The following is a 72089-nucleotide window of genomic DNA, read 5'->3' as shown; positions in this document are numbered from 1 at the left end:
AAAGAGAAAGTTGTTTTCTATTGACATTAAGAAGAGAGTATATATACATCTTACACATGAAACCCTAAACATACTTAGGGAAATTAACATAATAGCCTAAGTATAATATATTTACATTATAGGTCCCTAATACTCCCCCTCAAGTTGGAGCATGAAGATTATACATGCCCAACTTGCGCCGTAGATAAGCAAATTGTTGAGAACCCAAAGCCTTAGTAAAGATATCCGCTGGTTGCTCTGTAGTGTTAAGATGTGCAGTAACCAGTGAGCCATTCTGAATTTCATCCCGAATGAAGTGACAATCCCTCTCAATATGCTTCGTCCGCTCATGAAAAACTGGATTAGCAGCAATATGTAAGGCTGCCTTATTGTCACAAAACAAACGCATCGCCTGCGGATGAGTCACTCCAAAACATCCCAAAAGCTCACGATCCCATTTCAACTCACGAGCAGTAAAACTCATCGCACGATATTCAGCCTCTACGGAAGAAAATGACACCACATCTTGTTTCTTTGTCTTCCAAGCAATCGGAGAATCACCCAGCATAACAATAAAGCCCGTAACCGATCTCCGAGAGAGGGAACATGTAGAAAAATCTGAATCACAATAAGCTGTCAATTGTAAATCAAAATCAGCACTCAACACAATACCTTGACCTGGAGAACCTTTAAGATATCTCACAACCCGTATGACTGCAGCCCAATGTTTGGCACGAGGTTGTGCATAAATTGAGCCAACATATGCACAACATATGACAATTCTGGTCGAGTAAAAGTAAGATATACTAAACGCCCAACAAGCCTTCTATACTTCTCGACATCCTCATAAAACTCTCCTTCATCATCTGGCAACTTATGATTTTGCTCAAGTGGAGTAGACACTGGTTGACATCCCAACAACCCACATTCAGTTACAATGTCCAACGCATACTTCCTTTGTGACAAGTAAAAGCCATCAGAAGACCGAGATACTTCAATGCCCAAAAAATATTTCATAACCCCCAAGTCTTTCATATGAAAGCATTCACTAAGATATCCCTTAAACTCCTGAATACCTTTAAGATCATTTCCCCCAATCAATAAATCATCAACATAGACCAACACAAAGAGCTGCAAAGGTCCACGCACCAAGGTAAACAAAGAGTAATCTGCTACTTGTTGTTCAAATCCATACCCTTTGAGTGCGTTTGCAAGCTTAGCGAACCAACATCGTGGAGCTTGACGCAAGCCATAAAGAGATTTCTTCAGCCTACAAACTTTCGATTTATCTTGAGAAACGAATCCTGGTGGTAATCTCATATAAACCTCTTCCTCAAGATCCCCATGAAGAAACGCATTATGAACATCCATCTGATGTACTGCCCATCCTTTGACAGCTGCAATCTTAAGAAATTCTCTGATAGTTGTCATCTTCACGACCGGAGCAAATGTCTCATCAAAATCCAAACCTTCAACTTGTCTATTACCCATAGCTACCAATCTAGCTTTGTAATGCTCAATTTCACCATTCGACTTATACTTGATTGTAAAAATCCAATGACTACCAATAGCCTTCTTTCCTGGTGGTAGATCAGTAATGTCCCAAGTATCATTTGCTTCTAAAGCATTCACTTCTCCAGACATTGCATTACACCATTTTTCATCCTTAACTGCTTCTGAATATGACTTAGGAACCGAGAAAGCAGTAATAGCAGCCAGAAACGCTCTCTGTGAATCAGAAAATCGGTTACAATTCACATAATTTGCAATGGGATATAGAACCGTACCTATACCAGAGGACACTGATTGAGAGGAGGCGGGTGAGAGTGTGGGTTGATCGGATGAGCACCGTGTAGTGTGTAAAACATAGTCATTGAGATGACTCGGAAGTTTCTTTTCCCTTTCGCTTTGACGAACTTTAATTACTATCCCTTTCAACTTATCATCACCCGATTTCTCAGCACTCCCCCTTTCGTCTAAAGCAGTAGGCAATGTATTTTCATTATCCGCAGACCCCAAAAGTTCACCAGTCGACATACCAGGTAAGGGATCGATCGATCCCGGAGGCGGATCGATCGATCCGTCCTTCTCCGGACCCTTTGGTCGTTCCTCTAGATCGATCGATCCATGTGAGTGATCGATCGTTCGCTGAGCTTCTGGAATGTCACCGTCTCGTCTATCTTGCGATGGATCGATCGATCCAGGAGGCGGATCGATCGATCCGATTGTCTCTGGGAAAAACTGCTCGTCGTCGTCATGGACTGGATCGATCGATCCCTGAGGTGGATCGACCGATCGCTGCTCCTCCTGCTGAAATGGGAATATGTCTTCCTGAAACACCACATCCCGAGATACAAAGAATTCAGACTTCTCTAAGTCATATAGACGCCATCCCTTCTGACCAAATGGATAACCCATAAACATACAACGTCGACTCCGTTCCCCAAACTTATCCTTATCACGTAAGACATTGCGAGCAAAACATAAGCTACCAAAGACCCGCAAGGTGGTAAAATTAGGCGCCACAACATACAACATCTCATAAGGTGTCTTTCCATCAAGAACTGCAGTTGGAGTACGATTAATCAAGTGACACGCAGTAAGAACACATTCTCCCCAAAACTTACGTGGTAGTGTAGCTTGAAACATCAAAGATCGAGCCACATTTAAGATATGTCTATGCTTCCTCTCTACTCTACCATTCTGTTGAGGAGTATAAACACACGAAGTCTGATGTATAATTCCTTCCTCCAAAAAATATGATCTTAGACCCATAAATTCACCTCCATTGTCACTCCGTACAACTTTCACCTTCTTGTCAAATTGACGCTCTACCATCTTGAAAAAATTCTTAAGAGTCACAGCAACTTCACTCTTCTCACGCAACAAATATACCCAAACAGCTCTTGAATAGTCATCAACTATTGTCAAGAAATATGCAGCCCCCGTAGTAGACAAAACCCGATAAGCACCCCAAACATCACAATGAATTAAATCAAAAACTCCAGCAGCTTTATTAGAACTTTCATGAAAGCAATCACGGGTTTGTTTTGCTCTTAAACAAATGTCACAAACTGTTGTTGAACTCACTTGTTTCTCAATATCTAAATGACTCAATAAATAAGGAACAAGACGACTAGATGGATGACCAAGACGACGATGCCATAAATCCCATGATCCTGAACAGCCCACAGTCTTGTGTATATTCGCACCAATCACCCCTCGAAGCACATACACGTCCCCACACTCTTCACCAACCCTAATCAGCGTCTTCATAGCACGGTCCTGTATAACACACAACTCATCAGTGAATGTAATAGAGCCCTTAACCACTTTTAACAACTTTGCAACCGAAATGAAAGAGCATGTTAAATCCTTAGAATACAAAACTCCTTGTAACCACAAATCACCCCCGAGACATATATCACCCTGTTGTGTGGACACCACATGATCACCATCCGGTAGCCCGATCATACATGGATTGGTATTCAGCACATTAGACAAATAGTCTAAATTACCAGTCATGTGGTGTGATGCTCCTGTATCAAGAATAAAATCAATACATTCTTTCTTACCATTCAACTTCTCATTAGCATTGGGCTTTTGAGAAGCAAAGAGACTCTGGAGAGCATTCCATTGATCATCACTCATATGGGGTAGAGATTGACGATCCAAATCAGCCGGTGTCCTTGTTGAATTAGCCTGTATTCCCCCAACAATATTTGCCTGAACACCCATGACCGCGTTAGCCCTACCACCGGACCCGCGACCACGTCCAAACCGGCCACCACGTCCTCCATGTCCACGTTCACCTCTACCGCGAGAATTGTAGTCACGACCTTGTTCTCCCCACCATTCAGGAAGGCCAATTATCTGAAAGCAATCAGCCTTTGCATGCCCATACTTACCATAATGAGTACACGTCACGTCCTTCTCGCGATAAAAATTGGAAGTTTGACCCCGTTGCGTAGCCTGGACCGCAAACCCCACAGCCTCCGGAGTGGCATCACGATTCTTAGTAATCGTGAGTTGTCTCTCTTCTCGAATGATCCTTTGATAGACTTGTGAGAGATAGGGTAGTGGTTCCATACTTGTGATAGTAGAACGCACCGTACCAAACTTCGCAGAATCTAAACCATTCAAGAAGGTATTGGTTCTCTCCTCATTACGATCTTCTTCCAACTGAGCAGCCAGTTCTCCACAACTACATGATCGAATAGGCTTGTAAATTGCCAATTTATCCCACATCTTCTTAAGTCTCCCGTAGTATACCATTACCGTGTCCCCGTTTTGTCTATAGTTTGCTATATCAGCCCGAAGCTCACTGATTCTTGGCCCGTTTCCCGCAGAGAATTGAAGCTTCAAATCTTCCCACAACGCTTGAGCTTCATCCACCATAGAAATCGATGTCCTGAGAGTCGGCTCAATCGTGTTCATAATCCAAGCGATTAACATAGAATTAACCACTTCCCACTGTTCAATCTCATCATCCTTGGTAGGTTTCTCCAAGGTCCCATCAATAAACCCCAATTTCCGTTTCGTTCGCAAGGCGTTCCGCACATGCTTAGCCCAATCTTCATAGTTTTCTCCCTTCAATTGAACAGTAGTGATCACATTACTCGTTCCATCCGAAGGATGGAGATACAGTGGCGAAGCCCTAGCTTTCTCCGCCACCGTGAGCCCACTGCCGCCGCCTTCCGCAGTCTTCGCTGGCCCGAGCTCTTTCCCATCACTATTCTCACCGTCGGCCATAATCTCTTCTCTTTCTCCCTTTGTTTGATCTTCTTCTTAAAACCCTAGCTCTGATACCATGCCAAAGGGATAAGAGAATAAAGAGAAAGTTGTTTTCTATTGACATTAAGAAGAGAGTATATATACATCTTACACATGAAACCCTAAACATACTTAGGGAAATTAACATAATAGCCTAAGTATAATATATTTACATTATAGGTCCCTAATACAATGCTCTCTCTCTCTCTCTTGAAATCGCAAACAAGAATTGGATAACATCATCTAACAAACCTCACTGTTCTTCTGTTCTAAACGCAAAACTAAGTCGATTGCTTCACCTACTCCAACCGAAACTTGAGAGACTCTTAACAATCACACTTTAAGATATCATCCTCCAGTTTCATCTTCAACTTAATTTCTTCTTTTTTCAATCTTCTCTTCTTCTTCCATTCACCTAGATTTTGTTCAAGGGTTCAACCATTCAAGCATCAGATTTATATACAACACATAACTATTATTTGGTGCACACAAGTTATTGCAATCAGCTTAATGGTTTAATATGTTGAGAGCCCAAATTTATCCATGAAAGGAATGAACAAGCATCATCAAGAAACAGTATGTCCTCACCAACACGCATTTTACAAAACTTTATTCAAAGATCCCAAAGAACGGGATTGTCCACATGCCTCTCGGTTACAACTGAAACGATGAAGCTAAAACTTTTCTTGCCATTGTAAAATCACCAATGGATGTTTCTTTTCCAACATTCCTTAATCCCAATCATCATCCCATATGATCACCCTTCTGAATAGCTTTGAGTATTTCCTCATCTCTATCTAATAAGTCACAAGTCAATTCACAAAAAATTGCCACATTCTCCTTCGGACACCTGTCATAAGTCCCATTTTTTCACCTTTCAGAATTGTAACAAGAAAAACTTTATTACTCCCTCCGTTTTGTTTTACTTGTCGTTTTAGAGTTAAAATTTTGGTTCATAGTAGTTGTCGTTTTAGGTTTTCGATGCAAATGTTTTCTGAAAATTCCAGTTTTATCCCTACTGTTTTAATGTTTCGACCAATGATTTTTTTTATAAAATATATTAATAAAGGGTAAAACAGAAAATTTAATGCTTTTCTTAATTTAATTACGACGAAAAGAAATTCAACTGCTCGCTTTTTTCCACGATCTATATGCCCCACTTCATCACCTTTCCTCTTCAACCATGAAAAAAAAAACATTATTTCTTCCGCCTCTTACTTTGCCTCCCCTCTTCACATCATTTCCTTCTTGGATTCCAATTCATCTATTGGGTATGATGTCGTTACATGATTTACTTTTAGGGTTCATCATCAATCACATGTCTCTTCCTCTATGCAAGTTTTCGGATTTCTCACGTTCATAATTTCGTTATAGTTCAATTATCTTCTCTCAAGTGATTTGGTGTTATTGTCTCTGCAAATTTTAGACTTTTGGCATTACTGTGTCAACCCATTGACCCACATGGTCTATCTTCTTATCCAAATTTCATAAGTTTCTCTACTCATAAAATTCTCTCTATTTAACAAAAACAACTTTTTATTTGGAGGTTCATATTCCAAATTCCAATCTCCAAATATGCCACTCAATATTACACCTATCTCTCAAATAACTCCAGTAACTAATTTATGTAAAATCAAGGTGAGATGTGTGTGTCTTTGGGGATTTCCACAAAAAGATAAACCAGAGGAATTCACAGGAATGTATTTTCTTCTTGTGGATGATAAGGTACAATTTTGTGGGTCTTTCTAAAGTCTCATTAAAATCTGTGATTTCATGATCTATGTTAAGATTTACTTAGAAGAAGGATAAGTGGTGATCTGTTGTGCTATTACATTATAGTTTTTACCATCTGTAAAGTTTGGTATTATAAGAGACAAACAAGTAACCACATAAAATAATAATTTTTGTTTCTACTTAGCTTAAGAATCTATAATATATATATATATATATATTAAAAAAAAATCTCTATTTAGGCCGTGCAAGGCACGGGCCATTACACTAGTGAGGAATAATAGGTAAGCCACAATTGATTATTTCCTTTAGTCACCCTCCATGCGAGCCCTCTCAATGAGTTTCTTGAGACATCTTCGCTCCGTGAGAGCTTCTCTTGAAGAAGTGATACCTAGTCTAGTAGCAGCAAGATGAAAATCCTCAAACTCATCATATCAGATGAGCTCTCAAGATTGCCTACTTGTAGCAGCAATCCAATGATTTGATCACCAAATTCCTTCTCTAATGGATCAAATGAGAATTCAGTGTTCTCTAATTCCATCAAAATCTCCACAATCTGCAAAATAATATATAGGGATCCTTAACTTTACTTCCACTTGCCTAATTAGAAGAAAAGAAATACAAAACCATAGTCCGAAGACATGGGAACACAAAGAACTAATTTACTACTTGAGATCCAATCGATTGTTCGACTCTATCCTCATCACGCCTACGACTATCTTGAAGAGAAGATTTCACCTTTCAAGTTTCAGTACTACTAAATCCCATGTTATAGCCTATATGTCAAACCAGGGGGTGAGAAAGAGCCTCCCTAAGAACAACTTGAATCATTAAAGACAGGAAAAACGGCCAATTCCCCCATGAACTTAGTTGCTTTATCGCATTTATACACAAAACTTTAAGTCATACCTATAACTACATGAACTAAACTAAAATTTGAATTTTCTACACGAATAATGTACATCCGGTCAAAACCAACAAATCGACAAACGGTGTTAAAGTTTCGTTAACAAATACTGACTATGATGCCATGTTAGTAATTGAGGATGCCACGTCATGCTTCAAAACGACGTCGTTTCAATTAATGTTATAAAGATAAAAAATCTGAAACAAAATATTACAAAATGGGGATTCCAACCCACAACCTCAGGTATAGCAGCTCAAGATCGGAACCAGCAGAGAATAGAAATTTTTATTATTGTTACATTCAAAAACGTATATATATTCAATGAATTGAAAAAAAAAAAAAAAAAAAAAGAAAGCCCTTCTCTCTTTACGTTCTCTTCTCCATTGTTTTTTTTTTTGGTAACATGTTCTCTTCTCCATTCTTCACTGTAAATAACTTCCAATTCCATGAAATCTCCCAAGAAAGTTGAATTTGAGAGGCAAACCAAAGCCCAAGAGGCGATGGTGGTTGATGTTTGGTGTTTCTCTTACGCCTCCGGATTGATGTTTTACGTTTCTCTGTTAATTTTTTCGGTGAAATTTCTGGATAATTTTGTTATTGTAGGTCTGAATTTTGTGAGATTCGATTGATTTCATCCGCTTGAACTGTTCTTAGCTTCTAGATTATCGATTTGTTGTTTGATTTTGCTAGCTTCTTTTCGATTTAGGTTTTTTTGTGCTCTCTACGCCACACCTGATGTGATTCCCCGTCCCTAATCGCCATCTTCTTTTCCACCATCGATTTCGTCGAATAAGAAGATTTCACGGGTACAGAGAATAATGGAGCAGAGAAAATGAGGGGTGAGAAAGGCTATTTATTACGTTTTATATGTATAGTTGAACAACAATAGTTACCTTGGATCTCTTGGTTATGAATTTAGTGATGTTAATTTCGGCATGGAACCCATTTAATTTAATAAATGGGTATGTACAAAAAAAATTAGTCCATTTAAACTCATTTAGGGAAAAATGTTAAATGGGGTTAAATAGGTTACCCCAATTAAACACATTTATTAAATGGGGTTTTCCACAAATTAATGGGTATCCATTTAAGCCCATTTATGTTTTATTTTATATCAATTATTTTTATTAAAAATGTTAATATTTCAATAACTAAAATAAAAGACCAAAATATTAAATATATTTAAAACTAATATTCTACTTAAATTCAATTTATGGGAAAATAATTTTTGGTGATAAAACGCTATTTTATGGGAAAATAATTTTTGGTGATAAAACGCAATTTTGCAATTTTGGCGAAAAATGGCGTTTTTTCGCCATAACCGTAAACCCGCATTCCCGCCTTAATCGTAAAATTGTGTGTTTATCACCAAAAATATCATATTATAAAATGATGTTTTCCCGCTAAAATCGTAAACCCGCGTTTTTTCAGCCAAAACAGCAAAATTTTGTTTTTTTTGTAACTATATTATTCTTCAACAAAATAATAAAAAAAGTTATATCATTATTTATCAATTATATTTAATGAAATAATCTGTAAATTTTAAGTAATCAATTAAAATAATTATTGATTATATTATATTGTTTAGAACAAAACAATGTTATATGGATCTAAATGGGTTTAAATGGGTAAAAGAAATTTAAATGCGTTTAAATGGGGAATATAAATGGGGTGTAAACTTAAATGGGGTTAAATGGGGTGGGTCTAAATGGGATGGGTTTTAAATGGGGTGGGTTTAAATGGGGTGGGTTAGCCCATATTAACATCTCTAACTTATGATGTTGTGAATTTAAGCCAAAGGTTGTGGGTTCAAATCCCAGGGTTTGTAATATCTTGTTTCAGATTTTTTACTTTTACGAAACGACGTCGTTTTGTGGCACGACATTGAAACGACGTGGCATCCCAGTCAGCATTTGTTACCGGAACTTTAACACCGTTTGTCGATTTGTTGGTTTTGACCGAATTTACATTGTTCGTGTAGGAAATTCAAATTTTAGTTTAGTTCATGTAGTTATAGGCACAACTCAAAGTTTTGTGTATAATTACGATAAAGCAACTAAGTTTAGGGGGGAATTGGCCGTTTTCCCATTAAAGACATACCAAATAAAGTTTACTAGATTCAGTGCAATGGCATAGAATGCTTTTCATGTTTTCTAGAACCAGGTGAAGTGAACACAAAGCTTGAATCCCATGTCTGCTTCTAAGCAGAGCAGCTTCAAGCGACCGGAAAATAGACATGGTCTTGCAATAGATCACTAAAAATGTATTGCATATTTCTCCATATAGCTGAAAAAATAATATGTTAGCCAATGCCTTACAACAACCAAAGGTGAGACGTTTTGTACATCATCGACCGGATCAAGAATTTAATACCTTATGAAAAAGATATTTGATTGTTAGATACCTTGGCATCACCAGGGGCATTAAAATAATCTTCAAACTCGTTCAAATCCATTGTTCCACAAAAGCTCTCTATGTTGGCTTAGACTTCAATACCACAAGAAGAAAAAGGAACCAGACAAAAACAAACCATGTCAGTGTCTTCTCAACTACAATGTGTTATCTGCCCAGACAAAAACATACCAAAAGAGAAGTATATATGAACAGAGCAAAGAAGACGAAAAAGTAACAAAAGCTGGTTGATTGTGGCATTTCAACACACACACAAAGATGCAAAATTATCAGGATACCAAAACCCAAAAGTGGATAAAATAGATTCTTGAGTACCAAGAAACAAGGGAAGAAACAACAATCTGGTTAAATCCCTAACAAATACTCAGATGTATCAGATGACATAAATTGTGTCAAGGCGAGTAGTTCCATACAATCTATTTCAAAAATCTAACAATTTATCCTTCGCAAGCGTATAGCCTTCACAATTATAAGTAATGCATCCATCTCCAAGTGAAAAACGTTAGATTTTTAAAAGATAAAGTGGTAAGTGGTAACATAAAAAGTTAATTAGAAGAAGTAAAGGATAGATGTAAGTGAAAAAATTGGTGGTAATAACAATTGTTTTTTTTTCTTTTTTGAGTAGACAAACAAAGTGGGATACCCTTTACGATAAAATCTACATATACATTTTTACAGGGGATTTTTGCAAAAAGTCTTTTGGATCCGGGTTTTACCCGGATTTAACTCTATTCGGATCTAGAATAAGAAATTTAAGGAAGTTTGTAATAAAAACGACATTAATTCTTAATTAACACCTAAATTAGAAATATATATAATATATCTAAACTAACCATATTTGTTATTTACCTTAACTACTTCTAACCATAATTATTTAACTATTTATTTCTATATAGAAAGAATATGTGATTAAAATAAATATTTTGTAAAAGATTGATTTGGGGAAAAATTGTTATTACGAAAATAATTTGTTTTGTTATAAAAATTAATATTTGTTATTTGTAATTAAATTACATAAATAGTAATAATAATTTGTCTACACCATCAAATGAAAATAGTTAGTTATTTATTTTTTATTTAATATTACGTCATTTTTAAAAAATAAATTCAACAATATAATGTCAATGAGTTTAATTCTAAAGATTTGAAAATATTAAAAAGATACTAACCAAACATTATCTATCCTAATTTGTTTCTAACAATTTCGACACAAATCTTTCGAAAATTTAATGTGATCACAGTTTGTTACTAAAATCTCGATTATATGCCTAAAATCTCGAGAAGATCTTCCTTTAAATCCGCAAATTATAATTTTTGAATTAAATAAACTAACAATATGAATATTCCTAATATATTCGAGTACTAATAATCCTTATTATAGTATATTCCTTATCTAAATACTAAATCTTTTATTTTTAATTCTAATCAAAATTTATGAAATCGGAAATCAATCATGATTTCTTAAACATCCTTAAATTTCGAAATAATCAACAATTCGAATATGCTGAAAAATCATAACGAAATATCTTTATTTACTTAAATGTTTTAGTAATCGTTATAGCAGCTTTCGATTTTACTTAAAAAAGACCTACTTTTCTTATGTTGCAGCTTTCGATTTTAAGATCTTTGGAAATTATGGACATCATCAACTCCGTCTCCAAAGAAACTATCAAATAAGGTATGCATTAAAAGGTTAGTTAGTCCTTCTTCTTATCTTCAGATACGAATTTTTTTTAATGTCCAGTATTTTTTTACATTTTCATAATTTCATGTTTCCTCATAATGTTTGTAAATGATTTTCTTTTATAGGCTAACATAACAAGTCCATTCTATTAAAATCTTTTTCTTTAACGTAAAAAGGAAATGAATTTGTTAATAAAATAAAGTTCTTATTCTTAATTTTCATTATTCTAATGTTATGTATTTTAATTGTTTTTATGATATATACTTTTACTAAAACCTGTGGATCCGAGTTTTGGTTGGTAAGTGTAATTTTTCTAATCTTTTAAAACCTTTTACAACAATTACATGTTTTATATGGTTAACAATCACATCATATATATTTTATTTTCTTATCCAATGTATTTCATGTTTAATGTTTTCTAATATTTTTTATTGAAACTTTTAAATAGTTTCAAATTATTATAAACATTTAAACTTTATTAAAAGTAAAATATTATAATTATTTAAACATTTAAAAAAGTTTATTTTTATAAAACGTTTTAAATATTTATAATATTAGGAATTTTATAAAGTTTCAAATATTAAATAGTTGAATTTTATAATAATTTATAAGAAATTTAAACATTATAAATATTTACAAAAGATATTAATCGGGACGGTATATTACGGGTGAAATCCTAGATATAACAATCAAAATACTATTATGAATTTTGGGTCGATATTAAATGAAGTTTCGAATATTAGAAATATTTGAATTTTATTGGAAAATGACAAAATGATGTAGATTTCACGGGACAGAGTTATATGGTCGGACGGATTTGGGGTCGATATTAATACAGTATGATATACTACAGGTGAAATCCTATAATTAACAATCAAAATATAACTATACAATCTTAAACACTAAACAAAACTAAACAAATAATATTAACAAAACAAATAAAACTTCAAATTTTAAATCTTTAGTTATAAAATATCGTGTGTACCATACATTTAAATCAAACAAAACAATAGCATATATCTATAGATCATCTTAAAAAAAATTAATTTTATTATTATTTAATAAAATTATAGACCCGCGGTGTACCGCGGGTTAATATCTAGTAGTCTAACAAAAAAAGAGCAAAAATGGGTAAACAATCCTCAGCTCTCCTCAACCATTTTTTAAAGGGAAATTGTTAAAAATACTCTTTTTGGTGTGCCCCTTTTCAAAAATGCCCCTTTTAGATGTCCATTTTAAAAAATGCCCCTTTTTAAATCTGAAATTTTTATAAAGTGTTATTAGGTTTATAAGGTACTTATGGATTGTAACTACTACTTGAATACTCGATCCAAGTATTTATAAGGTTTTATAAGGTGTTTTTAAAGGTTATACAAGTTATTTTGAAGGATTTTTAAGGTTTTTCAAAGGTTTTACAAGATATTTTAAAGGTTTTTAATTTACAGGTATTTAAAATGCATTTATAAGGTATTTATAAAGTATTTATAAGATTTTAGATACATAGAAATGTAGTTTGTGTATGTTTTAATAATATTACATACATATTTGGGTAAGTCTTATATTTTTAAGAGCATTTTTTATAAGGTTTTAAAAAAGGAGTATTTTTGAAAAGTGATATTGAAAAAGTGGCATTTTTGCAAAAGCCCCTGTTTTAAACCCTCAATTTTTTTTTGAGATTTAAAACTCTCACCTATTTATTAAAAGTAAAATAAACAAAAATGTTATATTCTATAGAAATTTAAGAAATGTAAGGATTTTTGTACACATTTTCCCCAAAAATCCATTATATTTTTCGGTTAATTATAAATATTTGGAGCACCACATCATATTATAAATATTTTTCTTTTTCAAACCAATTTGATAAAAAATGAAGAATGAGCATATGATCTATTGAATGGTTGGGTATAATGTAGAGAAATTTCATTCGGCATGAGTGATGTATAATTTATAAAACAAACTTGATGCAAAATATATATATCTACAAATGTTTTTATGAAATTGGTGTGTTAAAAAAGTGTGTGTATATGACAACTTTTTGGTTGCAATGAGCTTTGTGGCTGAGAAGATCTATGATATGCCACTTAAAATGTGGTTCAAAGTCGGAAGGCTAAACACCTGAAGATTTTGAAAATAACGCAGAATAGAAAAGAAGAAAAGATGAGCAATGAGAAGATATAAGATAAGACATACGCTTCACGAACTGCAGTTTAATTATTTTTTATTTATTTTTTTTTTCTGTTTTTTAGATGTTTCTGCATTTACTTTTTAATATTGTAGGGTTTTGAGTTATTGAATGTGTTCTTAAGGTTAAATATTTGCCTAAAGTTTCAAAACTAGTATGTGTTTCAATGGAATTGGTTTTAGCGAGTCGGAAGGTAAATGTTATATTTTCAATATATATTATAATTTATTTTTATCTTATATAATAAAATAAAATATTCTTCAAACTTATGCTATGAGAAGCAAGCATGTGACACTCTTCCTTTTTACATGTGCTTTCTTTTTTAAACTCAAAAATACATCCTCATATATATTTTTATTATATTAAATTATCTTGTATGATAATGTGATCTTTTCCTTCAAACACATGCTCATTAGATTTAAACACATTTTTCCTACATTTTATTCTTTTTAAATCTCTTAGAGTAAAAAATAAAGATGAGACTATTTATGTTAATAGAATTCTAAGATATAACATATTCTAATATTTATCTTTTATTAACTGTGCGATATATGACATATTGTCTTATAATTTTTTTTTTTTTTATCTGTAAATATCATTAACTTTTGAAAAGCAGTTAAGTTACATTCCTTTAAAAAGGATCAAGGATAATCACCATCAGAGACAAAAGGGTATTACAATCAAGTAACACAACTCTCATTAGTGAACACTTCTTTTAACCAAAAAGGATAGCCTTGAGCTATGTATGATTGACTACGATCCTCCACTGTCACACTACGAGCAATGAGAAAAGCACCAAGATTTACCTTCTTTTGTTCATGCTCAATTCTCCACTCCAAAATACCAATGAAAGCTAAAGACATTTGTTCCACCTGAGATTTGAAAAATGGCCAGGCTTTGGGATGGTTCACAGCATAAACAATGTCATTGCCATCTACCGCAAAAATCACTCTAGGAATCTTCAGACTTTCCATACTTTCCACAGCCTAACAATAAGCCACTAGTTCGGCTTAATGTCTGTTACAGATATTACCAAAAGACCTGCGACTATGAAGGAGAGCCATACCTTTGGAGTTTCTAATGACCCAGACAGCTCCACAAATCTTTTTGCCTTTATCCCATAAGAACCCCACATTGCATTTTAGCCACGGTTTAGGAGGAGGTCTCCAAAGATTTTGCCTACAGTAAACAACAAAGCTCTCCTTGTCATCTTCCACTTTTTCGATTTCCTGAGCTTGAAACCATTCATCTGAGCAATCTTTGATCTTCCTCAACAGGTCCCAAACCAGATAAACCATTCCTTCAAAAAGAAGGTTGTTGCGGTTTTTCCAGAGCATCCAAAGGATCCACGGTGTTGGTGTCGGATCCCGCACTAGAAGTTCGAGACCAACCAAAGATTGCCACGTAGTCAAAATATTGGCCCATAAAGGATAAAGCCCATTGAATCCGTGAGCCAAAGGAGCAGTCGAAGTGTTTATCACCATAAGAGGAATTCGAAGTGATTGCACTTCGATATGAGTCCGACATCAAAGTCACGGTTAAGTCGGTTCAAGGACATTTGGGCCAAATGTCGAGGCCCATGAAGATCGGAGTCAACTCAAATTCAAATGTTAAGCATTAAAGTCAAAGATCAAAACGGACACATTTAAGAGAGAATAATTGTACTTAATTAGCCCATTAAATGTCATTTTTCTATGTATAAATATAAAGGCGAATGGCCATGTAAAAGGGGATCTTTTTCTCGAGCAAGAAATACTATAGCAATTTTTGTAGCAATTCATAAGCTTTTTACATTCTTATTTTTTGTTCCTCAAGAATAATCTTTCCTACTTAATAAAAATACTTGAGTGTGTGAATCCGACATCCACATTTTGGCGCCGTCTGTGGGGATAGAGGATTCTTGAGTGGTCAGATTTTTCTTTACTACATTTCCGAGATAAGCAGCAATGTCCGGAGGAGATGCCGTTGAGACATCATTGACCGAAACCCTCAAAGCTATGCAGCAAACCATGTCGGACATATCACAAAAGTTCTCGGATGTGGAAAAGGCCGTCAATACGTTGCAAACATCCCAGGTATCTCTTAGTCAAAACGTCAATACTATACAAACTCGTGTTCGCTCTTTAAGTGCAGGAAATCCTGTGGGAATCCGAAGGAGGATATTCAACTCGCCAAGTAACGTTGCGCGAAATGAAACCAGCGGACAAACAACTCCTGGTGTTACTAATAATGTAGTTAAGCCATTGGATGGAGAGGCACAGCTCGAAGATGAAGCTCAACTTGCAGTTTAATACGAGCAGGAAAACCTCGACCAGTTCGAGACTGAGGAAGGTTAGCCAAGAACTAAAAGAAATGAAGTCAAAGTTCCATCAGGCTACGAGTTCGGAGCCGGATATCAATCGAGTCATTGAAGAAGCTAGGCGAACACCTTTCATCTCGCGAATTGCGAGTTTGAGAATCAAAGATTCCCGGAAGCTCAAGTTGGACCCTTACAGCGGATAGGAGGATCCAAAAAGCTATCTCGCAGCTTTTCTGATCGCTGCTGGAAGAGCCGAATTGGATGAAGCTGATGAGGACGCAGGTTACTGCAAGCTTTTTTTGGAAAATCTATGCGGCCAAGCTTTAATGTGGTTCACCCAATTAGAGCCGGGTTCGATCAGGAATTTCGACGAGCTATCAGTTGTATTCTTAAAGCAATATTCCATCCTTATGGATAAAAGCGTTTCGGATGCCGATCTTTGGAACCTATCACAAGGATCAAATGAATCACTTCGAGTTTTCATCACCAAGTTCAAAGGAGTGCTGTCAAAGCTCCCAAGAATCTCACAACAATCAGCTTTATCTGCCTTACGAAAGGATTGCAACATGATTCAAGATTTAAAGAAGATTTAATACTTCATAAACCAGACACAATTCAGGATGCACTCTTCCGCGCAAACAATTCGATGGAGGTAGAGGACGAAAAAGAAAATTTTGCCAAAAGAAATAAGCAAGAAAAGCCGGCAATCACCGTCCCTACCAAGAAGTTCGAACCCAGGGAGAATAAAGGACCAAAGAAATTTGGGTCGCAACCCTTCAACAGTACCGTCGTAAAGCAATTCCAAGGGAAAGGAAGATCAAACACTTGGGTCCGTGATAAAAGTTTATATTGCGACATTCATAAAGTAACCGGACATTTAACCAAGGATTGTAGCATCCTTAAAAGGCACCTCGCGGAGCTTTGGGCCAGTGGAGATCTTTCCAAATTCGATATAAAAGATTTTGTGAAAGAATACCACGAAGCAAAGGAAAATTCAAAAGATCAAAATTCCAAAAGACCAAGGTTAACCAACGAGGAAGAACCAAGGAATTCTAAGGGTAAGATCAATGTTATTCTAGGAGGTTCCAAATTTTGTCGAGATTCGATAAGTTCCATCAAGAAACATAGACGAAATGTCCTACTCAAAGCAAGCTTGAGCGAAGAAGTCGATTTTCAAGGTGCATCAATATCATTTAATGAACAAGAAACGCGGCACCTCGAAAGACCTCATGATGATGCTCTAGTCATTACCCTTGACGTTGCCAACTTCGAAGTATCAAGGATCCTTATAGATACAGGCAGTTCGGTCGACTTGATCTTCTTAAGTACTTTAGAAAGAATGGGAATTCGTCGGGCGGACATAGTAGGGCCTCCGTCTCCATTATTTGCATTCACAAGTGAGTCAGCCATGTCTCTCGGGACAATCAAGCTACCGGTCCTTGCCAAAAAGGTATCTAAGATCGTGGACTTCGTTGTCTTCGATAAGCCCGCAGCTTACAACATCATCCTCGGGACTCCCTGGATTTATCAAATGAAAGCAGTCCCCTCTACATATCATCAATGTATCAAATTTCCAACATCAAGAGGAGTGGAAACAGTTCGGGGAGATCAAGAAGCTTCACGGACGTGTTATCTAGCTAGCCACCGTATGAAGATTCAATAGCAATTAACGAAGCCCGCAAAAGAGGGACTAAGAACAAAATTTCCTAGCAGGCAGAAAAAAGATGATGTAGTAATCGAAGTGGTGTTGGAAGAAAACAAACCGGACCGGAAAATTCTAATTGGGGGAACTTTGACTGGCCAATTAAAAGAAGCTTTGATCGAACTCTTGAGGAAAAACAAAACATCGTTTGCGTGGTCAGCGGCGGACATGTCTGGCATAGATCCAAGTATAATTTGTCATGAACTAAACGTGGATCCGAGCTTCAAGCCGGTGAAACAAAAAAGAAGAAAGCTCGGAGTGGAGCGAGCAAAAATAGTAAATGACGAAGTGGATAAACTTTTGAAGATAGGGTCCATAAGAGAAGTGCAATACCCGGAATGGGTAGCAAACACTGTCGTTGTCAAAAAGAAGAATGGAAAAGATAGGGTTTGCATCGACTTCACAGACCTCAATAAAGCATGTCCCAAAGACAGTTTCCCGCTCCGACATATAGATCGACTTGTAGATTCCACCGCTGGGAACGAGCTGTTAACATTCATGGACGCCTTCTCGGGTTATAATCAAATAATGATGAACCCCGAAGACCAAGAAAAAACGTCATTTATCACTGATAGAGGTATCTATTGTTACAAGGTAATGACTTTTGGTTTGAAAAATGCAGGAGCAACTTATCAACGGTTGGTTAACAAAATGTTCCACAATCATCTCGGGAAGACAATGGAAGTCTACATAGATGATATGTTGGTTAAATCGTTAAGAAAAGAAGATCACGTTAAGCATTTAGAGGAATGTTTTGATATTCTCAATAAATATCAAATGAAGCTGAACCCGGTAAAGTGCACATTCGGAGTCCCATCCGGAGAATTTCTTGGCTATATTGTGACAGAAAGAGGGATTGAAGCCAATCCAAATCAAATTAACGCCTTTCTAAACATGCCATCTCCAAGAAACTTCAAGGAAGTACAACGGTTGACTGGGCGGATTGCGGCTTTGAATCGTTTTATCTCGAGATCAACAGATAAGTAGTTACCTTTCTACCAAATTCTAAAAGGAAACAGAGGATTCCTTTGGGATGAGAAATGTGAAGAAGCTTTTGGGCAGCTTAAGGCATACTTAACCACTCCACCTATACTGTCCAAACCAGAAGTGGATGAAAAACTTTATTTGTACGTGTCGGTTTCAAACCATGCGGTTAGTGGAGTCTTGGTTCGGGAAGACCGCGGGGAGCAGAAGCCAATTTACTACGTAAGTAAGTCAATGACGGATCCGGAAACCAGATACACAATGATGGAAAAACTCGCACTCGCGGTGGTGACTTCGGCTCGGAAGCTGCGCCCATATTTTCAATCCCATCTGGTTGAAGTATTAACTAACCAGGCACTCCGAACAATACTTCATAGTCCAAGTCAGTCCGGACGTTTGGCAAAATGGGCGGTGGAATTAAGTGAGTACGATATAGAATTCAAAAGCCGGATCAGTATGAAGGCTCAGGTTTTAGCAGACTTCTTGACCGAGCTACCAATACCTAGAACGATAGAGCAACCGGAGAACCAAACTTGGAAATTACATGTAGATGGGTCTTCAACAAAACAAGGATCCGGAGTGGGAATCAAGTTGGAGTCTCCAACATCAGAAATTCTAGAACAGTCATTCCGATTGTTATTCAATGCCTCCAACAACGAGGAAAAATACGAAGCCCTGATTGCCGGACTTCGATTGGCACAAGGAGTTGGAGCTAAGGAAATAGTATCTTATTGTGATTCGCAATTAGTAGTTAACCAGTTTAATGGAGACTATGAAGCCAAGGACTCAAGAATGGATGCGTACCTCGAAGTGGTGAAGGATCTATCTAAAAATTTCTCGAAATTCGAATTAATCCGCATACCTCGGGGGGAGAATATAACTGCGGACGCACTTACCGCATTAGCATCAACATCAGATCCTGAGTTGAAAAGAGTTATTCCAGTGGAATGCATTTCGGAGCGAAGCATTCAAGACAACAAAAGAGTTATTCCAGCGGCACGTGACCGTGGCGAACCAGAGATCAAACCGCCACCCAACAAACGGAGAAAGTCAAAGGGATCAAACACATCTAACAAGGAACCCGTTATCTTAGCAGAAGATGTGATTCCAGAAACGATATTAGAAACCGAGCCGTTAATCGAGGAGGATGTTCTTGAACCAAACGAACATCCCGAACCAGAGCCACGAGTATTTCACAAGGTTGACCAAATTCCGGCTAAAGACTGGGGGGCTGACTGGAGGGAGCCAATAAAGCACTACATCATGACAGGCGAGCTCCCAAAGAATAAGTGGCAGGCCAGGAAAATGAAAATCGTTAGCGCGAAATTTTGTCTATCAAAGGATGCATTATATAGACGAGGTGTCAGTGACCCTTACCTATTATGCATTTTTGGGCCCGAAGTCAAAATCGTCATGAGCGAAGTGCATGAAGGATTATGTGGGAGTCATTCATCAGGAAGAACTATGGCTTTTAAAGTTAAAAGAATGGGATACTATTGGCCCACTATGATCATGGATTGTGTTAAATTTGCCCAAAGATGTAAGCGCTGCCAACTCCATGCACCATTGATCCATCAACCTTCAGATTTATTCTCTTCCATCTCCGCCCCGTATCCGTTTATGAGGTGGTCAATGGACATCATTGGACCATTGCACAGATCAACTCGAGGTGTACAATACCTTTTGGTCTTGACGGACTACTTTTCAAAATGGATTGAAGCTGAGGCATATGTTGGCATCAAGGATTCAGCGGTGAAGACTTTCATTTGGAAGAATATTATATGTCGACATGGAGTTCCGTACGAAATAGTCACCGATAACGGGCCATAATTCATTTCACAAGAGTTTGATGCCTTTTGTGCGGACTGGGAAATCAAAGTCAGTTACTCTACTCCACGATATCCGCAAGGAAACGGTCAAGCTGAAGCCGCGAACAAGACGATATTGAGCAATCTCAAGAAACGTTTGAATCATCTAAAGGGAGGATGGTATGAAGAACTCCAACCCGTCCTATGGGCCTATCGTACAACCCCTAGGCGACCTACCGGAGAAACTCCATTCTCTTTGGTTTATGGCATGGAGGCAGTAGTACCAGCTGAACTCAACGTGCCCGGACGTCGCCGAACAGAAGCACCATTAAATGAGGAAGAAAATTCAGCAATGCTTAATGATTCACTAGATACCATAAATGAAAGGCGTGATCAAGCTTTGATTCGGATCCAGAATTACCAACAGGCAGCAGCCCGATATTACAACTCTAAAATCAAAAGTAGGCCGTTCTTCGTGGGAGATTATGTGTTAAGGCGCGTTTTTGACAATAAAAAATAAGAAGGCGCCGGTAAACTCGGTATTAATTGGGAAGGACCTTACATTGTTACCGAAGTGGTTCGGAACGGTGTTTATAGATTGAAAGACTTAGAAGACAGGCCAGTCAAGCGACCTTGGAATGTGATCAACCTAAAGAAGTTTTATGTTTAAAGCTACATGCATTTTATATGTACATGAACTACGGTGTGGCTTGATCCCAAAATGTGTACGTAGGCAGCTCGGAAAAGAGTTCAGCTATTAATAAAAATTTGTTTTATTTCTGTATTAAAGGGAAAGGTTCGACTGTGCGAACAAATGAAGCAAATAAAGGTTCGGCTATGTGAACATACAAGAGATTGGAAATAGAGCGTTTATTCAAACAAAAAAAAAAAAGATGGAATGTCCCTCATCGAACACTTCGGGTTATGGAGATCTTGTTGACGAGTAGAACACTTCAACTCCTTGACCAGCAAGGTCGAGGATTGGCATCATGCAGTCCGGAATTCGAGCGAAGTCAGAGATTCCAAGCTCGACCCATTCTCCAGGGTGAGATTCAAGGACGTGAAGATCTCTTGACACCGTAGTAAGCCTGCGTTGCATCCGGTTAATCTTCTTCCGGAGTCTCCTCTTTTCCAACGTAAGCTTCCGATGTTGAAGCGCAAGTGCCTCTATGAATGCCATCGCTGTTCCTTGGTCTCTGATTGGGAGATCCCTGATCAAAGCACATGGAGCTCGGATCTGGGATCTTAAGAAGCCGCGAGGTGGAAGAGGCCTCCTATTTGGCTCATTTGGGGCATCTTTGTTTATCATTCCGATCCTGGAGAAGTCGGGCATAGATTCTGAACATCGAAGGTTGAACTCCATACCTGCTAAAATGAAAAAGAGTAGTGAGGAGGAAAGAGAAGTTGAGACTATAATTTATAGGAATATCATATTCCTAGTAAGCTGCGGATTCTATCCTAGTAATGGAGTGACTCGCGGAGAGATTTATGCCCTTAAACCGATCCTGCATTAAAAGACGCATCTCCGAGAATATTTGAAGAATAAGGAAAATTGCAAATGTTACCATAAATAAAAAAGGGGCTGAAGCCCATTACGAGTTCAAAATAAGTAAAGAAGTTAGAGAACATTTATGGAAGAGGCTCAGGAACAGGCTCCTTCATCGCCGGTTTAGTTTTCGAAGTGGACGCCTTGTTCTTGGCATCCACTTCGGGACGATCACGAACGCGTTTCCGACTGGTACTGGCCTCCTCCTCGTCTTCTTCCTCGCTATCAGATGGAACGGCAAAGACCGGGGCTTTCACGGGACCCGGAACTCCTTTAGCACGGAGATACATCCGAAGCATTTTTGGGATCTCAGCAACAGAATCGAAGTTCCGCCATTCCCATTGAAAGGGATCACTTTCCGGAGCCCTTATCTTCCTCTCCACCCGAGCGATGCGAGCCTCGAGTGTCTGCCTTTTGAGACCTAGCCGCTGCCTCTCCTCACACAAGTGACGGTGTTTGTCGGCGACCTAGCATAAAGATGAGTGAATAAAATGAAACAGAAAGTTTTTAATCAAGGACGACGGGTATTAACCTTGTCGATAAAAGCGGGCTGCCAGGATCAACGGGGACTACGTTTTCGTTCTCCATTGATGTGGTGCTTGTTGAATGAATTATGAAGTTTCTTGAGAAAAGATTAAAGGCAAACAATCTCCTATTTATAATAGGAATAGGGTTTGTCTTAGAATCGAAAAATCATTAATAATGGCGTGCCCAAGTAACTTAAACCATTTTTGGAAAATCGAGAAAAGGCAGTTATTGCATTAAAGACGAGCCGCTTTTCCTACTTTCAAGAAATAAGAAGGGAAAGAGCAACCGTCGCATTAACTACGAAAGTTTCTAAGGCCCAAGCCCAACAAATTTGCCGAGTTGACTAAACCCGAAGTGGAGAACTTGCTTTAAGCCGAGCTCAGTTCTCGCATTCTAAAGAGAAAGGTCTAATCAGCCTAAAAATCCCGAAAGCATAACCACAAGGCCACAAAAGGTTAAAAACGGACTTTGCAAACCCGCACATAATTTTAACCAAACCCCCTTGGGGTCATAACCTAGAAAGGTTTAAAAGCCTCCTCAGGCAAATACTTTGTTCAAAAGAAATGATAAAGCCTCCTTAGGCAGAAACAAGTTCGAAATTAAGTCTTAAAATAGATGGGACAATCCCCAATTTAAAGTGGACGCAGCCACTACGGAGTGACAGCCACTTCGGACTCCGGCTCGGCAGTCGAAGTTTCATTCGCCTCCTTGGCTGGTGCTTGGTCAGATGAAGCTCCTGGTCCGCCCTCCACGGTACAACCATCCTCCGGGGTGACCTCCGGTGCCTCAGGAACTTCGGGTGGGATGACATCTTCAGTCTCACTTGAGCCTGGGAAGGACAGTTCCAGTCAATTTTAAAAAAAAACATGAGGTGAGAAAAAGGTAGTAAGTATCAGGAGCCAAGCGTTACCTGCCCAATCTAGACCCGATTCACTTATAGGAGGCGATTCAGTGAAGAATTCCTCGAAGTCCTGCGGGTTGAAGGTCGAAGTGGAAAGAGCTGCCAAGCGACTCCGCTTTTCAGATAGATTAGCCGACAGTTCGGTCCTCTCTCGCACCTCGGAGAAATCTGTGTCATGGATTTGATCCAACAGAATTAGGTTGCTCTCGTGCACCTTGATGTCTGATTCCAAATCTGTCCTAGCTTTCTCGGTTTGAATGAAGCGGATGGCCCCCTGGATCAACTCCATCCCGCGTCCTTTAACCTCTTTTCTGGCTTTCGATGCCGACCTTGCCAACTCGAAATCACATAACTTGGTGATCGTCTTGTACTTCCTGTTAAGCTCAGTAAGTTGGTTGTTCAGGGTGTCGGCGGTTGATTCGGATTCGTGAAGCCTACCCTGAACACCAGAAAGCTCTTCCTGGAGTTTGTAATTCTGGTCGTATTGGTCCTGCAGCTCCACCTTTATCTTCGCAAGCTCGGATGTTAGACTATCGACCTTGTCCTCCAGATCGTGCTTAGAGCCGGTAGAAGAGCTTAGTTCAGCCTCAAGAGCAGAAAGTTTTTTCTTCCACGCGTCAATCTCCTTTTCCCGACCAATGACCAGCCCCTCATAATGTTCAATCATGTCATTAAGCTCACCGTTAGCATGGCATTATGCATAAAACCGGGATGGTGAGTCATTTCGAAGAACGGCAGCACAATCGGAAAAATAAAGCGGAACTAACCCAAGATGAATGATGAGCATGAAGCAAATAGCGTTCATGAATCGCAGGGCGCTACTTGTCGAAGTCTGGCAAGATCGAACCCGATCGGGTCTTGAAGCATCGGAAGACGCTGCCTTCTTTCTCCATAGCTGCGAAGGAGGAAAAGTTGTAAAAATTGGAATCTGAATAGAGACAAAAACTTTTAAGTATGTGCAAATCACCAAACCTGAAAGCGATTTGACTTGAGGGACAAGAGCAGGCTTTAACCTCGAGGAAGCATCTCAAGATTCAGAATCTCCCTTTTTATGAGATGCGCTCCGGACATTCTATTCGCTGTCAGGCTGGGAAGAGGAAGACATAGCAACAGGTCGGGGAGGACCCATTGGTTCAGTAGGAGGGGATGATCGAGGTGAACGGTCAGTCTGGGCCCTTGACTTCTCCCTTCGCGGAGAAGAATCACCACGAGAGGACTTATCTCTCTTCCTGCGAACCAAGTTCTTAAGTGGTTCATTGCTAAAATCATCTCGGGAAGGACGAGGTGAATCACGGCGAGGAGATCGGTCCCTCCGAGGAGAACGTGCGTCACGACAATCGCGACGAGGAGTTAATCTGAAAGCAGCGACGGATCTGGCTCCCTCGGTGCTGTTGTCGTCAACCAGCAGGGTCCTGCTGTAGTCTTTTTTGTCAATAGCGTCCGCAAGGAACGCCTTGTTTTCATCACAAGCCTCTGCCATCGGCTTGGAAAGTTTCTTACGCTGGGCAGCGAAGGCCCGAGCTGACATTCCCTGAGTTGAGGGAGGAGGCGGAAGACGATAAAGTTGATTGGGGGGACTCATCCTGAGTTTTCGATTGGCTTCAATGAACCGATCGAAGGTGAAAGAATTCTAAAGGGTATCCCCTTCAAGGATTGTTTTGAAGAACTTGACAAATTCTTCAGTCGGAAGAGTTGAAGCGATGAGAGCTGCGAAGTGAAACAACAAGTTTGGTCAGTAAAAAATAATAAAACAACCAGGAAAAGAATATACGACCTAGTTTCTACCAGGCTTCGCAGACCACTTCGATGGGAGTACATCGGAAAGATTTCCAATCGAAGTAGGAGTTTTCTTAATCAGGAACCAAGGATGGTGCCAGTTTTTATCCTTGTTCGGGAGATGCGAGATGGCGTTCCTGTTGGCATTTGGATACGCCGAGAAGTACCCTGTTCTCTTTGACAAACTTCTCACGCTTAGAAGTTCGTTCAGCTCGGGGACCCCAATAATGTTGTCTGCTTCCGCCGCTACGGTTATGATTCCGAGGATGGTTCGGAGGAGATTGGGGGTTAGCTGAGGTAAAGCGATCTCAAGGGCCGCTAGGTATCGAACTAGGGCTTCGGGAAGGGGAAAGGTCAATCCGTAGTCCTTGAAGTAGATTTCATAGACACAAAAGTAGCCATCGCGGTGGTTTTCCGAGGACTCCGTAGGGTCGGCTATATGCGCCTCCGCTATGATTCCAGGGGGAATCTGGCAAAGCTCCTTCAATCGCTCTAGGGATTGAAGGGTATAGGTGGATCTGTAGTGTGGACCGGCGATGTCGTTAGGACGAGTGCATTCGTCATTACTAGAGCCGCCTTCAAAAGATGGAGACTCGGGTCTTTCGGAATCAAAAGTCATCGAAGAAGATGAGAAATTTAAAATCCGGCAAAGAGAAAATCGGCGAAGAAAGAGAAGAGAGAAGTTTCGACTAAAATGTAAGAGTAAAAAAAAAGTGATGATGAAAGAAGTTACCTCACGAAAGCTAAGTGATAATGGTGAAACCGCCTTGGGAATCGTGGGGAAGTGGAAAGGTTTCCCGCTTTAATAGTAAATAATTGAGATATGGTCATAATGGCGACAGATGTCACGCGGCTAAACATCGACAGCGCCGAAATTAAAGGACTGACGAGATCTTGGCGGGAAAATCAGAAGATTCCTCAGAATGCAATCTTTGGTCATTAAAGCATTTAAAGTCCTCCGAATTGGAATAGCACTTCGAAGAACTTGGGGGGCTAATTGTTGGTGTCGGATCCCGCACTAGAAGTTCGAGACCAACCAAAGATTGCCACGTAGTCAAAATATTGGCCCATAAAGGATAAAGCCCATTGAATCCGTGAGCCAAAGGAGCAATCGAAGTGTTTATCACCATAAGAGGAATTCGAAGTGATTGCACTTCGATATGAGTCCGACCTCAAAGTCACGGTTAAGTCGGTTCAAGGACATTTGGGCCAAATGTCGAGGCCCATGAAGATCGAAGTCAACTCAAATTCAAATGTTAAGAATTAAAGTCAAAAATCAAAACAGACACATTTAAGAGAGGATAATTGTACTTAATTAGCCCATTAAATGTCATTTTTCTATGTATAAATATAAAGGCAAATGGCCATGTAAAAGGGGATCTTTTTCTCGAGCAAGAAATACTATAGCAATTTTTGTAGCAATTCATAAGCTTTTTACATTCTTATTTTTTGTTCCTCAAGAATAATCTTTCCTACTTAATAAAAATACTTGAGTGTGTGAATCTGACATCCACACACGGGACCATCCTTCTAATCTCAAGAGGAATTGTTTTGTTCTTTTTTAAGGCTAAGAAAAAGTGAATATTATGGTAAAGAGAGTGAGAAGTAAACCCATCAATCGGGGAAGGAAGGTTAGCTAAAGCCCACACCTGACGAGCAAAAAGGCAGGAAAACAAGACATGGTCAATAGATTCCCCTTCTTCTCCACATATTTGACATCTAAGATCAATCATCACACCACGCGTCTTTAATCTGATAGCCACAGGGATAGCACCACTCACCACTTTCCACAGAAAAACTTTCAGTTTAGTGGGAGCAAGGATAGCCCAAATGTCATCTTTAATACCATTCAAAGATGGACCAGCTGTAGCATTGTGAATGGCATCGGCTTTATGGACTTGAGAAGCCAACCAATATCCTGAGCGGACAGAATATTCACCACTCTTGTTATGCTTCCAGCATCTGAAATCCGGAGAAGAAGGGAACGGTTTAGATTTCTCAATGATCTCAATATCAGCAGGGAAGAACAAGTCAATCAGCACCTCATTCTTCCATCTCTTGTTAGGATGATCAATCAGCTCATTAACCTTCTGATCCAAGTTAATGAGAATATTCTTCATCAGAGGAGCACGCATACAGCCTCTATCCACATCATCTAACCACTTAGAGATCCACACATACAAGGAGGAACCATCACCCACCATCTGCTTAAGACCCTTCACCAAAAGCTCACGGCCATGGAGAATGCTTCTCCAAGCAAAAAACGGCTTGCTGCCAGCCACAGAGAAGAGAAAGCTGCTGTCATTAAAATATCTACTTTTAAAGAACTGGGAGAAAAGGCAGTAAGGGGATTGCAGTAGTCTCCAAGCCTACTTTGCTAGAAGAGCCTGATTAAAAAGTTCTATGTCTTTGAAACCTAAATCCCCTTGATGTTTAGGTAAACATAACTTATCCCAGGCGATCCAATGAATTTTTTTCATATGCTCAATCGAATTCCACCAAAAGGAAGACATGGCACTAGTGAGAGTCTCACAAGTAGATTTAGGCAGTTTGAAACAAGACATAGCGTAGACAGGCATCGCCATTGCCACTGTCTTGATGAGAATCTCTTTTCCCCCCTGTGATAAAGTCTTTGCAAACCAACCCGACAATATGTTTTTGAGTTTCTCATGTATGTAAGCCAGCATATCCTTAGATCCACTAAAACACTCTGGCAATCCGAGGTAAGTACCAGCACCACCTTCATTACTGATGCCCAATCTGCTCTTGATCACATATTTGATCTCCTCTCCCACCTTTGAACCAAAAGTGATAGACGATTTGTCTAAATTAAGAATCTGACCAGTAGTACTTCCATAAGTCTGAAGAATCTGCTGAATGACAATGCCCTGATCCTCTTCAGCCTTACACAAGAAGAAAGTTTCATCAGCAAACAAAAGATGATGAATAAAGGGACCTCGTGGGGAGAAACTGTAATCCACTTATGAGACCAGCTTGCTCAGTCCTATTGAGTAGATGTGTTAGTCCTTCCGTACAAAGCACAAAGAGAAACAGAGACAAAGGATCTCCTTGTCTAAATCCCCTTTGTGGAACAATCCTGCCATGAGCTTGCCCATTTATTAGCACCGTGTAAGTAATAGTTGTTACACAGAACATAATCCACTTGACCCACACCGGATGGAAGCCCAAAGCAATAAGGAGATGATGAAGGTAACTCCACTCGACTCTATCGTAGGATTTCGACATATCAGTATTGATTGCCATAAACTCCTTTGCAGCAACATCAAAAGTTCTCAGGCCATGCACCACTTCATGGGTAATCAAAATATTGTCTGAAATGAGTCTTTTCATCACGAAAGCCGACTGCGTCGGGGAAACCATATCAGAGAGGAGAGGCTGCAGTCTTGAAACTAAAATCTTTGAGATGATTTTATACATTACAGAACAAAGATTGATAGGACGCAGATCTGACATGAGAGAAGAGTTAACCTTTTTAGGAATCAAACACAGCTGTGTGAAATTCCACTCATCATCAAAAGAACTATCCTTGAAAAAACTCAAAACCTCATCAGTCACCTTAGGCCCAACAATATCCCAATATTGTTAGAAGAAGAGCCCGGTCATGCCATCGGCTCCATGAGCACTAGAAGACTTAATGGCAAAAGCAGCAGATCTAACCTCCTCTCTAGACACCTCTCCAGTCATAATATCATTTGTCTCAGGAGAAATTCTAGGCTGGAAATCTTCAAAAAAACCTCGAGGTTCTGAAGGATAAGAAGAGGTGAATAACTTCTGAAAATATCTACAAGCAACATCTCCTTTTGAAACTTCTGATCAATTTAGTATGCCATCCTCATCCAATAAACTGTCCAGCCCGTTTCTTGATCTCTCCGCCTTCACGGACGCATGAAAAACTTTGTGTTTTTTGTCCCCCGAAATCATCACTTAGCTCTACACTTCTGCTTCCAAAAACTCTCCTCATCTCTATGAGCTTTGACCAAATCCCTTTGCAGATTAGCCATTCTGAAAAATGATGGATGTAGGGCGGCATGTTCAACTTCAACTTCCTGTTGAATCCTATGAATCTTTTCCAAAGAGTTAGTATCATTCTCCTTTTTCCATTTACTTAACGATTTACGAAGCCTTCTCAGCCTATGTGAAACCGATTGACCAGAATAAGAACCAGGAGAGAGCCAAGCAGATTTGATTGCCTCCATCACAAGGGGTTTATGTAGCATTCTCTTATCAAACCTGAAGGATCCTCTATATTTTTCCTGCGAAGAGAACAGCTGACCAAGACGGGGCGATGATCTGAACCTTTCTTCTCCATAAGATAACTGATTTGCAGCCAGAAAACAACTGAACCAATCTTTATTACCAAAACATTTATCCAATCTGCATTGAATCCACAGGTCATGTCTTCTACCACCCCACGTAAACCCGTTTTCAGAACTAGATAATTCAGTCATATTACAAGCTTTTAGCATTTCTGCAAAATTCACAAAAGAAGCTTCACTCCTCCTTGGGCCTCCTAGCTTTTTTCCATTATGAAGAATTTTATAAAAATCATCAATTAAACCCCAACAAGTCTTCCGAAGGACTCCCAGTCTAGTGATTCTATCCCAAACATGATTCATGAAATCACTATTTGGGTTTCCATAAACATAGGACAGATAAAATTTTGAAGGACCAAGCTCCACTTGCAGATCCAAAACGTTTTTATCTGCAAACAAAACCACCACAGAGACATCCTTTTTCCAAAATAAGGCAAGCCCGCCACACTTGCCCACATGTTCCACCGTATATACCTTATCATAGCCTAGCCACACTTGAATATCTATAATAACATTTCTTATGTTCATGGTCTCCATCAGAAACAGAATCTCCGGGAAATGCTTTTTCCGCATCTCCATGAGACGAGGAATCGTCAGTTCTTGAGGCCGCCTCAAACCCTGACAATTCCAACTCAGAATGCTCATTAGATATGGGACAGTCCCTCATTTGGGACCATCTCATTTTTGCTGAGCCTTGCAGCTTTTGCTTCCACCATAATACCCTTTCATGCCTTCCTTTTACCCACAACTCCTACCTCTAAACCCGGATTTTTGACAGTTTCTGAAAGAGATTTAACTTTTCCACTATGTTGTGCTAGCCTCTGTTTCTTAGTGGGACGTTTTCTAGTAGCAGCCTTTTTATTCTTAGTCCCGGATGAACCAGATTCAAAAGAACCGGTTCGAAAAACCGTCGGACTATAGTGGATTGGCATAGAGAAAAGACATAACTGATTTGCCTCATCCACATTCCCTAACGATTCATTCCAGTCCATCTCAGGATCAAACTGATTAGCCCTAATCGCAGCTGCCATTAACTTTTCCCCACCAAAAGATCCAATATCAGACTTTGAAGAGATATCTGGAGTAGCATAATCAAAGATGATGCCTTTTCCTTTATTGATGTCTTTAGAGATAATAGGAGGTGGTTCCATTCTCAAGACAGTTTTCTGAAGAAAAGGATATTTTTCTGTCTAAGCAACTGAAGTCCTCACTCTCTCCTCTCTTAGCTTACGCTCTTCATTCTTCGCTGCCAACAAGTATTTCCTCATATCTTCTAAAACATCAGGGGTAAAGCGAGGTCTGCCCAAAACAGGTGCATACCCACTTGTTCTTCCGACAAAATCACAAACAAAGGGTCAATCTCCTTAAGGACCAGGATTGGTTTAGCTTTTTCAACCTTCTTCCCAAGCCGTCTTTCAATAGTTTGGTCCATCCTTTGCTTGATCAGAATCGGGCACAGCTCCCTCTCATGAGTTAATCGTTGACAAGAGTAACAGCGCTTCTGTATCCTCTCATACTGAAAATAGACAGTCGTCTTCATCCCGCCTGGAAGATTGACCTCTTTCGATTTCCTTAGAGGTCTTGAAACATCAAATTTTATATTAACCCGCACAAAATCTTGGTTTTGGGGTTTATCCGGAACCATTACCGCTTCAATGACTTGACCCACCAGGTCACCTAACAGCGTAATAGCTTTCTCCGTGTAGTAGTTTATAAGAATGTTTCGAATCAGGACCCATAATTCAATGAATTGCAGCAGCGAGTCCTGAGGAGGGAATTCAGTCCATCTTTCCACCGCAATGGTCCATTCATTGAATGTATGAACACCTTTTTCCAGAATTTCCACAAGATCATGTTCATTCTGAAGATGAACTGAAACCTCTCATTAGATAAAGCTATACCACGCACTCTTCCCACTTTTTGCCACTTCCTTGGCATGTTGAGAATCAGATTTTACATACTTTGATTGTCAGAGTTGAGTAGACGTCCTACCAGACTCAGATTGTTTCTCTCGCAAGACCGAAACTGGGGAAGATCGGACATCTCGAAAGGAACATCCACTTCCTCTAGAGACATGGCCATCAAGGCCTTATCCATAGCAGCCGACATCGAAATTAGAGACAAATTACACCTTTACCGTAGCAATAACAAACCGAAGCTTCGGAACCTTTCCGCAACAGATCTAAAATCAGAGAAAATCAAAGAAAGAAACATTTACCAACCACACAAAGACCTTGAAATCGAACGAGGCGAAGAGAATCTTTGCAAATCTGATCTTGAAAGGAAGAACTTGAAGAACATAAGCACAAACCCTAGCTGTCTTCAAAGAGAAACACGAAATTAAGGTAAAAACGAGGAGAAACGCTGTGTTTTGAGCTAAGGGATAATTTAATCCAGCCAATAGTTCTCTTTCCTACAAAGTGAGATACTCTATCAGGAAAAGAAGGTCTTAAGCTCAAAAAAGGGAAACTGTTTGAAGAATTAATTTATTTATACTCTATTCATCAAATTGTCTTATAATTTATTTTCATAATTTTATTTTTATTCGTAAAATTAATTCACATACGTTATTATTTATTTTTTTTGTCAACAACTTTATTGGATTAGCTCAAATGAGCCAATGTGGGGGAATATTGTTTGGGAAAAATGTCATTTAAATCGTCACTTTGCCATTTGTGGAGGTTTAAAGCATGAACTTTGAGCCTGGTGCTTTTAATCCTCAATTTCTAGTTGACTTTCAATTTAATCTCTAACTTTCGTTGACGATGCCGATTGAGGCACGTCTTTAACTGGACAAACGGAGGATTAAGACGTTGTTATCTGTCCGTCTAATATATCTGTTAATTAGCTAAACGATGTCGTTTAATCAAATGAAAACCCCCAAATTCGATTAAGCTCGAATCCTAGAATACCAAATCGAAATTAGAAATACAAAATCGAAGATTCTCTCTCGTTTTCTTCTCTAATCAAGACTTCAAGATAGCTGTGTTGAGTTTTCGATGTAAAGATCCTTACACCTAACCACACACACACCTTGAAGGCACTCCACGGGCAGCGAGTACTATCGATGTCTCGGAGCTAGAACTCATCGGAATTGAGACAACAGATCTTGAGGAATAAAGATGAGATCGAGATTTGAGAAGAAATCGAGATTAGAGAAGAAAACGAGAGAGAATCTTCGATTTGGTATTCTAGGGTTCGAGCTTAATCGAATTTGGGAGTTTTCATTTGATTAAACGACGTCGTTTCGCTTATTAACGGATATATTAGACGGACAGATAACAACGTCTTAATCCTCCGTTTGTCCAGTTAAAGACGTGCCTCAATCGGCTTCGTCAACGAAAGTTAGAGATTAAATTGAAAGTCAACTAGAAATTGAGGATTAAAAGCACCAGGCTCAAAGTTCATGCTTTAAACCTCCACAAATGATAAAGTGACGATTTAAATGACATTTTTCCCAATATTGTTTACATAAGTAGATAGATGCGGTAGGGTACGAACATTTCATGCCAATTTATCCGCTTTCACATTCAAAATACTAGAAATTAATGATAAAGAGAAAAAATCAAACTCTTCCTTGTCGCTTTGAATCGCCTCCATGTAAGTCGCGAACGCTGGCCACTCTTGTGGAAGACACCATCTTCACCAAATCGGAGCAGTCTGTAAGGAAAGCTACTTCTCTTTTATCTTGGCCGATCATACATCTCATCGCCTAGATTAGTACTTCAACCTCTGTGTGGAGTGAGGTCAAGCTTCTTCGAGTATTTGCAGCTCCCATGTCATGCGTTTTCTTCGTTTGGATAAGAACAAAACCATCCTAATCCTGAAAAACAATCACTTTCTTTCCAAGAACCATCTAAGAAACATCGATAATCTGATCTACTATGCCCAATATATTCCACTCTAAAATGAGATTGATCAATTGTTCCCACCGTTTCTCGGTTATCATCCGAGATCTCTACCTGAACCAATTGCCATACGTTATTATTATATGAGTTTATAATGTCATCATTTAAACTATAATAAATTATTTTAGTGTTTATTTACTTATTCAAGAATTTTTTTTTTTTTGGTAAAGGCGCGTGTTCGAATATTGTAACGTCATTTCAATAATGAGGTATCAATCAAAAAAGAAAAAATAATACGTTCACTGTCAACGAAAAAATTAGTGGAATAATTAAATATTTTCAAAATATGCACCAACTTTTTTCTATTATTTATTACTAAATAAATAGAGTCAATCTTATGTGACACTATTCAAAAGAAAAAAAGTTATACACAACATTAATAGTACAACTCTTTCTTTTAAACTTGAGCTCAAATCCAATTATGGTATCAGAGCTACTGACTTTATCTCTGATATAATATGTTCAGTGTTCTAAAAAAGGGTCTAGGCGGGTCGCCTAGGCCCCGACTAGGCGCTAGGCTCTCATGCGACGCCTAGATAACTATCTTAACCGCCTAAAATTACATAGCTCTTGTTTAATGTACTTTTTTCAATTTCTAATTAAGTTTTATCTCTATATATATAGTTATAAATATTCATATTGTTTAATATAGATATAAATAAATGTTTTATCTAATTTTTATTTATGATTTCATATTTTTAGTGTTTTATAGATATTTTCTATAAATTTTATACATAATATCACGTTTAAACCGTCTAAAAATCGTTTAGGCCCCAATTAGGCGTTCACAAGAAGCAAATCCCATCATCACAACCCCATAAATCACTCTTTTAATTCTCACATTTAACTTTCCTATATTTATGTTACAGTAACAAACATACATTTATTTATGTGAGGGAAAAAAAAATTAGACTTTCAAAAACACACCTTTTAAGTTTTATTCAATTATGGAAATCTCGTCTTCTGATTCAAATCAAGGGAAATTCTGTGAGGATCACAAAGGCTGACATTTCAGACTCTCTCAGGTATCTCAATGTTCCTCTCTCCATGAGTTTCACCAGCTTCTGGGTGATGTGTAATCCCAAACCTTCCCTTGATGTACCCTTCCTCAAAGGCTGAAACATCTCTCTTACCAGATCCTCAGGCAGTCCCGGAGCCGGGTGTATTATCCTGAACTCTAGCTCGACTCTTTTCATTCGTTTCCCTATAGCTTCTATCCGTGCAATAACCTTGAATGAGACACACAATCCCTTCAATGCAGGCGTGAAGCGTATGCTGCTCAAGAGTGTCTCTGAGAGGATTTGCTGAAGCCTTAGGTTGTCTCCATACAGTCTCATTGATAAAACTTCTTGAGGATAATCGCAGATGATCTGCACTTTACGTTCTATGCTCAGCTCCATCACTTGTTTTACAACTGCTTCCAGGGATTCCTCAAGGTTGAATTCGCTGCAATCCAGTTCCACATAGCTGATTTAAAGCGATAAAAAAAAAAGAACAGGATTAAAATATAAGATATTAGAATCAGTAACTAAGCTAATGAGAACAATAGAAGAATCAAGGTTTCAGTACCCTTCTTCGATTCCGTCTATGTCTGAGTCCCTTATGACTTTGGCTAACTGCTCCCTGCATAAAACGCTTGTCCTCAAGAGCTTCTTTTGATCTTCACTTAATCCAGATGAATGTAGCAAATCTTGAAGGAAAGAAATTGCCTGTTCTGGGTTCTTTACTTCTTGGCGGAGATATGCCAATTTGTTGAAGGCACAGGCGATCACCTGCTCGGATACTTGCTGAACCTGTAGAGCATATTGGAGTTCTGGACTAGGTACTTGCAAAAAGCATAAAACACCGGTAACCTTTCCCTCAATATCAGTCCTTTTGTTTGCAGAAAGTAAAGCCTCGATGAAGCTACCATCACGATGGTAAAAGCCAAATAAAAGCTTCTCTATGTTCTTCTGGCCAGATATCACAGCATTGAAACCTATTCTCAGCTTAGTTAAAGTGTCATGGTCTTTTAGACGGCAACCATAATCATCTGAGGTAAAAACCTCACCGAGAATCAATTTATTGACAACTTCTTCTCTCTTTATCCCAGAGAGCTTCTGCATTGCATTGTTCCACTCTGAGCATAACCCATTTTCATTGGTCATAAAAATTGGTGGAATGAGTGTGGACGGGCTCCACATGATTCGGGCATAATCTCCTTGCACACGGCTATAGTTTTCAATAAGCGTTTTCTGGCCAGTAACATCTTGTCCAATAAAGCATACACCAAGAACATTATTCGTCCTATCTCTGCTACAGCAAGTGTTGACAACTAACTCAATCGGACTGCTTTTCCTTTTAGGACCAAATGCTCTGATCCTGATTGCAGCACCGCGTTCTTCACTACCTATTATGTATTATGAACACAAGGCACAGATGAAAATCTGCGAAAACAGTAAAAAAAGATGAAAACAAAAATAAATTGGAGCCAGAAACCACACAAAGGATATTTGCTTCCATACTAGAGCGGAACATGTTAGCATTACCTTCGAGAGCCAATGCTAACATGTTCTTCACGGTTTCTGCAGAATCGTCCTCAACGAGATCTGATACAGGTTTGCCTATTGCTTGTTCAATTGCCAATCCAGATACCTCAGCCGCTTTAGAATTCCAACCGTTTATAACACCAGAGGCATCAACCGCAAAGATCGGAACAGCTGCTGTATCAATCAAGCGCACCATTTCATTCACGATAACACACAATTCATCTACCTTCTGAACCCTATTATCCACAAACGGGACATTCACAACAGTCTTTGAATGCTCATCTTGCAATGAGCCTTTTATTATTAGCTGCAGAGAATTAATTGCATCCATTTCCATGTCATCCCAGGGCATACTTTTCCACCTAACAATTTCCATAAATGCCTTGAATGAGGATCTAGGATGCATCCTTTTACCATCCCTGTCATTAGGATCATGTCTTGCACCACCCCACTGGATCTGTTTAGCAGTGCCAGACCGAAACCAGAAAAGGAAATCTTTATCGGTTATATATACAGCAGCCATTCCACATATTGACTCCCCAAGAACAGAAGCATCCGGATAGCCAGACTCCATTAGACTTTCAGTGGTAAAGCCAGTGTTTCCTCCATGACTTTTGAGAACCCAATCGATTAGATCTCTAATTTGTGTCTCAGTAGGAGTAACCCCTAGAGACCAGAGCTTCTCTCTGTAATAAAGGGCTGCTCCATCACATTTAACAAGATCCATTATATTTGGTGACTGAGTGACTATACCTATTGGTGCATTGCGAAAGAGCATGTCACATAGCACACTCTGAGTTTGCAGAATACGCTTTTCTTTCAACAGAACAGCTGATTCCGCTTCTTTGTTGACCTGCACGCCAAATACTTGAGTCAAGAACTCACAAGCATATCGTAACGGAAACGGCAGGAACCTAGGACTTGCGTGATGACAAACCACCAAGCCCCATAAGTGTCTGCCAGTCTGTAAATCTCTGTTCATCTCATCACTATCACTACCATTGATTGTTACAGACATAACAAGAGACGCCACTGATCCCATATTACTCATATACTGTGCATGACAACCATGAGGAGCTCTCAAAGTAGATCCAGAAAGACTTATCGGCTGTGAGAGACTCTTATCTTGAACTACTTTAACTGGAACCGCTGAACAATCACAAATCATCCTAACCTTATTTCTCATAAAGAGAAATCTCGAAGCTTGCGGTATATCAGTAGCGGAGTAATGCAACCCAAGATAAGGTTCCAAATCTTCCCTGCAGCATTCAGCAATCACTTCCCCATGCCCATCCTCATGGAACTTATAAACCATCACCCTATCATAACCAGTTAATTCACTAACTTCCTTAACCAAAGCATCACACAGCAACAACATATTCCCACCAGGCAATGCCTGCAATCTCGAAATCGATATCGCCGCAAGCTTATACGATCTTAAAGCCCCAGCAGCAGTCACAGGCACCTCATCCGGACTCACAGGCTCCAAATCTATAACAAGACCTTCCTCAATCCGATGCAAAATCGCATAAAAAGGCTTACTTGAAGACCTACAATGAAGCGTAATCGGATTCAAAATACTAATCTCACCAAAGTCAACAGCTTTCTGCAAAGCAGAACAACCTGGAGACTGAAACAATGACTTCACATCAGTTCCTATACTCAAAGCTTCACGCTGCTCCATACTTGGCACTGTATGTGGAGTCAAACCCAACATCTCCTGAGTGTTTTCACTAAAGGCAATGACTTTAAGGTTTTTTTCATCAACAACGATTAAACAACCAAAGGGTTGAATCAACATCCCTCTCTGAATCTTCTGTAAGTAAGTTGAGACAGCTGAAGAAGGAATTTCACAGGAAGAAGAACTTGGCATGTTCAAGTTTATTGAAGCTGAATAGTCAAATAAACGCTCAGATTCTTCGAAGTTTGTGTGTAGCTTTGCGTCGACGAGAACTTGTGAAGAAACTCGAGAGTTTTTTCTAGATCTAGTAGAACAGCTTCGTGAAGTGTTCGATGACATATTTTCTTCTCTTCAAAACGAATAAAAAAATTTCAGAAATGGAGACAAACCAAAGGATTCAAGGATCCGATTGAGTACTCATTAGGGTTTCGTTTTCTTGGAGATTTTGCTGCGAATTCTCTGAGAGAGAGGATCTTTGGAATGTTCCTTAGTAGTGGTGTGAGAAGAGAAGCTGAGAGAGGAAGGGGGAAGAAGATAAACGTCATGCATTCTTCAGTTGAATAAAGCGAACTGCGTGGCGGGTTGAAGAACCTGACTACGAGAAGTGTTGTCTCGAGTATGGATAGATGAACTGCGTGCCGTTCTTGTCATTTTGGTGTTTAGAAATTAGAATGCTGAGATCAAATAGCATCGGTCCATCACAAATAGCTGAGATGATTGGTAAAGTAGATTTTGACCATTAAACATTGAACTATGTTTGATTGTACTTAATAGTACATTATACATGGTAAACATGACTATGAGATCTACTAGAATTCGGATTTGTTTTTGCGGTGATTGCCCAATGCCAAAACCAAAAACCCAATAGTGTAAACCGAATTGAAACCCGATTCGAGTTATTCACAACCCGAAAGAAATACCTAGTTAAAGAATCCCTAAATTGAGAAATCTAAGAATCCTAGTCTCGATTTCTTCTTTTCAACATCTTCGATTTCAATTTTTAACCTTGACATGCCATGAAGACAGTGTTAAATTTGGGCTAATTCTGGGCTTCCAACTAAAAACCAATTGGCAATTAGTGGATTGGCCCTAACCCTTTATATATTATTGATTGTCCCATCAAATTTCTGATGTGAGACTTGGATTGTATCTCCAACAATCTCCCCTTCAATCCAAAGACCACATGGATCTAACACGCCTCATCGATCCCTCACTCGGATCGATAATAAGCCCCTTTCTCGGGTCCCATTACTCGGGTTGAGGTATGTCCATATCCATTTTTTCTTTGGTCCACCAGACTTTAAACCTTGGGCTCTGATACCATGTTAAATTTGGGCTAATTCTGGGCTTCCAACTAAAAACCAATTGGCAATTAGTGGATTGGCCCTAACCCTTTATATATTATTGATTGTCCCATCAAACTTCCGATGTGAGACTTGGATTGTATCTCCAACAGACAGCTTTAGTTTCGCCTTCTTCTTGTGTCTCCTCCCATTCTTCTGTCTCCAAACGTGCACAGTCGCCTCAATCTGGTTGGCGATTTCAAGAGTCTGATGTTTCGATGAGAGATCAAGACATACCTTGGGCAATGTCTCCAAGTAAGGGTCGGGAATCTCCGTTTCGGCAAGCACGCCGCTGTTAATTGCCAATGCAGCCTTGAGAATCTGGTTAGCAAAGTCCCGACACTGCTGCAGTTTCTTCCTGGCCTCTTCTGACAAACCGTTAGGTGGAGCCTTAGGGCAAGGCAGCCACCACTTGTCCTCTTACCTAACAGAAGCTCGGGAATTGTAAGAATCCTTTTCACATTCACCAAGAACTATGCCACGATTAGTATACCAGAATTCGGTATCGGAGAAAGCGACAAGTATATCGATCAACATAACATCGAGCTTCTTGAGAGCAGAGAGATTGGCATAGAGATCAGAACGTGGACGGGTCTCCATGACCTCATAAGTTCCGCCTCCAAGGAACTGTTGAAATGGAAGGAATGAGCTCAACGATAGAATCGCTAATACAGAGAACCCTAGAAACAAAAAAAATCCCCAAATCCAACATTCCCACCTTCGCCTCTACATCAGTTTGGGGATTTTTTGTTTCTAGGTTCTTCGATTTGGGGATTTTTGGATTCTAGGGTTTCTAGATTTGGGGATTTTTGTGATTTGGGGATTTTCGGGATTAATGGGTAATAAACGGGTTGGTTTCTGGGAAAATCCGGTTTAATTTCGTACGCGGTTAATGGTGTTTCAAAAATAATAAACCAAAGATAAACCATTGATAAACCACAAAATTTGAATTTATGTTGACCGAGGTTTCGAAGTTTCAAATTAGGGAAAACTAGACTATAACTTTTAGTTGGTGTGGACTGAGATCGAGGTCCGAAATCTGTGTAGTTGTTGTACTATAAGAAACTTCCTGGGGGGACACATGTCGTTTACCCATTATAAAATGCATAATTTTAGGTAATAGTTTGTTAAATTTCATAAAACTAGGTGGTTGCCCGCGTAAATGCGCGAGAATAATGGTACACAAAAGGCAAACTCCTAAGAGAAAAGGGAATATTATAAATGTAATAATCTTAGTAGAAAATACAATAGATTCCTCCCATGCGGAGAATACTTCATTTTCCGGCTAAGATTCAACATTCTTTGGTTTTTCTTATTCTATTTTAAGCTTCTCTCGTACCTCAGATTTTGCATTAGTATATATTTGATTTATATTATTCTACTTTAAGTTCCTCTTGTGCTTTAGTTTCTAGTTTCAAAAGTTTATTTTGAAATTTCATAGTCGGGCGGTGAGTTAAAGAGGAAAATGAAGCTTTTTTGTTTTATAAAGATTTTTATTAATTGTAATAAATAATAACATTAATTTAAATTTAAATTAAATTAAATAATTTATATTAAGTAAACATTAATTAATTGTTTCGTCATTTTTAATGGCGGTGGAAACAAAAAAGCTAGTTTAGAGGTTTAAAGTGTTAGTAAAATTATCTTTGTGGTTTATAGTGTTAGTGGAATTCTTTCGAGGTTTAAAGTGCTACTCAGTGATATTTTAAGGGTTAAGAATGTAATTTTCCCATAAATAAAAGTGAATAAACAGGGTGAAGAAAAAGGAACGAGGGATTCGTGAGATTCTTTCCGCCGGTTTCTAATTCCGAGGTCAGTGAGCGATTTTTGACTTGTGTGAGATTGAATGCTCAATATTATCACACTGTCTTTGGTATATCACTCACCATATCTAATTGGAATCTCTCTGTGTCTCTGGAATTTGAGCATCTAAGAGCATCTCCAACCCATCTCTATATTTGCCTCTAAACTCTATTTTAGAGGCAAATCTACTCCAACCCACCTCTATTCTCACCTCTAAAATAGAGATCCCTATTTTTTGCTTTATATATAGAGGATCTCTATTTTTTCTTCTATAAATAGAGTTAAAAAATTTTAGAGGAAGAAATAGAGTAATACATTAGAGTAAAAATAGAGAAAATTCACCTCTATTATAGAGATAGAGGTAAAAATAAAGAAATACAACATTGGAGATGGTCTTAATATACTTCTCTAGAATCCGAAATTATAGCTTCGCTAGTAGTGTCTTAAACCCACCTTGGTTGGGTTAAAAAAAAAGTTTAGATTTAGAACAAAAGAGCTATGGATTTGGCATAACAACAGATTTTGAGCTCTGTTTCTCAATTTTTCTTTTCTTCTAACAATTTTTTTTTTTTTCCGTCTATCCAACACAATTTGTTGTTTAGTTGGATTTCATGTCTATGCAGGATTTAGTGTCTCCACAGGAGATAGGGTTCAGAAACATGGCTAACCGTTCTTATGCATCTTTACAAATTGTATGTATCCAAGAAACAATGTTCCCTTTTTATTTTAACAGAAAGATATATTGTTATATTTGCTGTAACATGATCGTATATATGCAGGGTATAGGGCATGGAGAAGGCACTTCCACTCAAGTAATTCTTATTTCATTTCTTCTCTCAAATCAATTTTCTTTCCAAATTATGTTCAGTGAGATTTATGAGATAATTCGATTGAAGATTTATTTTGTTGTCAAACATGTCTTTTAACTATTGTATGCAATCTTCGTTATCAGGGATCAATAGAGGCAGAGATGTTTGAGGTACATGTGTAAATTTATAATATTTTTTTCTTATACATGTCTCTAGTTGTGTGATCTTCATAATTGGCTTCTTTTTTTATGTTTTATATGCAGAGCGAAATCCCACTTCAGCAAAATACCTACAGACTTGCATCCATTCTTGCCAGAAATTGTTCTACTGAAGCCGGATAAGGGGCTTCTCCATTATTTTGATACCATAGAAGCAAAGGTTACAGTTTGGAGTAATAAAATCGAGGTAAACTTCTCTACAGAGTTTATCTTAATTTTGTCGTTCTTTTACTTTGTTTTCTCAATGAACTTTTCTATTGACTTTAGACTAGGCAAAGCGGAGTTTGGAAGGAAACAATAAAAAGTACATATAGCCAAGGAAGTCATGGTAAATAATCTTTAGTTGGGATGGCCTGTTTATGTAAAATACTCGCCTGAAATCGAATTTTGAATTGGTTGAGTTTTGAATTTAAACCGAACGTAATTTGGACCGGTTCGGCTGCTTTTATACCGGTTTTATACAATCTTATACCTGATTTAGATTCCTCTTGAAATTATCTTTCCGATAGTATATTATACGCATTTTTCTGATAGACGGTTAAATTTAGGTGAATTAATTGGTGGTTTAGGACGTGTCTAAAATTGCCGTTAACTACTCGTTCGGTCCGAAAATCTTTCCAGGTGAGTTCTAACTCCCTTATTAGTTATTATACATTTGTATAATATTTAGGGATATGATAGAAAGAAGATATGAATTATTTGTATGTTTGAATTATGAAAATTAATTATTTGTTTTAGTATTATTATGCTGAATATGATGTGGTGATGAAATATGTTATTCTGTTAACACCGGTATCAGCATGATATTCTGATTTAGCTAGCTCTATTGAGCAATCTGTGGCGGCCGGCATCGCCAACAGTTGTATTCCGTATTCTGTTAGTCTGTTAGTGATATTGAGATCGGTTAATGTCGTGGACTGTACTTCCTTATCACCTCGTTAGAAGCCAACATCCCTATCGAGTATATTATGTAAATATTCTGTTAGTATATGGTTTGGGTCGACCAATGATGGGGTTGTACCCTTTCGATGATGCATTGCTAGATATATGGTCGTTCTGCTCTGATGTTATTATTCTGTCTGATGATATTATTCTGTTCTAATGATTTGATTAAGTATTTCTGATAGTATATGTTCTGTTGTGATTTATTTTATTTATAATTAATTGAATTGGAATTTTTGTTTGTTAGTACCAACACGAGAATATTATTCTGTGCGGGATCAGACCGTGTTGGTACTTGTTCGTCGGGCTTTTAGTCTCACTAGGCGATTTTTTCGCTAACATAAGTTCTGATTTCGTGCAGAGGGCATTGAGGAGGAGCAGCGTGCAGCTGAGGTTTAGAGTTTATTTTTAGTCATAGAGCGAGACTTGGTAGATTCTCCGAAGTTTAATTTAGCTTGTTTTTGAGATTTGGGGTTTTACGAGATTTTAAACTTTATACATTATGGAAATTTCAGTATTTTTATTATATTAGTTTTAGTAATGCTTCAAAAATTCTTTTTGAATTTTTGGGGCGTTAAAAAACTTCTCTACAGAGTTTATCTTAATTTTGTCGTTCTTTTACTTTGTTTTCTCAATGAACTTTTCTATTGATTTCAGATTAGGCAAAGCGGAGTTTGGAAGAAACAATAAAAGTACATAGCCAAGGAAGTCATGGTAAATAATCTTTAGTTGGTTCCATTCAAACTGTTTTTTTTTAAAATTATTGATTGCATTATTGAAGAATATTCTTAATCAAACTTTGCAACGTATTGTTGGGCGCACGCGACTGCTGAGAATATAAGTGAGGCAATGTTTTATAACGCTATTGATGTCCGCTTCACATTATATTCAAAACAGTTTCTGCTTGACTTTTGTAATGATGGCCGAGCATTGGAAAAGTTCATAAATAGCGGAGGGGATCACTATTGTTATGGGTTTCCAACCTATAAAGGTCTACTGTTTGCAATGGTACATGGTATACCAACAACCGGAAATTGGACAAATACTGGGTGTGGAACTGCAGTCAGATCGTGATGTCAGAGCAGTCATATCCAAGCACGTCTTAAATGACGTTAGAGCTTTTACTGATGTTCAGAAGGCTATTCGTTACTTGGAAAAGCAACCAATCCTCGAAAGTCTTGCTGTATACACTCCCGAATTTAGTAATACTAGGTGAATACCACGCTACGCGTGGGCTGTTGTTTTGAAAATTGTTAAAAATAAATTATACTGACCGAATTTTGTTGCTAATTTATGTAGTAACAATTTTGATGGTTGGATTCATTTTTGACTCGAAATATCAATTATACATTTTTCATATATAAATATAATTATCTATATACCTAAGATTATAATTTTTTCACTGTCATAAATACATACAACAATAATATATGATATATTGGTATAATGGTATGTAATTCTCCTCTATATATTAAAAGAGGGTTTTTTGGTGCCTATGTGTCAAACCCACAATTATTCTCATCTTTTTTATTTTTCATTTCTTTAATTCTACTATCCATCTTGCCAAACAATTTTAATTCCATATACTACTTAATCTTATTAACTAAACTTAGCAAAATTAAATATCTCGAACTTTCAAATAAGAAAACTTCTACATAAAGATTTTTTTTATATTAAATACACTGTTTTTTAATTGAAAACAAAAATAATATAAACATATAGTATATGCATTTTGTTACAATAAATTCTTTATTCAAAAAAATTGAAACCGCGAATCTATTAATCTAAATTTATGAATGACGTAAGAAATTTAAAATTGTATTTTTATTTATCAACTAAAAAATTGTGTTATTACATGGTATTTATATAACCTTATTTTAATTTAAAATCTTTAACGAATAAACGAAAATTAGATTTGACATCTTAGGATTCAATATAAAACTTTGAGTTTTTTTTTTAAAATTGTTCTATTATAAATTAAATAACATAAGATTTACATGTGCATGACGCAGGTTCTTACCTAGTGTTACTTATATAGTTTGAAACTTGCCTAACTTGATTATAAACAAACAATTTCTTATTCTATGTACTCTTTCGTGATCTAGTACTCCAACCACGTATATCATAATAGGCTCATGATTAGATACTAAATTGACATATTTTGAACAATACATGTATAAGTAATTATTCATTTGCTTCGATAGTTTTCATTTGAAAAGAGAAAAATAAAGCAAAAAATTGAAGAGTCATTTAGGTCAACATTTTTAGATCTCTCTCCTTGCATTTTGCATATATATGAGAGAATTGTCGTATCTTGAATTTTTTGGTATGTCTAACGTCTCAAATGTCCATTACTTGAAAAAACTTGCATGTCATTGTCAATGTTACCAACTTACCAAAAAACACAAAAATAAAAAGAAAGAATATCATATAATCGTATGTGAACCACAAAACATAAAAAAAAAAAATCAAAGTAAAATACTAAACTAAGAAGAGATTAGGTAGGAAACAGCTAAACTGTAAACTTTATCGTTATCGACCATTGATAAAAAAAAAATTAAAAAAAATAAATAAAATAGTGCTTGATATATTAAAATGATTTTTTACTTTTTATTTTATTTTGAAGAAATCAATTAAAATTGATGAAGGATTTAATACAATTGAGGATTTTTTTATTTTTCTTCACTTAATTTTGTTAATTTTTATTTAATTAATGCAAAATGAGACATGTCATTTTCTTATGTGATGATGTGACACTCATATGGAGAGAGTTGGCCAACTTTCATATATATGATTGGAAACGTAAGTAATTCAATTCGAGTATTATTTTTAATGGTATTTTGTAGGGCTGGGAAAAATAACCGAACCAAAATTTCTGAACCGAACCGAACCGAGATTTTCGGTTTTCGGTTCGGTTTCGGTTCAGAGAAGATAACCGATCAGATGGACTTATAATATGCAATCGGTTATCACTTCGGTTCGTCCTAACCGAACGGTTACCCAAATTTAACCGAACTACCCGACCCGATTTAACCAAAATTAACCAAACTATCCGTACTACCCGAAATTAACAGAACTAACCGACCCGATTTAACCAAAATTAACCGGATTACCCTTATTTATCCGAATTAACCGAGATAATTGACCCGATTTAACTGAATTAACCAAACTTAACCAAATATCTAAAATATTCGGTTAATTTCGGTAACCAAAACAAATACCCGAAAAACCCGATACTCGAACCGAACCGAACCGTTTATTAATTCGGTTATTTTTGGTACCATTACTCAAATTCCGAACTACCCGAAGTCGCAGGCCTAGTATTTTGTTTTGAATACTGTATAGTTAAATTGTAATTTTAACTTAAAACTATCTTCTTTGCTTATGGTGTAGAGGGTGTATCGTGGACCAAAATCATCTTCTTCCACATTCAGGAATTGATATTCGGTTTCGATCCGTTCGATTAAGGTCGATAAAGACGGAGAGACGATTGCATATATTAAAAACAGTCATGGCGATAATATGGGACTTCGTGGATATGTTAAAGTTTCTGTGGATGTGATGCTGGTCTAGTTAAATACACGCGGAAAACCATCATTCAAATCGCCAAGTAGTCTGTTCAGGCAATTTTATTATGGAGATGTCAGATTTGAATATCAAGTATATCTTTTTTGTATTTTTGTTGCCAAATACTTAATGATCAGAAGTTCTCTAATATTTTTTCAACGTTTTCTTTTTCAGAAAAAAGTTGTTGCTAACAGTCGCCTTGGTCCGGTGGTAAAGGGAGGTAATTCCTGCCACCTGGGTTCGAGTAGCATTGGCCACCGAGGTTCGAGCAATTTAACATGGTTTTCCCGAGCCCCAGGATTAGTCTTTGGGCCTAAAAAACCTTTAGGATCACCTGAGCTATAAAAAAAAAAAAAAAAAAAAAAGTTGTTGAATATCATGTGGAGGGTGAACTAACAGTAAACTTGGCGTACTTGATTTATGAAGGAATATATCATAACACATCTGGCCATGTCTACGAGGTAAAGATTAATCTTATTGGATACCCCATAAATTTGATTACAAAATTTGAATTTTACACAATGAGGGTGGTAGTAAGGAAATTATTGGCTCTCCAATAGACCGAGCATTATTTAAATTAAATGGGCCATACATGTATTTTGCAGTTATATTTTATTTTCTTGTTTAAGTTTGTGTAGTTTTCTTTTTAACCATTTTCGAACTCCTCAGTCTGAGAAGGACATGGGAAGGGTTTATAACAAAGCTGACTCCACAACAATTAAAGGTTGTTCATCTAATTCGAGGTCAAGATACTCAAGCGTGGCTGTGAACTGTGTATGTGTGTGTTCCCATTTTTTTTAGTTGTTCGTTTTTTCTTTTATTCTATTTCTAATGACCATTGTATTCTTTTGTCAACTTGTGTTCCATTCTCAGGAAATAGCCGGTACGCGTGGCCTTCGGATGCATTGGAAAGGCAAAGCTTCAGTCATTCTGGATAAATGCACAATGATTTTGGAGAATGATGCGTATAGAAAAATGACTACATCCAAGGTCTGACAATCATTGTTTCTTTACTTTACACATGTTTTCCTTCTTAATTAAGCTTTTTCATTTCAGAAAAGCCAACTCAAAGAAGCTATCAACAGAATGGAGGCACAAAACCTTATTTGCATCGCTCTCGCCTTCAAAAACAGTGATAGTACATGTGTTCCACCTCATGATAGACTAAACCTTTGGAAATTTCCATTTGAAAACCTCTCATTCTGCTAGGTATCTTTGGCATTGAGGTAAAATTTCATTCCTTACTAGTTTAACTCTTAACAAAATCTTGTATTGTTATGTTTGCTTTCATAACATCTCATTGTAAATTTTCTTGCAGGATCCATGTCTACCAGCGGAAGGTGATGAGATACGTGTACGTAGATCTCTTTTTTTCTTTCTGTTCTTGTTTATGTTTTGTCCCTTTTTAGTGAGTTTTCTAATTTTCATAAATGATTATTGTTCACAGGCTCCAATAGATTTCCACGGAAACCGCAATGAAGAGGTTCGGTTGCATTTGCGTTGTCACAGCGATTACTTTTTCTAGAGTCGCTCGGTTCTAATATTTTGTTTTTGTTGTTGATTTTTATGTAGGGGCTACGTGACAGTGTTTGGGATGATGGTGAAATCTGTATCGCACCTGAGTCAGATTCAGAAGTAAATATCTTTCTCTGTCTTTTGATTTCGGTCCTTTTAACTATCTCCTTCTCAATGCTTCCTATGATTTCCTCTTTTTACATTCACAAATTCGTAATTGGATATTTCTAATTTGTCTTTGTTGATATGACCAGTCACTAATGAATAGCAATCTGTTCCCTTTTTCTCTTTTGGATGTTGATATAGTTGCGGATTTGTTGATGTGCATAGGTTTCTGATGTGCCTGAGGACATAAAACCTCATCAGTGGCTTGGACTTTATTGTTACAATTTTCAGAAGGTTTTTTTTTGTTTTTAATCTTTGTTCTAACCCTGTTTTATACCGCACACTTTCTCATCTTATATTATCTATGGTTAAGCTTACTGTCTCACTTTCTGATCTTGTAGGGCACAGACTACGAGTTTAAGTGTGTGAGAAATTGTTACACTGAGTTTGGTTCGTTGATAACATTGGAGGCAATGAATCCAGCTAACAGTTCTCCACTCACTTTTGAGATGTTGGTTAAGCATGATGACCTTACAGAAGGTGTGCAATCATGGTGGAAGGTAAAAGAACACTTGCACCATTCGTAGGTTGTCGGTGTCTCAGCCATATTTAAGGACTGACTTTCTTTTTTTCCTCGGAGATCAAAGGTAGCAAAGAGGCTGATCATGAGTGGGACAATGAGGCAATAGATGATCGGTACAAAGGTGAAATGCCCAAATGGTTGTCTGATGACGATCTGCAACATTGCTATGTGGTAACTCTCTGCTGCATCTAGTTGTTAACTAATTAAAGAGTATATGTAGTTGCTTTTAACCAAGTCATGTCTTGTTAATGACTGTTGGCTGTGGATCCCATCAGGTGAAAGATTCAGAGTTGATGGAAACTAAAAATTGGTGGCTGCTTCTCTTCTCTGAGTTTGCATTCTACACGAAATGGTCCGGAACGCTCAGACCGAGAGATGCTGTGGAATGCCTGCCATTGGAGACTCAAAAGGTGGTTGTGGAAACTCAAGGGAAAGCTGAAACAGAGCCGCGCGAGCTGAGAAGCTCAAGGCGGCAAATGCAATCTTCTACATAAGCTTTGAATGTGGAAATGATCCAGTAACAGGCAAGGTGGCTAATTACAGAGCTGTTGTACGAAAGACAATGGATGGGAAACCAGGACACATGCGTCTAGAGGTTAGGTGTTGGAGCATCTAATCGAGTGGAAGATGGCTATCAAATTCGTTTCAGTAGCTTTTGTTATGAGGTTTGACTTGTCAAACATCTCAACTTTAGCTTGGTAAGTATCTACAAAACTATATGCTAGTTGTGGAACTTGTTTGTGCTCCTAAATTAAGAATTGTTTCATGAGACTATTTTAAGTTCAAGTATTTGAAAACCGTATCCTAGTTGTGGAACTTGTTTGTTGTCCGACATTATGATAATTTTACTCGTAACAGTAATTTAATTGATCATTCGTCCGTTTAGCATGGCGAAGTTAAAAATTTTGAAATCTCGGAAGTCCAAACATCCAATCGTTTGGAGAATACAAATCTTATTCCGAGCAAGTCAGTGTAGTCCATGATTATTGTTCTTGACATTCCACTAGAATTTAGAGATGTCACCCCTCACCTTTTTGTGATATCATGTGTTAGTAGAATACACGACTTAGCATACATTATAAGGGCGTGTGCCACATTTGATTAGAACTTTTGTTCAGCCTTTTAAGTAGAATTTTGCCAACCACAAGTTGATCATATTCTTTAGTTCATCATATAGAAAAGAGAAAATTTGCTACTTTGCCTCATATATTTTTTCAGGTAGGCCTAAGTACTATTCATTATGCGTTCCCTATTGATTCCACTTTGTCTCTTCAGCTCATTTTTTATATGCATCGCCACCTCATTGCCAAATGGTATCGAAGACTGCACAATTTAGTTGTTGTTTGAAAGTTGTCTTGTACGTTTTTATATATAATCATCAATATCTCTGCACATTTCAAGGTTTATCTTGATAGAAATAGAGGGAGTGATGATTTTCGTCATTCAGATCATTACATAACTTAAACGTCAAGTATGGAAGCTGAAGAGTACTAGGAAAATTAAACATTTCATTTAGAAGGCAGTAACGTGATATGTTGCAAATACTACAATATGTCTCTCGTATCATGTATTCTCCCATGCATATAAAAATCTCGAGATCATCAATCGATCTTCTGAAAGCAGTCGCAAGGATTTCTCCGTGAAACAAATTCTTCTCCCATATACCTAAAGGAGGCCAATTTTGATCATCAATATGTGTCTTAAAGGTCGAACCGCTCATCCACAAGTTTGTCGAAATCCACCAAACTTAACAACCTCCGACGAATATAACCCACTAGAAATCAACTGTCTGTCTGATCAATAAGATTAAGCGTGTGTTCATATTGACATTTTGATAAGCATCACAAATACACTCTGAAATAATAAGCCTACTAAATCTTGTGATTTTAGATTTAAAAGTTTAAAATGTAAGAGATGATGTGTGACAGACTGACAGTTTTAAACATTAAATTGATTATATTGCAGCATAAAAAAGAGGAAAAACTAATGTTTTCGTTTTATTGTTTACTATTGTGATTAGAAAAAAAACCAATTGAATTAATTAAACTGGATGTGACTAAGTTAATTATTATTTTTATAATATTGAGTAAAAACATTAAAATTTAGTTGTAACTAATTTAATTATTATTCTTATGTTATTTAATAATTTTTAACTACTAAATTTTATTATCAATAAAATTATATGCATATGAAAATAAGTAATGATGCTATGTGGGTGGTATCATGGTTTCTTGAGAAAAAAAAAAAAGTTGATGCCAAGAAAAAAAAATCTGTTATAAACCATATGGATAGACTCCATAACCGGTCCATGGCCCATTAGGGTTTTACCTTATTCTATGTATCCTGCTATTATCATTGTATATATATCCCTTATTCTATTAATGAGAGGACACAATTCACAACACGTTATCAGCACGATAGCCTCTTACCCTAAAAATTAAAAAATCCCGAAACCCTAAATCTCTCTCACAAAAACCAAAACCAAAACCCTAGCTGTCTCTGCAAACAAAATTTTAAACTCTATCGAGATAAGTTTTCTGTTCATATTTGTTTCTGCACGAATTTTGCACGGATTATCTGTTATCAATCCTGTCTGTATTTCTGCACGAACTTTGCACAGATGATCTGTTATCTATTCTGTCTGTAGTTTTGCACGAATTTTGCACGGATTATTTATTATCAATCCTGTCTATATTTTTGTACGATTTATGCACGGATTATATGTTATTGATTCTGAACTGTTTTATGCAGTATATTACAGAAACCCTATTTTTTTTCTTTTTACTAATGTAATAGCCATGTTTCTATGAGCAAAATTTTGAGTTTCTCAGGAATCAGGATTATATATATTGAGATTTTGTAGGAGGTCCCAACCAGCTAAGAGACATAACTGTTTCCAATCTCCGTATCAGATCTCGGGTCTCTGTTTCAGTTCTCCAATTAAGATAAGTGCTATTTATTTATTATGCTTTATATACATGATCCAATTAAAGTTTGATAAGATAAAATTTGCATGAAAATTGGCACATGTGATTTGATTTATGATTGGAGAATTAATTGAGAAGTTAGTGAATGGAAAGATGTTTAATGGCATGATAGATTGAATGTTTTAATATAAACCCTAGGTTAAACCGAAAGTAAACCGAAACCCTAAATCCTAGGTTAAACCGGTTTAATAAACCCTAAGTCACGGTTTAAGATCAAGCTTCCTATAAATAGAAAGTTTCCAGAAATAGAAAGTTCCATATAAAGAAAGTTTACAGAAATAGAAAGTTTCGTAAAATAGCAAGTTTCCCAAAATAAAAGGTTTCCTAAAATAGCAAGTTTCCCAAAATGGAAAGTTACCAAAATAGGAAACCCCTTCATAAGGAAATATTCCAAAACCCTAAAGTACATAATTGTTTAGGATTTCTTTCTAGATGAGAAATAGAAATTTTCCATAAAAGGAAAGTTCCATATAAGAAAAATTTCCATAAATAGAAAGTTCCATACATAAAACCGAAATCCTAGCAAAAACCCTAGTACTATAAATCGCGGATGCTAAAACCCTAAAACTTAACCGCGAAATCCTAATATCCTAATCTAGTATGATCCGATTGTTTGGTTGTTGCATACTAGATCAATCTTCTAGGGTTGATTTCATCCATATATATATATAACATGATTGTTTAGAAACACTTGCTGAAGACAAGCATGGCTCGGTCTCAAATACCGCATGACTTGGTCTAACCGATTACATGAGTTCTCATTTAACTCTATATATTATAGATATTAGAAATCAACTATTATGAATACACGGCACTCAATGCCTCTGGTGACAATTATTTAAAATGGGCTTTGGACACTAAGATTGTCCTAAAGGAAAAAGGGCTTGATCCCTTCCAAGGGTACGTAGGCAGCCTTCCTTAAGGCGCAGCTACTACTACTACTACTACTACTAATACTACTACTACTACTACTACTACTACTACATCAAAGACCATCATATTTGAAGACAACGCAGCCTGTATTGCTCAACTAAAGGATGGCTATATCAAAGGGGATCGAACGAAGCATATTCTGCCTAAGTTCATCTTCACTCATGAATTACAGAAGGACGGTCAGGTCAAAGTTCAACAGATCCGGTCAAGTGAGAATTCAGCCGACCTATTCACCAAATCATTGCCGACTTCAACGTTCCGGAAGCTCATTCATCAGATCGGGATGCGCGGACTTAAGGATCTACAGTGATGCTCAAATCAGGGGGAGTAATGCGTGTTGTACTCTTTTTTTTTCACCATGGTTTTGTCCCACTGGGTTTTCCTGGTAAGGTTTTAATGAGGCAACATTCCCCAGCGCATTATAGAGATCCCGGTTTAGTATCGGGCACGGTTATGTCTTCCAAGGGGGAGTGTTATAAACCATATGGATGGACTCCATAACCGGCCCATGGCCCATTAGGGTTTTACCTTATTCTATGTATCATGCTATTATCATTGTATATATATCTCTTATTCTATTAATGAGAGGACACAGTTCACAACAAAATCAATCTTGTTTGAGTATTTTTTTGACAATTAAAAGATGTGGATAATGTGAGAGATATAATTTCATCGAAAACTATATAATAAAACTACTGCTGCGGATAATGTAAGAGATAAAAATAGCCTCATAAACCAAAAACAGTGGCATCATCTCACAATTGTTTTGACGCTCCAAGAAAATTTGCATGGCGACACATTCTATGATCATTCCTTCTTCTTCCTCATCTTCTTCCTCGGCTCTCGCTGCTGCTGCGACGTCTCCGTTTAAAGAGACTCTACCACTCTTTGGTAGATCTCTCACATTCCAGAGAAAATCCTGTTTTTCTCAGGTTCGCTTGAGATTCTTCGCCGAGAAACATTCTCAGCTTGAATCTTCAAATGGGTGTGCTACAAATTTCGCTTCTTTACAAGACTGTGAGTTTCTTTTCCAATTTCTTGATAAGTTTCTTGTCCCTGTCGTTGATTTGTTGTAAGAGAGATCATGATAATGAAAAACGATTGAAGAAAGTAGTTAAAGATTGTATCTTTTATGGTCTTTCTTACTCGAAGGTACCATTTTTCATGTAAAGTTTCTGTCTTTGATTATTCTAGGATTGAATGTAGAAGATTAGAGTGATTGTGAGTTTGTTAGATAGCAACTCGTAAGGGATTGGTTTGGGAATTTGGTTAGTAGTTTTGTAGCTTCTGTTTGTGTTTTTGACGATTGAAGAAATTTGTTCAAGATTGTATCTTTTATGGCCTTTGCTTATCTTGTAAGATACCATTTCTCATGTAAAGTTTCTGTCTTTGCTTATCTTATGTTTGAATGTAGACGATTAGAGAGCAATTAGTGAGTGTTTGGTTTGGGAATTGAGTTGATAAAGTCCCTTTTTTAATGAATTGAAGTAAATTTTGTAGCTTCTGTTTGTGTTTTTGATTCTTTGGAGGATGGTTTTTTACCAAATGTTTCAGCTGAAGATCATCTTACAGAGGAACATGTTACAAAAGGAGAGTCTACACTTAGTATTACAGTCGTTGGAGCGTCGGGGGACTTGGCCAAGAAGAAGATATTCCCTGCATTGTTTGCTCTCTTTTATGAAGGTTGTCTTCCTCAGGACTTTTCTGTTTTTGGTTATGCTCGGTCTAAACTCACTCATGAGGAGCTTCGTGATATGATTAGTAGCACTTTAACTTGCCGAATTGATCAAAGGTATATTCTGCTATACATGTTTAGTGTATGTTTTTAGTTAAAGTCTATGCTTTGGTTATATGATCAAGGTTGGAATCAACAGGGAAAATTGTGCGGATAAGATGGATCAGTTCTTGAAAAGATGCTTTTACCATTCGGGTCAGTATAATTCTGAAGAGGATTTTGCAGAACTAAACACCAAGCTTAAAGAGAAAGAGGTATTTTTCTTTCACTCTCTCCATGCTTATTACTTGTCCCAAAGTCAGTGATCACTGATCAGTTCTGTTCAAGACATGGCACTATACTCATCCTAATTTCTTCGTCTTGTTTGATTTTTTTCTTTTTAGGTAGGAAAGCTAGCAAACAGGCTGTACTATTTGTCGATACCCCCAAACATATTCGTCGATGTGGTAAGGTGTGCAAGCCTTAGAGCATCCTCAGAGAATGGCTGGACAAGAGTCATTGTCGAAAAGCCATTTGGTCGTGACTCTGAGTCATCCGGAGAGTTAACTAGATGTCTGAAACAGTATCTTACAGAGGAGCAAATTTTCAGGTTAGCAATTTCCCTAGCCCAACAGCATTCACTGCCATCTTTTTTCATTCTAAGCTTGAACTTAACTGCAATGTTATGTGGCATACTTAGGATTGACCACTATTTAGGAAAGGAGCTTGTTGAGAACCTTTCAGTGCTTCGATTCTCCAATCTTGTTTTCGAACCTCTATGGTCGAGAAATTACATACGCAACGTTCAACTGATTTTTTCTGAAGATTTTGGAACAGAAGGGCGTGGAGGGTAAGCTTCCATAAACACTTTACAAAGTTACTTTTATCAGTATGCCACTGAACACCTTACCAATGTTAAATCGATGCAGTTACTTTGATCAGTATGGAATCATACGAGACATCATGCAAAACCATCTCTTGCAAATACTCGCACTTTTCGCAATGGAGACACCTGTGAGCTTAGATGCTGAGGACATAAGAAGCGAAAAGGTACAATAAGTTTCATAAAAAAAAAAGGCTTTAGGTTGGTTATAAAATGCTATACCGATGATGATGTGTTCCTGTCAGGTGAAAGTTTTGAGATCAATGAAACCGTTACTGCTTGAAAATGTGGTTGTTGGTCAATACAAAGGGCATAACAAGGGGGGAAAGACTTATCCAGGCTATACAGACGATCCAACGGTTCCAAATCACAGTCTCACTCCTACATTTGCTGCAGCAGCCATGTTCATCAACAATGCGAGATGGGACGGTGTTCCTTTTCTTATGAAAGCCGGAAAAGCTCTCCATACCAGAGGAGCAGAGATCAGAGTTCAGTTCAGACATGTCCCAGGAAACTTGTACAAGAAAAATTTTGCGACTAATTTAGACAATGCAACTAATGAACTAGTGATCAGAGTTCAGCCTGATGAAGGCATATACCTGAGGATCAACAACAAAGTCCCTGGTCTTGGAATGAGACTAGATCGCAGCGACCTTAACCTTCTATACCGATCCAGGTATAACACAGTGCATACATTCTGATTCTAGTTTTCTATCTAGATTATTTATCTTTACTCGTTTTGGGCTGATAGGTATCCAAGAGAGATACCAGATGCATACGAAAGACTGCTTCTTGATGCAATCGAAGGAGAGAGGAGGTTGTTTATCAGAAGTGATGAGCTAGATGCAGCATGGGATCTATTCACACCGGCTTTGAAGGAACTCGAGGAGAAGAAAATCATTCCTGAACTCTATCCATATGGAAGCAGAGGTCCTGTTGGTGCACATTACCTTGCATCTAAGTACAATGTGAGATGGGGAGATCTTGGAGAAGCTTAAGCTTTCGACAGAAACAAAAAGATTTGGTGTTGATATGAGAAAACTTACTTGTCGATATGATTTGAGATTTTACAGCTACTATCAATGCATAGATATGCCTTGATAGATAGATGCCTTGATATTTGTTCTCTCAATTTTCTGCCAAAAACTATGTGTGATTTGTTTCTTTCCAACTTATACATAGACTCAAATTGTAGATAGAATCCATGGCCAATTCTTAGGATTTGTTATGTTGATGTAAAGTATAAGCTTTTAGAGTCGCCTACTTGCTTGACTGATTCTAAATGAACAAATTCAAAGTTTTTGCTCTATTATAGATGCAGAAAATTTTCCATTATTCATAAAAACTATTATAGGTTTTATCTTCAGAGATAGCTAAAAAAATAATATTCAATGAATCCATTGAACTTCAACTGCAATCATACTAATTAAGTTCCTCGAATCCAAAAAACAGTTGTACATTTTCCTTCTTGTTCTTTCCACTGTCCATACTCTCTAGGGTTAGCTTAGTAATGTTATTGAATATCTCATATAAAACCTTTACACATTTCATGCTGATGTGTGGTGGTAAAAGTAATTGTAGGTAAAAAAATACCATGTATTGCTTGAGAATTATATTGTTTATCTTATGATTATAATACAATCTAATATTAATTTTTAAAAATATTATTTCAAATGTCACACATTTAATATTTTATATATTTCTTACATTTTTACACACTAGATATTTTTTAATAAAATTCATAAATCTTGCTAAATCATCTACATTATAATTTTGTGCCACCATTTTTATATGTGAATTATCTTTGTTTTTACGACACATAATTTAATTTAATTTTCTGAATATTCGAAAATAAATTTAAGAACTTGGTTATTATATGAATTCTTGAATCTATTTGTAATACTTTTTAAAAACCATCCTCGAGGATGAGAAACTAGAAAAATTATTATGAATTATTGACCAAAACAAATTCATTCTATTGAATCTCTTACTTTTATATATATTTACTAGATTTTAACCCGCGGTACACCGCGATTTATTTTTAAATTTATTTTTAAAGTTAGTATAAAAATATTTTGAAATTATATCTTCTTATAAAATATTTGTTTATATTATAGTTTACAATTATTACTAAGTAACGGTATACCACGAGTCCACAAGCAAATTGTTAATAAACTGAGGATTTATCCCGTATTAAACGGCATGTTAATGATATTTATAAATATTAATTCAAATTCGTCGGCCATATAAATCCGTTCCATAATTTCTTAACCCGTCCCGTGATTTGTTTTTATTTTAAAATTTAATGATTATTTATTATACATAAAAGTTTACAAATCATATCATTCTCTAAGACATTTATATTTTAATAAACTAAAGATTTAATCTGTATTAAAGCGGCATGTTAATGATATTTTAAAGTTTTGTAAATATTGATTCAAACTCGTCCAGCATATAACTTCGTTCTGAAATATAACCCGTCCTGTAACTTCTTAACTCGTCCCGTGATTTGTTTTCTAAAAGTAGTAATTTTTAAAATTTAACGATTATTTATTATATATAAAAGTTTGCAAATTGTATCATTTTCTAAGATATTTATATTTTATAGTTCACAATTGTTATTAAGTAACATAATACCACAGGACAATTTTTGGTTTTATACGATCTTTTCAAAATGAGACTGATTTAATATGTCTAATATTGGTGGTATTAAAAAAAATTAAGGATTTAATCCGTATTGAAGCGGTGGATTAATGATATTTTAATCTTTTTATTATTGTTGATTAAAAAACTTGTCCCGCCAAACCCGTCCGGCCAAAAAACTCATTTGTTTTATTAATATTGATCTTATTTATAGATTTACATATTATTTGATGGCAACACTCATCTCCATTTCGAGAAAGGAGCATTTGATGTTTTCTTCTTAAGAATTTTTTTTATTATTATGAAACTGTTGGCCGTTGGGTGTTATGTTTCAGCTGTCAATCTAACAATGATACATGTATTAAGCTTCATGGGAATTGCATTGAAGCAAATTCAAATTGACAAAATACTTGGCACTCTGGAAAAGTCAGTACGCAACGAGCCACAACTTGATATGCATATTAATGCCCTTACGAGATAGGCAAACTACTGTTCGATTATACAGAATCGACAATGCATCTTGTATACCAGTACAAAGGGGTGTTAATATCACAATATGCGAAGCACAACCAAAATGATACCAAATAAGAAAATAGACCAACTCCAACAAAGAAATCGAGTTTTTTTAATACTACAAATTTCTTCCACGATAAAGAAATTCAGTTGTCTGGTATATCCAAAATAATTGCGATGAACAATTTAGCGTTAGAAGCAAAGTGCAGCAAGAAAACTTACTCAAGACTCATGAGACAAAAAAACAAAAGAAACTTAGTCGAAAATTCTTGGATGGTATTCAGCCCCGGCTCAATATATTTGAGAGCCTTAGGGCAAAAAAATTTTTTTTGGCCTATTATTATATACAAAGAGAAAATTTATTTAATTTTTAAAATTTTTGCGGAGTTTTTATAGTAAAAATTGTTATTTTAAAAATTTTGGGCCTTTTTATACATTTTCTTATAAATAATTAGACCTCATAAAATATAATTCTCATATTAATAATATTTTTAAAAAATATTTGGGCCTTTTTTATATGTAAATTTTTTTATAAAAAAAAAAACCCCAGGCCGTCGCACCTCTGCCCTACCCATCTGAGCCGGGGCTGATGGTATTCTTCAAAGGAAACACAAGTACATCCTAAGTAAGAGCATGCCTGAAAGATCTTCTACACCTGGAGCCTGGAGGAGCCTTCATTTCTACACACATCCTTTCCCCCCTTCTTCTCCCTCCCCCACCCAAACTATGGGAATTGGGAAACACAAGAGGAGGAGGGGTTGTATCTCATCTCATTAATTCGATTTAAAGGACCGGTTGTGTAATTAAAGCCTATTTATATGATATTTTCTATAAATTTTATTTTATCAATTATTTTTTTTAATTATTTTAGTATTTTTAATTATATTGGAAGATCGAAATCGTAGGTATTCGTAGATCCGGATCCATGATATCTAATTTGTGTCAACCTCTATGAATTGGTGAGTGTGGTAAGTGATGAGCTTTGGACTGAAGACATACTATGAATGTCTTTTATGGTCAAACTGTGAAAATTGAGGAATGCGTATGAGTTGGTGAGTGTGGTAAGTGATGAGCTTTGGACTGAAGTTATGGTTTAGCATATTAGGATCGTGATAGCTGCGATGTGACAAAATGTGGGTTTAAGGTTTGGGATGGCAGAATATGTCAAAATCTAGGTTTGAGGGTTGTGATGAAAGAATATAACCATATTTTCGAGAGTTATAAAGGTTGAACTATGGTTTCAAGGTTGTGATGACTGATTTGAACTAGATATTTGGGGCTAGGAGTTTGATAATTCTGACAATTTTTTTGATTTTAGCTTATTATTTTCTTTATCATTTTTAAAATTGATAGATCTAACAAATTTTTGTGTTCAGCCACTAATTTACCACATACGAAAATAATAATGTTGACTAATGTTCTGGGATGAAAATAAATATAGCAAATATTTTGTTAAACTCTTAGTGGTATATAACAAATATTTTACAAAAGAAAATCGTTAAAAATCGTTGAATAACTTAGTTATAGTCTAGTGATTTACAATAATATATTTTAAAATAATAAAATCAAATGTTACTAATTAAAAAAACACTTAAATATGTCACCATATTGAACCAATATTTTTTTTGGAAAAAAATAAGATTAGACGAATAAGTTGATTTAAATGAAGCTATTTAAGAAAAAAAAAAAAACTTTTTCTACATCTATTTTAAAAGTAAATACTTGACAAAAACATAAAAATAGAAAAAAACATACCTCCACAACCTGGGTCCCCCACCTCGGAGAAGTATGTCTTTATCTACACTTTTTGTCCTTTGTTTCCTCTCTCCCCCACCATTCTTTCTCCTCTCTCCGCTTCTTCTTCTTCCCCTGTTCCTCTTATAACCCCTCTCGTCTCATGTCTACCTCCTCCTCTTCTTCCAACAACGGAGACTCCGACGCCGGTGGAAGCGGCGGCGTTTTCGAGGCCCCTTCTCCTTCTCGCCCCCGCCGTGGCGCTAACGACGTCTGGCCGGAGCCTTTTCTTGAATCTCTCGCCGTTCAGGTCGCCGTTAATGCTTCCTCATCCTCCGGCCTCCTCGCCTCAGCTCCGGCTCTTGCCAACGTTTTTCGGGTCAGTTCTGACATTCTTTGAATACCTTCTTTTAGTTTCGTAACGGTCGGGACACATCAATTGTCTCGTGTCTGTCTATAGATATATATACTTCAAGTAGTAAAATAATACTTTCGTTACACTATCTGAATTCGTTTATTAGCTTGTACGCTTATATTTGAACTTGAAAATAGTGAGACATAGATCTTAAACAGACAAAACAAAGTCAAACTAGTAGTGGGTCTATCATAACTTAAGTGGAGGGACACAATCTTGGTCTAGTCAAATGTACTGCTTGTTTCAAGTGTCTTGTACTTTAGTTGTTTCTAAGCTTATATTTGATTTGGCAATTCGTTCTTTTTGTTATTAGAACAAAATTCTTATTCTTTAGATCATAATTAAGTGATGAAGTTCTTTCAATTCAATTGAATGTGGAAGTAGTTTCTAAGGTTGGGCTTCTGAAGAGACAAAACAAATATAAGAAAAAAAAAAAAAAAAAAAAACTGACCTTTGGAAAGGTAACCGCCCTTTCTGTGTTTCTATGATGGGTCCAAGTCCAACTTTTATGTCTAACAAGACGACATTAATTTGATGTCTCTTTCACATATCATATAGTTTGGGGACTTTGTTTTTCTTTTATGCATTTAGAAACTTTTTGTCTTCCATTTTTACCCAATAAGTTTATTTATTTTTCTTTGTTCTCTCGTCCACTTTTGATACCTTTTAATGTCTATTTTTGGATTTTCTAAGGGCATCTCCAACTCTACTCTATTTTAGAGTAAAAATGTAAAATTCTTCTCCAACCCTACTCTATAATTGACTCTAAAATAGAGATTTCTGCAGATTGACTCTATATATAGAGCAACTCTATTCTCTATTCTATTTTTGAGTTCAACTTTTTTATTTATACTTTAGTCCCTCAAATTTAAACTTTTTTATTTAATACATATAATCATTTTACAAACAACAATTACAACACATAGTTTTATAAACTTAAAAAGCAAACAAGTACTAAATTTAAAATAAACAACAGAAGAAAACTAAAACATAAAACTAGTAATTTAATAGTTCGGTAAATTGCTTGTAGATCCGTCAAGATAGTTAAAATATCTTGTTATTTAAAATAAAAATTTGTAATATTTTATTATTGTTATATGATGTAATGTTTTTTTTAATAAATAATTAGTGTTTAATTTAACTAATATCATATTTTATGGAAATTTTGCAAATCTATAATATATGGGGTCAAATTGTAAATTATATAATTAAAATGTATTAGTATATAAAATAGAAATAGAATATTTCTAAGAATATTATTTTTTAGAGTAAAAAATAGAGATATACATTAGAGAGAAACCTTCCTCTAAAATATAGAGTTATACATTGGAGATGGTCTAAAGAGACCATACAACCCCATTTCGTTTGTGTAATCTTTGTGAAATTTGGACATGTTATCGCTAATATTAATATTATAATATGGATTGGATCCCTTAGGGCACAAAATCAAGGTTTATTTTTTATTTTTTTGGCTTTAAATCTTCCTTTCTTGGCATGTAGAAAGCCCTTTTTTTTAAGATCAAGAAATCCACTTTTTGACTCAAAAGTTCTTACAACAATAATCAAATGAAACACTTTCTTGACTCCAAATATTGGTTGATAGACATTAGGCACAGTCTTTAGTCCAATGCACATACATTTAATATTTTTAAATTTTTTATTTAAACGGTATTTATCTTTTAATTGTTTAAAAATTATAATATTAGAAAGTGACCTCTCACGACAGACTCATAAAACTAGAAAATGTCGTTGCACATTTAAGAACATCTAAAAAGAAACCTAAGTAAGGTCCTGTCTTTTTGCCTTGCCAATGTTAGTCCTATATTACCACATTAGGTTATTAGCTACATACATGGAAACTCTATTCATCAACATATACATGATCCACGTATTATTCAGCCATTCATACTATTCTCTTTAATAATCCTGTGTCATATATGAAAATTGCTGTTTTTTCTTTTGTTCATCAAAAAAATATATAATACATGTATATAATGCTGAAGATTTTTCTCATATATAGTAACGAGGAATAGTATATAAGTACATATGTACATTTTTTGCGTCCTGCTTTTGTTATTTTTTTCTCTGCCAATATTATGATCCAGTGAGTAATGCATGCAGAGCTTCTGACAACTTCTCATTCTCTTATTTTCTTCTCTCTCTAATATGTATACATGCTAATTCTAAATCTTTTATTAAATCCATAATATTTTCTAATTAATTGAATTTTCAAATTTGCCAAACTGCAGTATAACACTTTTGTCAGAGAATTAAGGCTACAAATCTAGAGTTTTCACTTTGTAATTGATCATGGATTCATCTTTTTTCTGGCTCGATTCATCTTTTCCATTGAAGTGGGTTTTTATCTTTTTTCTTTCCTTAATATTTTCAGTCAAAAGAGACGACAGTATGGGCACTACATATGCCGAAAAGCACATGGAACCCAATGTTAAGGGTCTCTTAGAGCACGTGGTATCGCTAGATTATACTAGTATGTTCTTACATTTGATATATGACATATTAAAACACAAAAGTGAGATTCTGAATCTGGTCATCTTAGAACTCAGGAATATTTGAACTACTTTCTTATTTAAAGTAGTATATCATAGCAGCATGTGATTGTTGATATGATTGGTAATTTGCATAATAATAAATTGGATTTGCCATTCCAAAATATGTTACGTTTGTATAGATCTAATTTATGATACATTTCGTGCCCTGGTGCCTAGATTATTGTTTTTTTTTCTTTTCTTAATATGATTATCTGACTAATATATCTAACTAATAGACGATTAAACCTTTGGTTTGGCAAGATATATTTTCGTTTTGTAATAGAGTTGGAAATATTTGTTTTTAGGTTATTTGGATGACTAGATAATAGAGCCTAGAGTACGAAGTCAAATACATAACTTTGCGTTTAATGAGGAATAAGGATAGACAATAAATAACAATATAAACGTAAATGTAGAGAATGTAGGTCCACGGATTGTTGGAGAGAGATGAGAGAGACAGAGAAACATCTAATATATATATATATATATATATATAAGTGTAATATTTGTGTATTTATGGGAAGCTCTACTTTTAACAAGACAAAGGCTTAAAGCTATCCTTTCTTGGAAATGAAAGAGAGAAGGGCACGCTTGTTGGCAAAGTCGTAATCTCATGTTCAGCTTAACTCATTTAAAGTCTTCTCATCTGTCCTAATAAATTAACATATCATCTGTTTTGTATTATTGTCACATTGATTTGTTTTTTGGTTGTTTTGACATGGGACTAGGGCTTCCTCTCGTTATTCCTTTTACACTAGGGCTTCTGTTGTAATATCACTATAGCTTGCAGAGATTGATTAGTCCCGTCAATTGAACATATGTCATAAAATAGATTTTTAAAAAATAAATGAGTTGTGTTTTCGATGAGTAAGACAAATATTACGCAGAGCTTCTGTCTGAGTCTGTCGTTGTCTTTCCATCTTCCTAGTCCCTATATATAGAGTCTTTCATGCTTCGTTGCAGGCCTACTTATCTTCTTTCTATGTCTTTTAACTCTCCCCTATTTATTTTATTTAACCAACTCCTTCCTTCTGTTACATTTATTAATTAAGCTACTAATAATCTTTGTTAAAACTTATAATAATCTTGTTTTGTTTTCTTAATCGCAGGTTTGCACCACGTGGCAAGCTGTCTCTCGCTCCGACCATCTATGGCAACTCCTCTCTCGCCAAGTTTGGGCAAGAACACATTTGATGCACGACACGTGGCGGGATGAGTTCATCTACCGTCATCGAACGGCCAGAAACTTCCGGACGCGTACTCACACCTACTTCACTCTCCAATTTGACCCGTCTGATGTGGACGAGCCTGATAGTCTCTCATGCCGTTGTCTCACTCTCTCCGACCTCTACTTAGCCGCAGGGTTCGCCGACGGAACCGTCCGCCTCTTTCTTTTAAATAGCCGTCTCCACGTCAGGACTCTACGGCCACCTCTACGTGACCGCTTTGGCAGATTCTCACGAGCCGTCTCGGGCATTTTTATATCCGACTCAAGACTCACGTTTGCTACGATGGACGGAGACATCCACGTGGCGGAAATAGACGGCGTTGGTCATACACGCACGGCTTACGCCGGAGATATAGTTAACGACGGTGCTTTGGTAGATTTCACTGGCTGTGGACGTTGGTGGGTCGGTCTTTTCGCTGGTGTACCAGGTCGTGCCTTTCACATATGGGACTGTAACAGCGAGGAGACAACATTCGTCGGTGGTTCACTCACTGATCCAGAAGCCGTCATGGGTTGGCACACGTTAACAGAGCTAACAACGTCGCTTGGCCGACTAAGAATCTCCGGCAACGAGACAGCCGTAGCATGCACGAGATGGAGGATCATGGTGATCGATCTAAGAAACCAAGGAGTGATCATCGGAGAAGACGAAGAGCAACGTAGAGGACTAATAGTAACAGGCTTCGACGCCAACGACGAAGCGTACCTTAGAATGGACAGTAGAGGTAACGCGAGAGTGCGCAGGGTGAACACACTACAAACGGTGTGTGAGTTCCGTGTGAGTGGAGCGGCGCAGAGAAGAGTCATGGGTTGTGTTAATAGACTGCACGCGCTAATGTGCGCAGGTGGTATAATGCGCGTGTGGGAGGTAGAGAGAGGAGAGTATCTGTACAGTATTAGGGAGAGAGTAGGAGAAGTTGACGCCATTGTTGCCGATGATAGACATGTGGCGGTTGCTTCGTCTTCATCAACGGCTCAGAGTATTATACATCTATGGGATTTCGGTGCACTGTAGCGTACAAGATTAGTAATATATTTAACTTGAAGAAAAAGAAACTATTTTTCTCTGAAAAAGCGAAACCCTAAACCTAGGTGTATATGTAGGGTTTCTGATTTTTAATTAAATTGGGAAAGTGACGGAGGGAAGATGGTGACAGGAGGGTGAGATTTACAAGGGAGATTGATTCTTTCTACAGAGTTTGACCAAAAGTACGTTACTGTTTTTGTCTAAAACCAAACGAAGTGGACTTTTTCTTATTGTTCTTGTTTTTTCTTCTTCTTATGTTTAGGGCTCTCTCAATTCTGACTTTTGTACGAGATGTCGTTTTTTTTTTTTTTTTTGTATTCTTCATTTTCTTAATAATTTTTTCTTGAGTTTATTATTTTGTATAATAGTTTAAAAAAATATTCAAGCTTAAGAATTATTTTATATCATATCAAAATCGATAGAAAGGTATAAAAATTATGAATTATGAAATCTAAATTTAGGATTGTTTGTTATATTCCGAGGATATGATCGGAGCACATCCCAATTTTAGAATAGATTTGAGTGAATTAATATGATCAATTTGATTGTATACAGAATTGCAAGGTGTTTGATGTAATTATTTTTTCTTTTAAATAGATTCATGTGTCTGAATTGTCTACATCAGTATATATTTGTATTGTTATAGGTTTCTTGCAAGTGGAGTAAATGAATACACTGATGACGGTAAAAATATTTTCTGACCAGAGAAAGAAAGAAAGATGATGAAAACTAGAGGTTTGATGAAGATATAGTATGTAGATGGATGATGATAAAATGAAGGTGGTCATGGTGACAATAAGAATTTAGACAATCTCTATTTGAAATATTTTTATAATTGTTCAGCATATCTTAAAGAAGAAGTAGATTAGAGCATCTCCAATAGTTTAGATACAATTGGTTCTTAACCTTGATTCTTAACAATTTTTAATATTAAAATTTTGCATTTTCTAAGTGAAGAATACAAAGAGAAGATCTTAACAAATTTGCCTTCCAATGGTTAAGAATCAATGGGTTCTTAAGATAAAACAAATTCAAATTTTGCAAAACAATATCTTCTAATACAAGCATTCATACAACCAAACTCATACAAGCTTTTTTGCAAATGAAAGAGGAAGAACTTAAACATTCATCACTTCAACCAAATCTGAGCCATTCATTCAACATCTTTTCCAAACCAACCCGACGTTGTTACCGTCTAACTTCCGCTCACAGATTCTCTCGGTTTTGTCCCCTCGAAGAAAGCAATGCACAAACAACACTGGTATGGGAAAGAAAAGAATGAAGCATCTGACCATGAATTATGCCTAAGATTTGAGATCAAAACAGTATAAAGTATCTTCAAGAACAGCTGAGAACATCTATCTATCTTTTTCATCTTTCTGGTATAGTATAACAACATTTTTTCAACTCCTATAAAACAATGTTTCTTACAAGAGTTTGATCTACTTGATACAATGGCAACATCGAAGACTGAACCTGCAAAAACCATTATAACACTTTCAAAAACCATCTTAAAGGTACTCAGTTCTACAAATCCATACAAGAGACAGGATACTCAAACACTTTGTGAACAATGCAAAAACAGAAAATTATCACACTTTGACCTTTAGACAACACTACAACCAATCAGTAACAATAAAATTATCACACTTTGACATTCTTACTAACCCAAAATCATACGCCATTAATTTCAAATTCCAACTAACAGAGTCAAATCTCAAATCCCATAGAAGAACAACAAAAGAGAAGGAGAGAGAGAGAGAAAGTGTGTGTGTGTACCAGCTCCTTTAGAGTCAGCTGCCTGAATCAAGGTGAGAGGTACCATTGGAACCGATCAATTTATTCTCCAGCAAAGATATCGCAGTCTCAGTATCTCTCGTTTCAAAAAAACAATGGCTAAATCCGCTTTGAACCACCGCCGCGACTGAACATAACAAGCACACGACCACCGCAATCCACAACAACACGCTCCTCATCTCCTCCGCGGCGATGAAATTTCCAATTACGTCTAAAAAGGTTAATTCAAAATCTATCTAAAATCAAAAAATCAAGCTTCGTGGAGAAAACAACGGCGTTACGGCGGCGGAAATTCTGCCTAATTTTTCCTCTCAATTCGACGGATCAAGATGCGTTGGAGAGATTTCGTCGTCGGAGGATTCGAGAAATAGAGAAAAAGAGATGAAATCGAAGACGTGTCGGAAGCATTTTTTTTCCTTTTGTTCATTTTTTCGCCCACTCATTAGTCGACACGTATGCACATCTTAACATCTCAAAAACATCTTATTTAAGATATATATCTTAGCAATTCTTCGTGGTTTTGATTAGTTTTGATTATTTTTATTGCTAAGATTTTTTTAAGATACTCAAATTTACAATCATTGGAGATGCTCGTATATTTAAAATGATTGACTGCCTAGAATCGTGTGTTGAGAATAAATTCATATTATTTTATACCTTTAGAAAACTTTTATAGTGAGAATAATATATAACATCAAAATGTATGTCTTGTCATATACTCCCTCTGTTTCATAATAAGTGTTCTTTAAGGTTTTTGCACAAATATTAAATTTTCAGTTTTATCCATTATCTTTATATTTTATTATTTTTTTATTAGTCAATACATTAATTAGTAGGGACAAAACTGTAAATTTTACCAAACATCTGCATTGAAAACATAAAACGACACTTATTTTAAAACAAAATTCAAAGTCTAAAACGACACTTAATATGAAACGGAGGGAGTAGTAAATTTCATGTAAGATGTTATGCCTTTCAGATTATTGTTCTGTTACAGAAAAAAATTAAATTGGTAGTCAGTGTATATATCGATGAGCATATTTGTGATCAATCAGGTTACTAATATGGTTAAAGAGAAGAATAGTTTAAAATTTTTTTGATAAAGACCTTAGGGTGAAATCAAATTGACAGAAACTCATTACAAATAATATGGACATCGATAGCACGATATAAATGCTATTAAAGAGGGTATGATGAATTGGAGTACTCTATTATAACATTTTAGAATCACTAAACCGAAAGTTCACGCGAAAACTTTAAAAACTTATTTTTGTCATGTGTGCCAATGACGAGGGAGAAACAAAAATAAACAGAAAAAGGGAAGGCATCGGAACATTGAGTTGGAGATGAACAGATGGTCGATGGAGAATTGAGAAATCATCAGAAACCGATCGGTAATATACGTGTACCGATCGATGTACGTGTACCGATCGGTGTACACCATCACCAGAAACTGATCGGTAATGTTTAGTGATGTTAATTTGGGCATGGAACTCCATTTAATAAATGGGTATGTACAAAAAAAATTAGTCCATTTAAACTCTTTTTTTTTTTTTGTCATCCGAAATTAATTAGACTTCAAAAGAGCCATTCCCGAGGAATGTTGTTTACATATGTGATATGAAGCAGTTCTGTACGAATTTTTCGTGCCAAATTATCCGCTTTTACATTTGCACTACGATAAATTAAAGATAAAGAGAAGTTTGAGAACTCATCCTTGTCACTCTGAAATTCTTCCAAATACACTGAAAATGCCGGCCATTCGGTTAGAGAAGACACCATCTTCACCAGGTCTGAACAGTCTGTAAAGAAAGCTACCTCTTGATTGTCTGCACCTATCATACACTTCATCGCCCATAGAAGGGCCTCGACTTCTGTATGTAGCGGAGATAGACTTCTTCGAAGGTTGGCAGCTCCCATGGTTGGCGGCTCTCCATTTGATGATGTACAAAACCACCCTGTACCTGAGAACTTATCATTTTCTTTCCATGATCCGTCCAAAAAACAACGATACCCAGAAAAATTCGACTCAAGAGAAACATCCCTCACTCGAGTTCGAGTTACCAAATCCACTGAACCAAGATTTTCATTGTGAAGTTCTAATTGAGCCGACTGCCACAACTGAGCCTCCTTTTCCGCTAACTGTAACACCTCTGGAGGATCTTTGTCTATGTTTTCAAATACTTTATCATTCCTTGCCTTCCAAATATACCAAATAATCCATGGAAAAACTGATGAATCATATTCTGATGGTATTCTCCAGAATAAGTGATCAAAATTCGTAAAAATAGAATCTGTGGGGAAAATACCCACAGCTGTAGGAATCTGTGAAAGTGCCCAAATCTGTCTTGCTGGATGGCACTGAAAGAGAGTATGATTGATTGTTTCCTCTGGTGCGCCACATCTAGCGCATCCAGTGTCACAATCAATTCCTCTTTTCCTCAAATTCTCTGTTACCGGTACACAACCCGTTAAAATTTGCCACAAAAAATGACGAATCCGCGGTGGGCACTACACTTGCCAAGAGTGTGCTTTTAATGGTGTGATATCTGGTCCAATAAAAGATAAATTGGTCTCCGATACATCCATCCGTGTGGTGTGATATCCCGATTTGACTGTATATTTGCCGGATTTTGTAAAATGCCAACCCAAAGTATCCTCTTTAGTTGGCACACCCACAGGAAGAGCACTTATAAGCTCAACATCTTTTGGATCAAAGATCGTCTGTAAGAGATCAATATTCCAAAAATTCGACCGACTATCAATCAGATTGTTAACTTTTAAAGATGGATCAATAATTGAACCATTACTTTTTGCTGGTCTCGGGAATTGAGCTGGAATCCAGGGATCCTCCCAAACGGAGATGGATTTCCCAGATCCGACTCTTTTAATAAGTCCTTTGTTAACCAGAGATCTAGCTGAACAGATACTCCTCCATCCATAGGATGGTGAGTATGACTTTATATTTTCCAATGGATTGGATTTCCGAAAATACCGCCCTTTAAAAACCTTTGCAAAAAGAGAATCCGGAAACATGATCAACCGCCATAATTGTTTTGCTAATAAAGCCGAATTAAAATCATCTACATTCCGAAAACCTAGACCCTCTTCCGATTTACTATTACACAACTTATTCCAAGCCATCCAGTGCATGTCTCTTGAATCACCATTCGAACTCCACCAAAAATTAGCAACCGCACTAGTAAGTTTAGAAGTGATTATTTTCGGTAGTCTGAAGCACGACATTACATAAGTTGGTAATGCCGCAACTACCGATTTAATCATCACTTCTTTCCCTCTTTTCGATAAAAATTTTGCCGACCATCCGTTAATTCTTGTTTGTAATCTATCTCTAACAAACGAGAAAATTTTTGTCTTGGAACCACCTAGACTTTCCGGCAATCCGAGATAAGAACCCATACCACCGATGTTAGTGATGCCCAAGGTTGATTTAATTTCTTCCTTGGTGTCATCATCTACCTTGTGTCCAAACTGGATTGATGATTTTAAAAAATTGATCTGTTGACCCGAAACTGCTTCATATCTGTTTAATATCTCTAAAATTACCCCACATTGATCCTTGTTGGCCTTGAAAAAAAATAAACTATCATCCGCAAATAACAGATGTGACACCGGAGGGCTTGCTGTTGCTACTTTAATACCCGTGATTAATTTTTCCCGTTCTGCTTTTCGGATATTCCCAATTAATACCTCTGTACAAAGAATAAATAAATAAGGAGAGAGCAAATCTCCTTGCCGTAATCCCCTTTCTGGAACTATTAGTCCTCGAGGTTGTCCATTTATGAGAACTCTATATTGGACGGTTGTAATACACCACATTATCCAATTAATCCATTTTTCACAGAAACCCAATTTTCTTAGTACCTTTTCAATGAAAATCCATTCCACCCTATCATAAGCCTTACTCATATCAGTTTTAATAGCCATGAATTTTCCTGTACAGGAAGAATTAGTCCTTAACCCATGAAACATCTCCTGTGCAATAAGAATATTATCTGAAATTAACCGTCCTTCCACAAAAGCCGATTGTGTTTCCACTACAACAAATATCAGCATTGATAGCACACGAGTATAGCGTTTTTTCTGTTACTGCTATGGTAGAGTTTATTTTTTTTGGGTTTCTTTATAATAGCGGTGTAAACGCTATGATAGAAATTTAATGAGCGGGAATCTAAAATGACTTAATCCGCCAACACTTAGCAAAAAAAAACCCTTTAGCGCCTCAGATCTAATTCATTTCCCACTTCAGTCAAAACACTTAACCAAAAACAAAACCCTTTCTCTCGAAATTTTTTCCGACAAAACTCAGAGTAATCTATCCTCTGCGGCGTATTAAGGTCGGATTTGTACTCCTCCGTAGCCACATTCTCCTTCGCAGCGGCCGTCAGCTAGCTAAAATCGAGGCATGCATGTCTTTCTTCGTTTCTATAACTTCCATTTCTATTGATTTTTTGGTCAAGATTGTCTCTAATTTCAACCTAGTTCAGTAGATTGGTACAGAAAATCAGATTTTTTATGTCATTTTGAAATTAGGGTTCTTCGATTAGTTTGAAATTAGGGTAAAGCGAAAACTTCTGCGATTTTGATGTCTGTTAATCATTTTGATCCACATTCTCTTCACAAAGATCTTGGTTTTGCGATTTAGATTTCTCCTAATCGATTTGTTAGTAGATTTTTTATTTAAGCTTATACTGATTCTGCTTTTTTGATTCCGCATTTTTTGGCAAGTGTTGGTGATTGAAATGTTGGGGAACTGAAGCTTTGCCTTTGTTGTACCAATACGACAGGTTAGTCCTTGAATGTGGCTGTGATTCTTTGATTGTAAATGGTATGAATGTTTTGGTTTTGATAAATTTGCTGTGACTATTGTGGTTTTGTTGAAGTTGCTGTGACTGTTGTCAATTTGTTAAGGTTGTTGTCACTGTTCTTGTTTTGTTAATTTGTTTGTTTCTGAGATAGTGTAAGTTGCTTAATGCTTAGTATGTCTTTAGCATTGTGTTCAGTTTAAGTTGTGTCTTCATGATAAGTTGTCTGATCATGATAAGTTCTCTTATCATGTGATTTTTCTCTGTGACTATTGTTGATTATGGTTTC

At 36.8% G+C, this 72089-nt stretch overlaps 5 protein-coding genes and 2 long non-coding RNA genes across 8 annotated transcripts; 3 read left to right on the top strand and 4 right to left on the bottom strand.

The window, feature by feature from the left end:
• Positions 1 to 21383: 21383 nt before the first annotated feature.
• LOC110226532 lies at positions 21384 to 21824 on the bottom strand. Its single transcript, XM_021018470.1, has one exon. It carries the CDS (start codon positions 21822 to 21824, stop codon positions 21384 to 21386), a length of 441 nt encoding a protein of 146 aa, XP_020874129.1.
• A 266-nt stretch (positions 21825 to 22090) lies between these two features.
• On the bottom strand, positions 22091 to 22595 carry LOC110226530. The gene is made up of 2 exons (XM_021018466.1): positions 22527 to 22595; positions 22091 to 22474 (listed from the first exon to the last, which is right to left on the bottom strand). The coding sequence occupies exons 1-2, from the start codon at positions 22593 to 22595 to the stop codon at positions 22091 to 22093; spliced, it is 453 nt and encodes a 150-aa protein (XP_020874125.1).
• An 11607-nt stretch (positions 22596 to 34202) lies between these two features.
• Positions 34203 to 38193, bottom strand: LOC9304513 (phytochrome C). Its single transcript, XM_021018276.1, has 3 exons — positions 35983 to 38193; positions 35024 to 35843; positions 34203 to 34921 (listed from the first exon to the last, which is right to left on the bottom strand). The coding sequence occupies exons 1-3, from the start codon at positions 38000 to 38002 to the stop codon at positions 34423 to 34425; spliced, it is 3339 nt and encodes a 1112-aa protein (XP_020873935.1). The 5' UTR covers positions 38003 to 38193; the 3' UTR covers positions 34203 to 34422.
• Positions 38194 to 41086: 2893 nt separating this feature from the next.
• On the top strand, positions 41087 to 44180 carry LOC9306522. 2 transcript variants are annotated; one of them, XR_002330676.1, is made up of 9 exons: positions 41087 to 41501; positions 41589 to 41621; positions 41762 to 41788; positions 41882 to 42023; positions 42104 to 42164; positions 42385 to 42457; positions 43140 to 43207; positions 43436 to 43492; positions 43676 to 44180. It is a non-coding gene; the product is annotated as an uncharacterized LOC9306522 (long non-coding RNA). The 2 variants fall into 2 exon arrangements; XR_002330675.1 differs by having other exon boundaries at positions 42385 to 43492.
• An 8947-nt stretch (positions 44181 to 53127) lies between these two features.
• Positions 53128 to 56342, top strand: LOC9306520 (glucose-6-phosphate 1-dehydrogenase 1, chloroplastic). The gene is made up of 8 exons (XM_002870403.2): positions 53128 to 53485; positions 54023 to 54260; positions 54343 to 54457; positions 54587 to 54792; positions 54883 to 55032; positions 55112 to 55232; positions 55311 to 55741; positions 55817 to 56342. Exons 1-8 carry the CDS (start codon positions 53257 to 53259, stop codon positions 56061 to 56063), a joined length of 1737 nt encoding a protein of 578 aa, XP_002870449.1. The 5' UTR covers positions 53128 to 53256; the 3' UTR covers positions 56064 to 56342.
• Positions 56343 to 59995: 3653 nt separating this feature from the next.
• LOC9304512 (transcriptional regulator STERILE APETALA) lies at positions 59996 to 65458 on the top strand. Its single transcript, XM_002870402.2, has 2 exons — positions 59996 to 60334; positions 64032 to 65458. The coding sequence occupies exons 1-2, from the start codon at positions 60119 to 60121 to the stop codon at positions 65163 to 65165; spliced, it is 1350 nt and encodes a 449-aa protein (XP_002870448.1). The 5' UTR covers positions 59996 to 60118; the 3' UTR covers positions 65166 to 65458.
• A 689-nt stretch (positions 65459 to 66147) lies between these two features.
• LOC9304511 lies at positions 66148 to 67522 on the bottom strand. The gene is made up of 3 exons (XR_002330819.1): positions 66957 to 67522; positions 66609 to 66653; positions 66148 to 66435 (listed from the first exon to the last, which is right to left on the bottom strand). It is a non-coding gene; the product is annotated as an uncharacterized LOC9304511 (long non-coding RNA).
• Between the last annotated feature and the right edge of the window lie 4567 nt (positions 67523 to 72089).

Source organism: Arabidopsis lyrata (genome assembly GCF_000004255.2).
Source record: "Arabidopsis lyrata subsp. lyrata unplaced genomic scaffold ARALYscaffold_7, whole genome shotgun sequence".
Classification (NCBI taxonomy): domain Eukaryota; kingdom Viridiplantae; phylum Streptophyta; class Magnoliopsida; order Brassicales; family Brassicaceae; genus Arabidopsis; species Arabidopsis lyrata.
This window is presented reverse-complemented; position numbering and strand designations above follow the sequence as displayed.

Bases quoted from the DNA above. Each gene is read 5' to 3' on its own strand.
- LOC110226532 (XM_021018470.1), bottom strand. From the start codon at position 21,824: ATGGAGTTCAACCTTCGATGTTCAGAATCTATGCCCGACTTCTCCAGG.
- LOC110226530 (XM_021018466.1), bottom strand. From the start codon at position 22,595: ATGGAGAACGAAAACGTAGTCCCCGTTGATCCTGGCAGCCCGCTTTTA. The intron at 22,475-22,526 runs GTCCTTGATTAA...TCTTTATGCTAG, and splicing joins CGACAAGGTTAATACCCGTC to GTCGCCGACAAACACCGTCA.
- LOC9304512 (XM_002870402.2), top strand. From the start codon at position 60,119: ATGTCTACCTCCTCCTCTTCTTCCAACAACGGAGACTCCGACGCCGGT. The intron at 60,335-64,031 runs GTCAGTTCTGAC...TCTTAATCGCAG, and splicing joins CTCTTGCCAACGTTTTTCGG to GTTTGCACCACGTGGCAAGC.
- LOC9306520 (XM_002870403.2), top strand. From the start codon at position 53,257: ATGGCGACACATTCTATGATCATTCCTTCTTCTTCCTCATCTTCTTCC. The intron at 53,486-54,022 runs GTGAGTTTCTTT...CAAATGTTTCAG, and splicing joins TTTCGCTTCTTTACAAGACT to CTGAAGATCATCTTACAGAG. The intron at 55,742-55,816 runs GTATAACACAGT...TTGGGCTGATAG, and splicing joins AACCTTCTATACCGATCCAG to GTATCCAAGAGAGATACCAG.
- LOC9304513 (XM_021018276.1), bottom strand. From the start codon at position 38,002: ATGTCATCGAACACTTCACGAAGCTGTTCTACTAGATCTAGAAAAAAC. The intron at 35,844-35,982 runs GTAATGCTAACA...AATACATAATAG, and splicing joins GTTAGCATTGGCTCTCGAAG to GTAGTGAAGAACGCGGTGCT. The intron at 34,922-35,023 runs GTACTGAAACCT...GCTTTAAATCAG, and splicing joins ATAGACGGAATCGAAGAAGG to CTATGTGGAACTGGATTGCA.